The sequence below is a fragment of the Rhinopithecus roxellana genome, chromosome 15 (assembly GCF_007565055.1).
Source record: "Rhinopithecus roxellana isolate Shanxi Qingling chromosome 15, ASM756505v1, whole genome shotgun sequence".
NCBI classification, from domain to species: Eukaryota; Metazoa; Chordata; class Mammalia; order Primates; family Cercopithecidae; genus Rhinopithecus; species Rhinopithecus roxellana.
The window spans coordinates 63,389,661-63,461,749 of record NC_044563.1 but is presented as its reverse complement, the minus strand read 5'-3'; the positions used below and the strand labels follow the sequence as shown (position 1 = coordinate 63,461,749).

The 72,089-nt window shown below is 42.4% G+C and overlaps 1 long non-coding RNA gene across 1 annotated transcript; it reads right to left on the bottom strand.

Moving 5' to 3' along the window:
- Positions 1–44,206: 44,206 nt before the first annotated feature.
- LOC104661416 lies at positions 44,207–70,515 on the bottom strand. Its single transcript, XR_747847.1, has 3 exons — positions 70,488–70,515; positions 70,216–70,308; positions 44,207–45,068 (listed from the first exon to the last, which is right to left on the bottom strand). It is a non-coding gene; the product is annotated as an uncharacterized LOC104661416 (long non-coding RNA).
- Positions 70,516–72,089: the final 1,574 nt, after the last annotated feature.

Here is a 72,089-nt window from a genome sequence, read left to right as displayed (position 1 = left end):
TGCTATAACAGAATACTATAGACTAGATAGTTTATAATAAACAGAACTTTATTTTGGCTTCTGGTTCTGCAAGCTAGGAAATGTGAGATTGTGGGGGTGGCATCTGGCAAGGGACTTCCTGCTGTATCATCCCATGACAAAAGGCAAAAAAGGAAGAGAGTGCATGAGAGAGACAAAAGAGAGTCAAACTCATCCTTTTATAAGGAACCCACTCCTGCAATAACACCCACTCCCATGATAATAGCACTAATACATTTATGAGAGCAGAGCTCTCATGACCTAATTACTCTCATTAGACCCTATCTCCCAACACTGTTGCATTGGGGATTTCCACACACATGCCTTTTGGTGGACATATTTGAACCATAGCACTGATGATGCTTGGATCTCCATTCACATTTAGGAGAAAGCCACTAAAAAGCTGATGAGAAGCTTTGTGTGCCTGAGCTAGATTGCACGGGGATCATCCGGGCTGTGCACACATATTTTGGTTCTCCTCCTTCCAGGCACATGATAGGATTAATGGCAACTGAAGTTAGTTGCAGCCATGTGACTCCTTCTGACCAGTGTCATGTGAGCAGAAGGGATGTAGATTCTCTATTACTCTGCAGTGGCAGCAGCAGACCTCCAGATTGGAACTACATCAGTTTTTGTCTTGATGCAAAGATGACTTAGAGAAGAAAGGGACAGTTGATATGAGTGAGAAATAAACCTGTTAGCATAAGCCACTGAGATTTTAGAATTGCTTGTCACTATAGCACAATGTATACTATACTGAATGATACAGAAACTAATACACAGAAGTGCCACATCAAACACCTGAAATAGATGGCACTGGCTCCATGGTTTGGCAGTGGACAACAAGAAGACCTACCAGGGGCTAGCACAATGGCTATTCATGTTAAGCAATGGGGAACATTTGGTTAAACTTTCACTGAAGACACCTTGTGTTTTGTATAGCTATAAATGAATAACTGAGGCTGGATAATTTATAAAGAAAAGAGGTTTATTTGGCTCACAGTTCTGCAGGCTGTACAGGAAGCAGAGTGAGGGAGAAGCAGAGTGAGAGAGGTGGGGTATTACACTCTTTTAAACAATGAGCTCTCACATAAGCAGATCAAGAACTCACTCATTACCACAGGGACAGCATGAAGCCATTCATGAGGGATCTGACCTCATGACCCAAACCCCTCCCACCAGGCTGCATCTCTAACTTTGGGAATCACATTTTAATATGAGATTAGGAGGGGACAAATATACAACCTCTTATCTTTGGAAACAAATATATGTTATGGTTAATATTATATGTCAACTTGACTAGGCCATGGGGCACCCAGATTTTTGGCTAAACGTTACTTTAGGTGTGTCTGGAAAGGTGTCTCTGGAGGAGACGAACATTTGAATCTCTAGACTGAGCAAAGCAGATGGCCCTCCCCACTATGGGTGGCTTCATCCAGTCTGAAATAGAATCATGTGCTGACCAAGAAAGAATTCTTTTTCTCTGCCTGGCTGGCTTTGACGTTAGTCTTCTCCTGCCTTCAGACTTAAACATGGACTGGAACTTACAGCTCTCCTGCTTCTCAGGCCTGAATTTGGGCTGGATCTATAACTTCAGCTCTCCAGTGTCTGGGCTTCTCAGCCTCCATAATTGTGTGAACCAACTCCTAAAAGTAAATAAATAAATTAAATAAATAAATAAAAATAAATCTATGGGTCCTGTTCCTCTGGAGAACCCTAACTCATGCAAAACCCAAATAAACTTGTAGGTCTAGAAAACCAGAGTATGAGAAGTGTGCTTTTGTTCATGATAGTTGCATCTGACAAAAAGCCAAAAGCAAAAGATGATGATGAGCTTAGAAAAGAATTTGCAGGCACCCAAGCAGGGATGTAAAGGAACGGAGATCAATAATTTGGTTATTTTCATGGTTGGAAAAAGCATCTGCCACTCAAAGCTACATAGTAATAGAAAAAACTGAGAAAGCCCTAAGAGAAAAAAATTACAGGATGATTATAAATTGATCTTTAACAATCACAAAAGCACAGCCATCACACCCAATACTAAAATTTCTAAATAGACTAAGATGTCCATCAAAAAAAAAAAACAGACATGTCATCCAGAAAATTCCTTCAAATGAGAAAGTGTTTCGGGGAAGAGGTAGAAGGGTGGCTGTCCCACCAAAGCCTGATCAGGTTTCTCCAAGGTCCCCGTAATTAAATTAAGAGGAGAAGAGGCTCAGAAGCAGAAAGTAAGTGTGTGTGTGTGAATGTATGTGTGTGTGTGTGTGTATACACACATATATATATCAAATTTAAGAAGTTTTTCTATGGAAGAACTGCATGTAGCTATTAACACATGGGACTGAGTATAATCAAATAGATAATAAGTTAATCACATTTTTGAGAGGTTCATGTTGAAAAAAACTATCCACCTGGGCTGTGATTCTTTAAAACTTAAAATGACCACTGAGCTCTCATTATCTATGGACAAGAGGTGGGCTGGACAGTGTGCTCAGTTCCAAAGGAAGGCGTGTTTCCCAGCGTCACCTCAGATGAGGAAAGGAGGATAATAGGAACAAGAGAACATTGAAAAAGGTAGATCAAGGGACCACAGAAAACAACAGACAAGAAAACATTCAGGAAAAGGTGTCAAGGTTCAGCTAAAGGACATTTTCCTCTCTGGGACCAGGGGGCCCTAAGTGTGGCTGCCCTGTGAAATCCACCACTCGCTGCTGCAGGACTCCCTTCCCGAGCCTTTCTGAACAAGAGGCTTTCCGAGTTGTTCTCTCCTTCTTCCATGATTATGTATTAGGAGTGTGGAAGGAGGAAAAAACTTGTTTATTTTGTTAGTTGACTTTTTGTTCCTCTGTGTGTGTGTGTGTGTGTGTATGTGGGGGTGTGTGTGTATGTGGGGGTGTGGGTGTGGGTGTGTGTGTGGGTGTGTGGGTGTGTGGGTGTGTATGTGGGGGTGTGTAGGTGTGGGTGTGGGGGTGTATGTGGGTGTGTGTGTGTATGTGGGGGTGTGTGTGTGGGTGTGTGTGTGGGTGTGTATGTGGGTGTGTGTAGGTGAGGGTGTGGGGGTGTGTGGGTGTGTGTGTGTGTAGTGGGGGTGTGTGTGGGGGTGTGTGTGGGTGTGTGTATGTGGGTGTGTGTAGGTGTGGGTGTGGGGGTGTATGTGGGTGTGTGTGTGTATGTGGGGGTGTGTGTGGGTGTGTGTGTGGGTGTGTATGTGGGTGTGTGTAGGTGAGGGTGTGGGGGTGTATGTGGGTGTGTGTGTGTATGTGGGGGTGTGTGTGTGGGTGTGTGTGTGGGTGTGTGTATGTGGGGGTGTGTAGGTGAGGGTGTGGGGGTGTATGTGGGTGTGTGTGTATGTGGGGGTGTGTGTGGGGTGTGTGTGTGGGTGTGTCTGTGGGTGTGTGTAGGTGGGGTGTGGGGTGTATGTGGGTGTGTGTGTATGTGGGGGTGTGTGTGGGTGTGTGTGTGGGTGTGTGTATGTGGGTGTGTGTAGGTGAGGGTGTGGGGGTGTATGTGGGTGTGTATGTGTATGTGGGGGTGTGGGTGTGGGTGTGTGTGTGGGTGTGTGTATGTGGGTGTGTGTGGGTGTGGGGGTGTGGTGTGTGTGTTCTTAGGTCACCAGAATGCTAGCAGCCACAGATAGGCCTAAAATTGGTATCATGTAACTCCAGAGGTTGAGTTTGATGCCAACTAGATGAGACAGTAGAGTAATCCACCTCAGGAAGAGATAACCATACTTTGCATGTGGAAAGGAGGGTAAACAGAATATTTGGTGACCAGATGGGAAGACGGTTGTCCAAGTTCACAAATATCTCAGTTTTTCTCCTTCCAGGCACATGGTGAATTTTCACTCCCTTACCACCTTTAAAGTGAGTCACGGCCATATGACTTGCTTTGGCCAATGAAAAGTGTGTGGGAATGATACGTGTCACTTCCATGGGGAACTGTAAGAATCAGTGCAAACACTGTTGGTGGGGATGTAAATTAGTACAGTCATTATGGAAAACAGGACGGAGGTTCCTCAGAAAATTGAAAATAGAACTACCATATGATCCAGCAATCCCACTTCTGGGTATATATCCAAAGGAAATGAAATCAATGTGTCAAAGAGATATCTGCCCTCCCATGTTCATTGCAGCAATGTTCACAATTGCCAAGACAATATGGGAACAACCTAAGTGTCCATTGCATATGAATGGATAAAGACATGTGGCATATAAACACAATGGAGTATTATTTAGCCTTAAAAAAGAGAGATCCTGTCATTTGTGACAACATGGATAAACTTGGAGGACATTACGTCAAGCAAAATAAGCCAGGCACAGAAAAACAAATACTGCACGATCTCACTCATATGTGGAATCTAAAAAAGTTGAACTCACAGCAGCAGAGAGTAGGATGGTGGTTCCCAGGGATGGGGGAGAGGGGGAAGTGGAGAGGTGTTGGTCAAAGGATACAAACTTTAGTTAGACAGGAGGAATAAATTCAAGAGGCCTACTGTACTGTTGGTAACTATGGATAATCACAACGTATTGTATACTTGAAAGCCACCAAGAGTAGATTTTGTGTTCTCACCACAAAGAAATAAGTTTATGAGGGAATGGACATATTAATTAGCTCCCTTCAGCCATTCCACAATGTGTACATATTTCAAAACATCATGTCAGACACCGTAAATAAACGCAATTTTTATTTGTCAATTTCAACAAAATTGATAAATAAGTAAATTCAAAAGTTGCTTAGGCAATTACTGTGCAATCCACCACACACTATTTCCTTCTGCCATGATGCTGGCCTATATGCCTAATGACTGCTCCATTCACTCAAGCCTCTGGATGAGGAGTACTTGGAGCAGAAGTCCGGCAAACCAATGATGGCACGTAGCTCAAATGAGAAATAAATGTTCTTTGGTGCAAGTCAGGACCACTAATGGCTTGTTTGTTATTGTAGCATAGCCTAGCCCATGCTGCCTGCTAAGCTTATCAATGGTGGGCTTCACCACAGATTGGAAAAACTGTGGACTTAATTTTGGTTGGGCTATGCTCAGTATCTAAAAATATTTTTTTTAATGTCAGTCTGTTTTTTCAAATAAGTGACCCAACCTCCGACATGGAAGGATTGCTTGCCAGGTTTAGAGAGCAGGATAGGAAAAGACGGTTGGAAGTGTCACTCTTTCATATACAAGCTTTCCCTTGGGCCTTCTCTATTTTCAGAACAATGTCTGTCCTCTCCTCCTCTGCGCAAATCTTCCAGTTTCTGCTTGGTAGGGGCAGAGCAGTCACACAGCTACACAGGCTTGGGGAAGCCATCTGGGGTCTAGTGCTTTCTAGCAATCAAGCCTTCTCTTTTCAGCCACAGGGGTACTTAGTACAGCCAAATGCAAGGCCAGGATGTTTCAGTTTGCTTTTTGCTTGCTTCATCACTCTCACACACACACACACGCACATTCACACATATGCACACACTCACACACATGCACAGACAGGCACACACATAAGCTTAGGTTTTAGCTTGCCTATTTTAATGCAGTTACTGTCTTTCATCTCTTTCCTATCTCCTAATATTTATGGTCATTTCTCAAATGCTCTTCCCTCTTTTCTTAATATTTTTGTGTATTTATTGATATTTCTTTCTATTTTATCCTTTACTGTCATTTCAGTGGGCCTTGGGGGAGGAGCCGAGATAAAACCATGTGTTCACACCACTGAGTTTAGCCAAAAATCCCCTACTTGTTACTAATTCCACTTAAAATTCATAACATTACTTGCTGCCATGAGGGAATTAGGCTTATTTATCAGTCAATTCATAAGTATTTACTGAGAAATTCACATACCATATGGAAGATACTGTCATAGGAACATGAAAAAATAGAAGCCAATTTTTTGTATTCAGTAGTCTCAGTCTCTCAGAGGCAGTCTCTTTCTCTCTCTCTCATCTCTGTCTCTCTCTCTGCCCCCCACCCAAGTTCCTAAAGTGTAGCAATAATGTATCATTCATTTTTGTAGCCACAAAACAAGCTCAATAATGATTATTTAACAATCAATAAATGTGGAATATCTATAACACAGTTTCAACCTTCAAAGAGCCTCAAGTTTATCTAAAGAATGGATATGTTGGTAGACACAAATGAATAACACAAGGTAGTAGATATTAAGGGAATAAATACTGATGACATCAGGCTGACTTTTTAAACAGCATAAGTTTTTTAATACAAAAATTCAAGCCAGACACGGTGGCTCACGTTTATAATCCTAACACTTTGGGAGGCAGAGACATGAGGATCACTTGAGCCCAGGAGTTCAAGACAAGCCTGGGCAAGATGGAAAGACCCCCATCTCTACCAAAAAAAAAATGTATTTCAATTAGCCGGCATGCACCTGTAGTCCCAGCTACTTGGAAGGCTGAGGTGGGAGGATCCCTTGAGCCTGGGAGGTCAAGACTGTAGTGAGCTACAGTCACACAACTGCACTCCAACCTGGACAACAGAGCGAAACCCTATCTCTAAAACCAAAGCAAAACAAATCAGAGGCTCAGAGAAATTAAGCAAATTGTTTAGCATCACAAGGTATTATAATTAGCATTTATTTATGTATTTATACACAAACTTGATCTTAAAAGGGTTTAATCAGCTAAAGGCAGTTAGCTAGCGGCATAAACAGGGCGCTTGGCACTCAGGTCATATCTTTACTCTTACACAGAATTTCACAGAACTCAAGATTGGCCTTGACTGAGGAGCTTTACAAAAGCTTTAGAGAGGAGGTGGGGTCTTAACAGGAGCCTGAGTGATCAAGAGGATGCATCACTACCCACAAAACAAGCTCTCAATACTAAGTAATTCCAAGAAAGAATGTGAGCACTCATAGGACTGAAGTCATTCTGCCCACCAACCCCCTTTTCTTAGTGCATTTTGTGCCACTATAACAGAATACTACAGACTGGGTCATTGATAAAAAGTAGTTTTGTAAAAAGCTGTTTCTAAAAAACAGTTCTGGAGGCTGGGAAGTCCAGGATCAAAGCACTGACATCTGTGAGGGCCTTCTTGCTGCATCGTAATATGGTGGAAGGCATCATGTGGGAGAGAGAGTGGGAGAGCGGGGTGGTGGGAGATGAACTCACATTTTTGTTATGAACCCACTCCAACCTAATCACCCTGAAAGTCTCCCAATAGTGTTTCACTGAGGATCAATTTTCCAACACATAAACTTTAGTGGACACATTCAAACCATAGCATTCTGCCTCTGGCCCTAAAAATGTATGTGTTAGAAACTTAATCCCCAATGCAACCACATTGAGAGGTGAAACTTTTAAGAGGTGATTACGTCATGAGGGCTCTCCCCTCATAAATAAATTAATGCTGTTATTGAAGGAGTAGATTCATTATAAAAGTATGAGTTCCATCCCCTTCTTTCTCTCTCTCACCTGTGTGATACCTTCTGCCACGTTATGACATAGCATAAAAAGTCCTTATCAGATACTGGCACCTATATCTTAAACTTCCCAGCCTCCAGAATGGTGAGAAAATAAATTACATCTTTTATAAATCACCCAGTCTTTGGTATTCTGTTATAGTAGCACAAAATGCATGACAACGGCAAATTGGTACTGGAAGTGGGGTGTTACAATAACAAATACCTGAAAATGTAGAAACAGCTTTGGAATTGCGTAATGAATAGAAGCTAGAAAAGTTTCAAAGTGAATGCCAGAAAAAGCATGTATTTTCATAAACAGAGCATTAAGGGTGATTCTGGTGATGGCTCAGGGGAATAGAAAAGCTGTAGGAAAAATCTAAATTTTCTTAAAGATTACTTATGTGGTTGTGATCAGAATGTTGGTAAAAATATAGACAGTAAAAGTCATTCTGATGAGGTTTCAGATGGAAATGAAAAACAAGGTATTGGAAACTGGAGGAAAGGTCATCATTGTCATAAATTAGCAAAGAACTTGGCTGAATTGTGTTCATGCCCCATAGTTTTATGGAAGGCAGATATTTTTCACTGTGTTGACCAGGCTGGAGTACAGTGGCACAATCACAGCTCACTGCAGCCTTGACCTCCTGGGCTTAGGTGATCCTCCCACCTCAGCCTCCCAGGTAGCTGGGACTACCAGTGCATGCCACCATGCCCAGCCAACTTTTTGTATTTTTCACAGAGATGGGGTTTTGCCATGTTGTTCAGGCTGGTCTTGAACTCCTGGGCTCAAGTGATCCTCCTATCTCGGCCTCCCAAAGTACTGGGATTACAGGCATGAGCACCCAGCCTGGGAGTAAGAATTTAACAGTAATGAACTAAGATATCTGGCAGAATAAATACCTAAGCAAAATATTGAAGGAGCTTTGTGGCTACTTTTAACTATATATAGTAATATTCAAGAGGAAACAAAGGATTCAAAGATAACATTTATAATTAAAAGAGAAGCAGAGAGGAAAGATTTGGAAAATTTACACCCTGGCATGTAAAGAGTGAACGGCATCTTTAGGAGCGCAAACCAAGGGTATGGCCAAGTGACCGTTTGCAAAAAGAGATTACTACAGACAGAAAGAAGCAAAAGTTATTATCAAGAAACACCTCAAAGGCATTTCAGAGGTCTCTGGGGCTTCCCTTCCCATCTAGGACCTTAAAGGCAAAGTCTCCAGAGAGACATCTGCAAGACATCAGCATTTGCAGCCTGGGGTTTCCTCAAGTGTCTGCACCCACTTTCTGGCACAGTGCTCTTGGGGCTCCCCAGCCATAGCTTGAGTGGGCCCAGCCACGGCTCTGGCCACTACTCTGGATGGTACAGACTACGGACTTCGGCAGTGTCCACTCGGGGCTAATTCTGCAGACCAAGTATAGCCGAGATAACTCCTTAGAGCCCATCAGAGAAAAGATTTGCACAGAGGCTAGCTCCTTCTAAATGCCTATCTGCAAACTTCTCTGGTGTTAAAATCTGGTCTGTGAACTCCCACCCAGACGGCTCCAGCCCCACAAGGACAGGAGGCGCCTTTCAAACCCGCCTGAACTCCCAGATGGGAGTGGGAAGCTTGAGTCAGAAGCTGGTGAGAGGCTGAAGTGCCCTGAAATAACAGTCTTCGAATGGGTTGAAAATCCTCACTCCAATGGTCTGATTACCAAGACTTCAATGGCTCATCTACTAGCTGTTAAGGTCCCAAGAGTTTCAGGCTTCCACTCCTAATCTGGGTTGAAATTAGCCATCAAGAGCAGACGTGTGAATCAGGCAGGAAAATCACAGTCAACCTGCACAAAATGAGGAGTCCAGAATACAATTGCCCTAGCCTCTCCATTTTGGTTCATAATTTTTGCACTTTAATTTTCAAAGTCTCTAACAAAATGAATAGCCAGGATTTTTTGAGTCTTGAATACCCCGGTTCTTCTAAATCAATGGGTGAGATTGGATAGGTTCAGCCAGTGCAAGAAGTAAAGTATGGAAGATGTGAGATAAAGCCAGTGGGAAAGGGGTAGAGGACCCTTCAGAGACAGGAGGAGACTCCGTGGCTGGAGACCCACACTGGCGTTCTCTATTCCAGACAGCAGTGTAAGATGCTTTACAGACGTTATCCTAGTTATTCCCCACGAGAACACCTGAAGGTGGGATTCACAGGTGAGAAAATGGAGGTTCAGAGTAGCTAATTGACCAAATAAGATAACAACTGTAGCAAAACTAACATTTAGCTCCAGGTGTCTCTGATTCAAAAACTTATATTATTTCCCGCACATCACACAAGAAGAAAAGCACCAAGTGCCATAACTTCAAACCATATCCATGACAAGCCACTTCATCTCACTGTCTCCCATGATAAGGGTTCAAACTGGAGAAAGCCTTAAAATACGGTACTCCTGGGATGCTACTCCGGGTCAATTCTTTTTGCTATTTTAGAGTTTAAAATTTGAACGGGTGAAGAGTTGGGGGAGATCTCTCCTTCTCTCCCTCTCCCTGTCCCTTCCCCGTCCTTTTCTCTCCTCCCCATGGTGGTGAAGTCACTCCGTTTTTGCCAACTCATTTCCCCCACCCCCACCCCAGCTCTGACAGTCTTTCTTGCCTTCTGATCTTCAGCAATGTATTCATGTATTCATTTAAAAGTTCTGTCTGTGCTGAAGCCGGTGCTGCTTGTAATTGCTGGCGGCCAAAAGCTGTTCTGTTTTTTCTGGCTGAGTGTACCAGGCAATCATCATCTGTAATTATTTCGAGTCTTGTTACAGATGGAACTTCGAGGTTTTCAGTCTTAAACAGAATTCATTATTCAAATGTCTCTAGCACTGACAGTAAGGGGTATGGGGCAAAAAACTACAGAAGGTTCAGAAGAAGAGGACTGGCCAGGCCATTGAACACCCCAGTGGCTAAATGTAGCTTTTAGTCCCAGATCTGGAAGCCTGGTCCTCAGTGCTCATGCCACCCTCTCACACTTGGGACTAGTTCCTTCCTGTTAGTCTTCAGTTTCTTCGCCTCAGCATTTACCAGAGACACAAACGTGACCTCACACGTCTCCCTTCTCCACAGAAGACCACACCAGGTGCATCCTTAGCTCATCGATGTATTGGTTTGGGGCCAAAGTAATTGCAGGTTTTGCCATTGAAAGTAACGGCAATTACTTTTGCACCAACCTAATAGAAGCACAGAGTCTTTCTCAGTCAGAACCCACCTCAGGTTAACAGTGAGTTTCCTGGAAACAGAACTCTGTTGAGAGACGGTAACCTCAAAGCTCTGAGGAAGATAAGCAGTTCTCAGTGACATCAGCTCCCCTGATCCCAGCCTCAGTCCAGCTTTAGAAATCTGCAGTAGCAGGCACCTGCCTCCCAAGGAGCCTCATGAGGAGGCGAGAGAAGTGCCACCCAACCATCCAATGGGTTCCTCCGTCTTAGAGGGACAGAGCCTTCAGAAGGGGGGAGCGGCAGGCAGAAAACCTCCGACCAAGGTTCCACCTCTTAGGGCCACCCCCCCACACCCCGCGCTGGCCAGAGTTACAGAGACAGCAGCTGTAGGAACAGGCTCTGCAGGAAAAGGTGGGGGCGGCAGTTCTTTAGAGACTGGGCCCTTTGTCCTAAAAGTAATACTGCTCCGAGGAGACTCCATCAGCACATCCCTCCACCCCCATTCCAAGATGGCAGGAGCAGCATGCAAATGGCATCTGTCCATCTCCTGTTCCAGAAGAAAGAACAAAGTGCTCAGTGCGGACCCAGAGAGTTACCCAGAGAGTAAGACGCCCTGTGCACTCAGAGAAATGCCTTCTGCTTCTAGAGATAACTGCATCCCAGACGCTACCGCTTCCTCTGCTGCTCTGGGAATTTCTGACTCATCTTCAGTGCAGCTCCTGCCACACCCCAGGTTCAGTCTCAGCCTTGGCCCTGTAATTCCAAGTGCTGGATGCAATTCTGGCTTGTATAGTCAAAGTTCTCCCTGTCTCCCCGCTCCTCCTCCCTTTTCCCTTTCTCTCCCTCTCTCACTCTCCCACTCTCTCTCCCTCTCTCTTTTCTCTCTCCTTTTCTCTCTCACATACACAGACTTTCTCCACCCCCATCCTTCTCACCCAGCCCCCCTTACTCCATCTCTGTCTCCCTCTTTCCCCTCCTGCCTTTCTCACCCTTTCTGCCTCGCTTCCTTTCTCCCTCCCATTTCTCACTTACTCTCCCTGCTCCACACACTCCTTACCCTCCTTCCACACACACGTGTCCACACTCTCTCATCGGCCCCTTCCCTCCCTATCCACATCATGCAGGGACCTGGGAATGGGCCCTGGGCTGAAGGAGGCCTCGGGGATGGAGCTAGAGCAGCGAGGCAGGCAGAATGGGGTGAAGGCAGGAGGAAGCAGCAGCAGGGAGAGGCAAAAACAGATGGCGCAGCAGCTCTGGCTGTACAGGCACGGGCAGCCCCCAGGCCTCTCCCGCTGGGCGACGTCTGCACCAGCCCATCACACACAGCTCCCTGGATGGCTTCAATCCACCACAGTGGCAAGCCTCCAATCAACCTGAAGGTGTCAATGATGGCCCTACTGTGTGTACAGCACTCGCTATGTGAGCAAGCAGACAAGAAAGTAATTGAGGAGGCCAGACACTCTTCCAAGTGACCGCACTGCAACCTGAATGGGGCCTCTACGATGCCACAAATGGCTGATGGGCAGATCTCACGCTCCGTGTGGACCAACTCTGGAGGACTGTGCTCCCTGTTCTAAGTTGAAGTGAAAGATGGGAACCCATGATTTTCTGTGTTCCTCTCTTTATCAGATGATAAATAAAGAGACGGTAACTAGGTAATATTTGATAGTAGAAGCCACCTATGAAAAGAGTTGTTGTTGTCATCAGAAGGGAAATGAACAAATGGTTTATCAGAAGGCAAATGATTTATTAACCGTCTGTGTGTCAAGCACCATGCTCAGAACGTAATACATATGATCTATTTAATCTTTGTAAGAATCATGTTATGTAAATATCTCCATTTTACTGCTGAAGAAACTGAGTCTGAAAGGTACATAACTTGCTGCTAAGTAGCAGAGGAGAGCTTGACTTTAGGTCTTGCTGAGGTCAAAATCTAGACACTAGATGAGCTGTGTCTCAAGCTGTGTGCTCACGCGCCCCTGCGCCCAGCACCTCACATATCTCCCAGCAAAGGTGCTGGACAGTGCAGCTAGATCCCTGCTCACAAAAGCTGTAGCATTACATTGGGATGATAAGAATATACCTGAAACAATCAAACACCTATATGTGAAAATATATGATCAAATCCCAATGTGAACAATATATATCCCAGAGATCAGAGGGTTCTGTGGCCTGGAATGACTGACTAGGTATCCTTCGTTCATGTGAGCTGCTCTAACAAAATATGATAAACTGGGTAGTTCACAAACCACAGACATTTATATCACAGTTCTGGAGGTGGGAAGTTCAAACTCAAGTTGCCAGCATATTTAGCGCCTGATGAGGGCTAGATTCCTGGTTCACAGACAGTGCCTTTTTGACACATCCTCGCATGGTAGAGGGGGCTATGCAGCTCTCTGGGATTCCTTTAGTTAGGGTACTAAATCCATTCATGAGGGCTCTGCCCCCCAGGACCTCATCACCTCCCAGTGGCCCCACCTCCTAACACTGGTGATTAGATTTCAACATAGGAATTTTAGGAGGACACACACGCAGACCACAGCACTAGGCTTCTTGATGAGAGGACATTCGCTGAGCCCTGAGTGTGGAGAGGTGGAATCCACAGCAACAAAGGCCAGGGAAGGGAAGGCAGCAGCACAAGCCCAGGCTGGCTGGGAACAGCACTGTGTGGTCTGGGGAGAGGGAGCCCCACATAGCTAGAGAAGACGGGGAACATACCCAGCAAGTGGGAGATGCCATGCCGCAGACATCAGGGAAGACCCTCCTGCAAAGCCACCCCAGGGACAGACTGAACTCACCTGGTAAGCAACAAGGGACCACTTTTAGGTAGAGGAGCCCATAAGGCAGTAAACTTACCTTCAAGAAGACTAAACAGGCAGTGGTAGGAAAGTAGCAGAATAGAGAACAGCAAGGAGACCATTGCAATAATCCAGGTATGAAGTGAAAGCTGGAGCTAAGGTGGCAGAGGCAGAAGCAATAAGAATGTAACAGATATGAAACATGTTAAAAAACAATAGGAGTTGAGGACTTCAGGGGATGACGGAGCAAGAGAAGAAGGTTGGGGAAACAGGACTTGGGCAGTAGGATGAACACAGGGAGTCGCTGAGGGTCAGAGAGGATAAAGGTGGTAAGCGGGAGGCGAGTTGTGAACCCAGACACTGAATTGCCAAGCGTTTGTTGAACACTTCATTTGACACAAAGGACGGTACTCGGCATCTAGTTGGGAAGATAAAATATATACATATGAAAACAACCGGAACACAAACTACATATGGAACAGATGAACAAACGGAAAATGCTGTGGTGTCAACGCTGTATATAAATACCAGAATTGCATTTGTAAAGGGAGGAAGGTAAGGTTCAGCAACTTTTCCTGCATTTAAGAATAAAAGAATAAATTGGAAAAAAACTGAACACTGTTCTTTTCTTCTCTCATTCTTTCTCTTAATCCCTACCTCTTCTCCCTCTCCTCCCTGCTGCCTCTGCCTCATGAATTTTCATGCTCACACTACCAGGAAATCAGACAGCAGGCTTCAGTGACCTTTGGTGGACTCCACATCTTTCTTTTCTTACCACACCCAATTTTCACAGAATTTGTTTTTGTTTAGTGGGTGGCAGTTCTGAGTTGGGGTCTGCAAACAGATGTTTCTCCCTTCTGACGCCTGAGAGGTTTCAGGCGTGCAGGCCGGACAGGGAATAGGGCAGACATGGATAATAGTGAATAGCACTAAAGCAGTTTGGGTCTGTGAGCTTTTCCTTTATCTTTCCTTGAGAATCTTGAGAAGTCAAAGCAGCACATTCCTAGCTGGGCAGTGGGAGGCCCTCACGCCTGCCTTCGGGGAGGGAGCTGGCCCCAGAGAGGTGTCCAGGGAAAGGTCAAGATCAGTCCAAATTCAGTCACAGGGAAGAATTCAAGACCAGAGGCAGGGAGGCTTTTTTGTTTTCTTTTATTTTTTCCTTTTTTTTTCTTCACCATTAATTAGAAGTTCTTTTTTTTTTCCTACTTTTCACTTTATTCATTTTCTACTTTTTTTTTTTTTTTGTAGAGTTTTTTGGTGGTTTTGTCGTTGCTGGTGGTGGTGGTGGGCTTTTTTGTTTGTTATTTGTTCGTTTTTGGTATGTTGCCCTAGCCTCAAACTTCTGGGCTCAAGAAATCCTCCCGCCTCGGCCTCCTAAAGTGCGGGGATTACAGGCATGAGCCACTGCCTTCAGCCTAAGGGAGGCCTGAAAGCTGAATGACACAATGATCAGGAAATCAGAGCTGGCAATACTGGAGAGCCCAGAGAGGCAATATCACAGGCATCAAGGAGCTTTATCCAGTAAGATCGAGGCCCTACACCCAGACTGGAAACCGGAAGAGAGTTCCAGCTCAGCTCCAGGGAGGAGAGTGGCAGGAAGGTGTAGAGCCACACTCCTAAGAAGGGCCAAGGGAATGATAACAGTCATTTCCACAGTTGCATTCAGCACTGCCCTCTGGACAATGCCAGGCTCTTTACTGTGGCAACTAACTTTAAATGACAGCAGTCACAATAGCGCAATGAAGTAGCAGCAATAGCCTCACATTGCAAAGGAGGAAACAGACTCATAGCGATTGATATCTTGCCTAGGTGCAAAGTTGAGACACCCATCTGGGAAAGAGAGAAAGGCCAGAGAGAAACTACAAGAGCTAGAAAAAGACCTTGCTCCTAGAAGTGGAGGTAACACACAAAGTCCAGACAAACAGCCAGATGGCTCCATGTCAAGCCACAACCACCCTTTCAGAAGGCCTGAGCGTCTCTTCAGCCTAGATCAGGATTAGGTTTGGCTCTTGGAGTTAGCTGGGCCTGCACATGGGGACCAAACTCACCTCGCTGAGAATGAAACACACAAAGTAAAACAACTTTTGAAAGTCCCTTCCAGAAATATGGCCTTAGAATCCAAGGGTCCATAGTGTGACCTAGAATACAAGAGAAGATCCCTCTGAATCTAGGGGTGGCTCTAGTTAGCTCTAGAGGAGTAAAAAGAGGAGGAATTTCTTTATTCAGCGTGACTTCTGGAGAAAAACTCAATGGCCAGCCACAGCTGAAGGATCCTGAAGGCAACTGTACAACTGTGGTAACTCCAAGCCAGTTTGTAGTACAAGAGGTAGGCAGGATCTCCCAGGGAGAATATAGATATTTTATAGCCTTATTGCTGTGCATCTGTAGGTATCACCGAATTCTCTGGGCCCCTTCCATCTCTGGTATTTTTTGAGCCATGACATGTGTAAGATGATTCTGCCAACATATTAGCAAGTGATTCCCATTAAAGAATATCTATTAAACTCGCTACTAAGTGGCCTGCGCTATGCTAGTGAGTGAGCAACTAGACAAGTGAGTTAGTGACAAAATGCTCCAGAACCAAAGAGGAACTGTGACTTTCTCTGTACACAGGACTCTGACGCCAGACCCATATTCTTAGCATTTCTGCAATTCAGAGGTAAGTAAACCACACCTTCTTTTCTCATGTAGTTCAAGAAAACCAATTGGTTCTACCAGAATCTTTGCCACTTAGTAACACTGACTTTCTCTTATATGTTTATTTTTTAAAAACTGTGAGAGCCCTGAAGAAACGCAATGAAAATGTTATAATTATTTCTGTTGACTTGTTTCCCTCACCCTCTATTAAAAATCTATCTATGCAAATTTGAAGAAGTCTCAGCATTCTCATGAGCCTGCTGCCTCCAACGAGGTCCAACATATTTGCTTTATGGAAATGTGTCGGTTGGCTTCCTTTAAAAATTATTGTTATTTGATTTTAAAGGATTTTTTTCCCCACTTCTCTCTCAAATTGGCAAAATAATTAATTAGTTGCAAAGCGTTTTGGTCTTTGTGTGTTTCCCTTCCTTTCTGGACCAGATTGGGAAATCAATATGGAAGAGTGTGACAGAATCAGAAATGCAAAGAAGTGCCATTCTCCTATGAGTCACTATCAGATATGATGAGATCCCCAGGGCTGGCTAAAGGGGCTAGGCCCAGATTTTCATACTATCTTGAATTAATTTTCAGTAATTCTTCCAAAATCATCAAAGCACTTCTTTGCTCTAGAAATATCCCTGGAAGACAGACGGAGAGTCTGTCCTGCAAACAAGAAAGTAGGGGTCAGAGGGCACAGCCTGCACTCGGGTCTTGCCGGGGCCACATTCCTCAACAGGGGCTTGGAGAACTGGTGTGCACCCCGCTCACTGGCAGCAAGTGCTGACCCTGCTCAGCACTACACAACAGAGTGGTTCTGTGTTTCCGCCTGAAGCTTCTCTCTACCTCACTGGGATGTCCTCTCCCCTGATATTGGATACACTTCTTTAGTTAAAAACAACCAACCAGGCCGGGCACGGTGACTCACGCCTGTAATCCCAGCACTTTGGGAGGCCGAGACGGGCGGATCAGGAGGTCAGGAGATCGAGACCATCCTGGCTAACACGGTGAAACCCCGTCTCTACTAAAAAAGACAAACAAACTAGCCGGGCGAGGTGGCGGCGCCTGTAGTCCCAGCTACTCGGGAGGCTGAGGCAGGAGAATGACATGAACCCGGGAGGCGGAGCTTGCAGTGAGCCGAGATCGAGCCGCCGCACTCCAGCCTGGGCGACAGAGCGAGATTCCATCTCGAAAAAAAAAAAAAAAAAAAACAAACAACGAAACAAACTTAAGAGGAAGAAATGTATTTATAGAACGAACACTGGCAAGCCTTACTGAAAGCCATCGACATGTAAGCCTCAGAAAGGCCAGGATGAATCATGGCATTTCTTGGATGTGGCCCTGGGCAGCTCAACTCTGACCCTTCTTTGTTGCCTCATCTTCCCTGTAGTCTAAGACAGACTGTCTTAGGCTGGCCTGGCTTGGGTTACATACAGCTTTACCCCTATACTCAGCAAGACAGCGTTCTCCAATGGGCAGCCCCACTAGAAGCCCAAGGCATGGGGAAGGGTCAGCTCTCAAAGGAGGCGTCGGTACATGCTGTTACCACAGGTAAGAGGAACAGGAAATGGGTCAGGTATCCAGTGTGCCTGTGTTCCAGCAGACGCGGATGCCCAAGCGTCTTGCCTGAAGATCACAGCATGAGGGAGAAGCCTGGGTTCCCGCCTGTCCCCTGAGACCTTCCTCATCAGGTGCCTTCCTCCACACCTGCTAGTGAGCCCTGAGAGTTGGATTCAACAAGCCTCCCTCCCAAGGAGAAATAATGTCCCAGAATCCCTCATCACTGAATGGCCTATCGGACAGAGAGGGGAATGAAGCAGAGAGAAAGGTAACAAGCCAGCTCTCCATCCATTCAGATTCTCCATGTCTCACTTTCCCAAACACCACCTCATTTTTGCTCCTTTTTGTCGGCTGCTAGTCCCGCCAGGTCTTCAGTATTTCCTGATTGTCCACATAGCTTTGTTTTCTTGCTGGGAACTGATTTGCCAAGTGTGCTGGGAGTCCCAGGCAGTGGAGAGTCAGCATTAATTCATCCTCTCATTTATTAGTGGTTCAATTTTTCTCCCTCGAATCTCTTTTTTCCTTAATATAATTTCAACTGCAAAAAGACTGCCTGAGCCTCCACAGGCAGCTTTTCTGGCACTGTGGAGTGAAGCCTTTCTTCTATTGTGATCTTGATCTTCCCCTCCCGGCTTTCACGGAGGAAGTACATTCTGTGACTCGGCTGTCCTGCATGTTTCCAAAAAGACGTGTTCTTTTGCCTGGAGATCTTGCCGTAAGTCATCTTTTGTGAGGCGAAGCTGAAGGGATCTTATCCCTGCATTCTTTCTTCTTCAAAAGGAATAGTAATCTTATGCACTTGCAAAGACAAAAAAAAGTCCCTCAGAAGACCTCAGCTTTGCCTTCACTCTTCTTGAAGTTTCTCAGTAGTTTTCCCCGATTTCCAAATCTTGTTTTAGAGAGGCTAGCCACAGAGTAGCACCTGGAGACAACTGGATTCTATGGTTCCCAGCAGGGTCCAGGGCTGTCTCCTGATCTGCCCAACAATTTTTATTCGGTTCTCGCATAAAGGTACACAAAAGTGTGGTTATTTACATTGTAAATGACCTACAGGTAAGAGGTGCAAGAGAAACATGGATATTAGCACTGGTGACTGACTAGCTAAAATTTCCAACAAAACCTAATCATATAAAATGTAATAGATTAAAAGGTGAAGTACTTCACATGAGTCCAAAAAAAAAAAAAAAGGGAAAAGAAAAACAGAAGCCTATTCTATGAGATAAGAGACGGGTGGCTTTGAAGCAACTCATGGGAGGAAGACTGAGACATTGGCACATGATAAAAAAAGGCTATGAGTAAACATGCTTGCTCAGTTATCCATTGCTGTGTAAGAAGCCCCCCTGATGCCAGCAGCATTTTTTTTTTTTTCAGAAATTAACAAGCAGATTGTAATTTTTTTTTTTTTATTATACTTTAAGTTCTAGGGTACATGTGCATAACGTGCAGGTTTGTTACATATGTATACTTGTGTCATGTTGGTGTGCTGCACCCATCAACTCGTCAGCACCCATCAATTCGTCATTTATATCAGGTATAACTCCCAATGCAATCCCTCCCCCATCCCCCCTCCCCATGATAGGCCCCGATGTGTGATGTTCCCCTTCCCGAGTCCAAGTGATCTCATTGTTCAGTTCCCATTTATGAGTGAGAACATGCGGTGTTTGGTTTTCGGTTCTTGTGATAGTTTGCTAAGAATGATGGTTTCCATCTGCATCTATGTCCCTACAAAGGATGCAAACTCATCCTTTTTTATGGCTGCATAATATTCCATGGTGTATATGTGCCACATTTTCTTAATCCAGTCTGTCACAGATGGACATTTAGGTTGATTCCAAGTATTTGCTATTGTGAATAGTGCCGCAATAAACATACATGTGCATTTGTCTTTATAGCAGCATGATTTATAATCCTTTGGGTATATACCCAGTAGTGGGATGGCTGGGTCATATGGTACATCTAGTTCTAGATCCTTGAGGAATCGCCATACTGTTTTCCATAATGGTTGAACTAGTTTACAATCCCACCAACAGTGTAAAAGTGTTCCTATTTCTCCACATCCTCTCCATCACCTGTTGTTTCCTGACTTTTTAATGATTGCCATTCTAACTGGTGTGAGATGGTATCTCATTGTGGTTTTGATTTGCATTTCTCTGATGGCCAGTGATGATGAGCATTTTTTCATGTGTCTGTTGGCTGTATGAATGTCTTCTTTTGAGAAATGTCTGTTCATATCCTTTGCCCACTTTTTGATGGGGTTGTTTGTTTTTTCCTTGTAAATTTGTTTGAGTTCTTTGGAGATTCTGGATATTAGCCCTTTGTCAGATGAGTAGATTGCAAAAATTTTCTCCCATTCTGTAGGTTGCCTGTTCACTCTGATGGTAGTTTCTTTTGCTGTGCAGAAGCTCTTTAGTTTAATCATATCCCATTTGTCAATTTTGGCTTTTGCTGCCGTTGCTTTTGGTGTTTTAGACATGAAGTCCTTGCCCATGCCTATGTCCTGAATGGTACTACCTAGGTTTTCTTCTAGGGTTTTTATGGTATTAGGTCTAACATTTAAGTCTCTAATCCATCTTGAATTAATATTCGTATAAGGAGTAAGGAAAGGATCCAGTTTCAGCTTTCTACTTATGGCTAGCCAATTTTCCCAGCACCATTTATTAAATAGGGAGTCCTTTCCCCATTTCTTGTTTCTCTCAGGTTTATCAAAGATCAGATGGCTGTAGATGTGTGGTATTATTTCTGAGGACTCTGTTCTGTTCCATTGGTCTATATCTCTGTTTTGGTACCAGTACCATGCTGTTTTGGTTACTGTAGCCTTGTAGTATAGTTTGAAGTCAGGTAGCGTGATGCCTCCAGCTTTGTTCTTTTGACTTAGGATTGTCTTGGCAATGCGGGCTCTTTTTTGGTTCCATATGAACTTTAAAGCCGTTTTTTCCAGTTCTGTGAAGAAACTCATTGGTAGCTTGATGGGGATGGCATTGAATCTATAAATTACCTTGGGCAGTATGGCCATTTTCACGATATTGATTCTTCCTATCCATGAGCATGGTATGTTCTTCCATTTGTTATTGTCCTCTTTTATTTCACTGAGCAGTGGTTTGTAGTTCTCCTTGAAGAGGTCCTTTACATCCCTTGTAAGCTGGATTCCTAGGTATTTTATTCTCTTTGAAGCAATTGTGAATGGAAGTTCATTCCTGATTTGGCTCTCTGCTTGTCTGTTACTGGTGTATAAGAATGCTTGTGATTTTTGCACATTAATTTTGTATCCTGAGACTTTGCCGAAGTTGCTTATCAGCTTAAGGAGATTTTGGGCTGAGACAATGGGGTTTTCAAAATATACAATCATGTCATCTGCAAACAGGGACAATTTGACTTCTTCTTTTCCTAACTGGATACCCTTGATTTCTTTCTCTTGCCTGATTGCCCTAGCCAGAACTTCCAACACTATGTTGAATAGGAGTGGTGAGAGAGGGCATCCCTGTCTTGTGCCAGTTTTCAAAGGGAATTTTTCCAGTTTTTGCCCATTCAGTATGGTATTGGCTGTGGGTTTGTCATAAATAGCTCTTATTATTTTGAGGTACGTTCCATCAATACCGAATTTATTGAGCGTTTTTAGCATGAAGGGCTGTTGAATTTTGTCAAAAGCCTTTTCTGCATCTATTGAGATAATCATGTGGTTCTTGTCTTTGGTTCTGTTTATATGCTGGATTACGTTTATTGATTTGCGAATGTTGAACCAGCCTTGCATCCCAGGGATGAAGCCCACTTGATCATGGTGGATAAGCTTTTTTTTTTTTTTTTTTTTGAGACGGAGTCTCGCTCTGTCGCCTGGGCTGGAGTGCAGTGGCCGGATATCAGCTCACTGCAAGCTCCGCCTCCCGGGTTTACGCCATTCTCCTGCCTCAGCCTCCCAAGTAGCTGGGACTACAGGCACCAGCCACCTCGCCCGGCTAGCTTTTTTTGTATTTTTTAGTAGAGACAGGGTTTCACCGTGTTAGCCAGGATGGTCTTGAACTCCTGACCTCGTGATCCGCCCGTCTCGGCCTCCCAAAGTGCTGGGATTACAGGCTTGAGCCACCGCGCCCAGCCGGATAAGCTTTTTGATGTGCTGCTGAATCCGGTTTGCCAGTATTTTATTGAGGATTTTTGCATCGATGTTTATCAGGGATATTGGTCTAAAATTCTCTTTTTTTGTTGTGTCTCTGCCAGGCTTTGGTATCAGGATGATGTTGGCCTCATAAAATGAGTTAGGGAGGATTCCCTCTTTTTCTATTGATTGGAATAGTTTCAGAAGGAATGGTACCAGCTCCTCTTTGTACCTCTGGTAGAATTCAGCTGTGAATCCATCTGGTCCTGGACTTTTTTTGGTTGGTAGGCTATTAATTATGCCTCAATTTCAGAGCCTGCTATTGGTCTATTCAGGGATTCAACTTCTTCCTGGTTTAGTCTTGGGAGAGTGTAAGTGTCCAGGAAATTATCCATTTCTTCTAGATTTTCTAGTTTATTTGCGTAGAGGTGTTTATAGTATTCTCTGATGGTAGTTTGTATTTCTGTGGGGTCTGTGGTGATATCCCATTTATCATTTTTTATTGCGTCTATTTGATTCCTCTCTCTTTTCTTCTTTATTAGTCTTGCTAGTGGTCTGTCAATTTTGTTGATCTTTTCAAAAAACCAGCTCCTGGATTCATTGATTTTTTGGAGGGTTTTTTGTGTCTCAATCTCCTTCAGTTCTGCTCTGATCTTAGTTATTTCTTGCCTTCTGCTAGCTTTTGAATGTGTTTGCTCTTGCTTCTCTAGTTCTTTTAATTGTGATGTTAGAATGTCAATTTTAGATCTTTCCTGCTTTCTCTTGTGGGCATTTAGTGCTATAAATTTCCCTCTACACACTGCTTTAAATGTGTCCCAGAGATTCTGGTATGTTGTATCGTTGTTCTCATTGGTTTCAAAGAACATCTTTATTTCTGCCTTCATTTCATTATGTACCCAGTAGTCATTCAGGAGCAGGTTGTTCAGTTTCCATGTAGTTGAGCGGTTTTGATTGAGTTTCTTAGTCCTGAGTTCTAGTTTGATTGCACTGTGGTCTGAGAGACAGTTTGTTATAATTTCTGTTCTTTTACATTTGCTAAGGAGTGCTTTACTTCCAATTATGTGGTCAATTTTGGAATAAGTGCGATGTGGTGCTGAGAAGAATGTATATTCTGTTGATTTGGGGTCGAGAGTTCTATAGATGTCTATTAGGTCCGCTTGGTGCAGAGATGAGTTCAATTCCTGGATATCCTTGTTAAGTTTCTGTCTCGTTGATCTGTCTAATGTTGACAGTGGAGTGTTGAAGTCTCCCATTATTATTGTATGGGAGTCTAAGTCTCTTTGTAAATCTCTAAGGACTTGCTTTATGAATTTGGGTGCTCCTGTATTGGGTGCATGTATATTTAGGATAATTAGCTCTTCCTGTTGAATTGATCCCTTTACCATTATGTAATGGCCTTCTTTGTCTCTTTTGATCTTTGATGGTTTAAAGTCTGTTTTATCAGAGACTAGGATTGCAACCCCTGCTTTTTTTTGTTCTCCATTTGCTTGGTAGCTCTTCCTCCATCCCTTTATTTTGAGCCTATGTATATCTTTGCATGTGAGATGGGTCTCCTGAATACAGCAGACTGATGGGTCTTGACTCTTTATCCAGTTTGCCAGTCTGTGTCTTTTAATTGGAGCATTTAGTCCATTAACATTTAAGGTTAATATTGTTATGTGTGAACTTGATCCTTCCATTATGATATTAACTGGTTATTTTGCTCGTTAGTTGGTGCAGTTTCTTCCTAGCCTCGATGGTCTTTACATTTTGGCATGTTTTTGCAATGGCTGGTACCGGTTGTTCCTTTCCATGTTTAGGGCTTCCTTCAGGGTCTCTTGTAAGGCAGGCCTGGTGGTGACAAAATCTCTAAGCATTTGCTTATCTGTAAAGGATTTTATTTCTCCTTCACTTATGAAACTTAGTTTGGCTGGATATGAAATTCTGGGTTGAAAATTCTTTTCTTTAAGAACGTTGAATATTGGCCCCCACTCTCTTCTGGCTTGTAGAGTTTCTGCCGAGAGATCTGCTGTTAGTCTGATGGGCTTCCCTTTGTGGGTAACCCGACCTTTCTCTCTGGCTGCCCTTAAGATTTTTTCCTTCATTTCAACTTTGGTGAATCTGGCAATTATGTGTCTTGGAGTTGCTCTTCTCGAGGAGTATCTTTGTGGTGTTCTCTGTATTTCCTGAATTTGAATGTTGGCCTGCCCTACTAGGTTGGGGAAGTTCTCCTGGATGATATCCTGAAGAGTGTTTTCCAACTTGGTTCCATTTTCCCCCTCACTTTCAGGCACCCCAATCAGACGTAGATTTGGTCTTTTTACATAATCCCATACTTCTTGCAGGCTTTGTTCATTTCTTTTTCTTCTTTTTTCTTTTGGTTTCTCTTCTCGCTTCATTTCATTCATTTGATCCTCAATCGCTGATACTCTTTCTTCCAGTTGATCGAGTCGGTTACTGAAGCTTGTGCATTTGTCACGTATTTCTCGTGTCATGGTTTTCATCTCTGTCATTTCATTTATGACCTTCTCTGCATTAATTATTCTAGCTATCAATTCTTCCACTCTTTTTTCAAGATTTTTAGTTTCTTTGCGCTGGGTACGTAATTCCTCCTTTAGCTCTGAGAAGTTTGATGGACTGAAGCCTTCTTCTCTCATCTCGTCAAAGTCATTCTCTGACCAGCTTTGATCCATTGCTGGCGATGAGCTGCGCTCCTTTGCAGGGGGAGATGCGCTCTTATTTTTTGAATTTCCAGCTTTTCTGCCCTGCTTCTTCCCCATCTTTGTGGTTTTATCTGCCTCTGGTCTTTGATGATGGTGACGTACTGATGGGGTTTTGGTATAGGTGTTCTTCCTGTTTGATAGTTTTCCTTCTAATAGTCAGGACCCTCAGCTGTAGGTCTGTTGGAGATTGCTTGAGGTCCACTCCAGACCCTGTTTGCCTGGGTATCAGCAGCAGAGGTTGCAGAAGATAGAATATTGCTGAACAGCGAGTGCACCTGTCTGATTCTTCCTTTGGAAGCGTCCTCTCTGGGGTATACTCCACCATGTGAGGTGTGGGGTGTCAGACTGCCCCTAGTGGGGGATGTCTCCCAGTTAGGCTACTCAGGGGTCAGGGACCCACTTGAGCAGGCAGTCTGTCCGTTCTCAGGTCTAAACCTCCCTGCTGGGAGATCCACTGCTCTCTTCAAAGCTGTCAGACAGAGTCGTTCGCATCTGCACAGGCCTCTGCTGCTTCCCCTGTTGTTTTTTAGCTGTGCCCTGTCCCCAGAGGTGGAGTCTACAGAGACAGGCAGGTTTCCTTGAGCTGCTGTGAGCTCCACCCAGTTCGAGCTTCCCAGCAGCTTTGTTTACCTACTTAAGCCTCAGCAATGGGGGGTGTCCCTCCCCCAGCCTCGCTGCTGCCTTGCGGTTAGATCGCAGACTGCTGTGCTAGCAATGAGGGAGGCTCCGTGGCCGTGGGACCCTCCCGGCCAGGTGTGGGTATAATCTCCTGGTGTGCCCGTTTGCTTAAAGCGCGGTATTGGGGTGGGAATTACCCGATTTTCCAGGTGCTGTGTGTCTCAGTTCGCCTGGCTAGGAAAAGGGATTCCCTTCCCCCTTGCGCTTCCCAGGTGAGGCAATGCCTCGCCCTGCTTCAGCTCTCGCTGGTCAGGCTGCAGCAGCTGACCAGCACCGATTGTCTGGCACTCCCCAGGGAGATGACCCCAGTACCTCAGTTGAAAATGCAGAAATCACCGGTCTTCTGTGTCGCTCGCGCCGGGAGTTGGAGACTGGAGCTGTTCCTATTCGGCCATCTTGCTCCGCCTTTTTTTTTTTTTTTTTTTTTTTTTTTGAGACAGAGTCTCACTCTGTTGCCCAGGCTGGAGTGCAGTGGCACAATCTTGGCTCACTGCAACCTCCACCTCCTGGGTTTAAGTGATTCCCCTGCCTCAGCCTCAGTGAGTAGCTGGGACTACAGGCATGCACCACCACACTCAGCTAATTTTTTTTTTTTTTGTATTTTTAGCAGAGATGGGGTTTTGCCGTTTTTGGCCAGGCTGGTCTTAAACTCTTGACCTCAAGTGATCTGCCCGCCTCGGCTTCCCAAGTTTGCAGGCGTGAGCCACCACGCCTGGCCCAGATTGTAAAATTTATATTTATATGGAAATACAAAATCCAAAACAAGATGTCTCTTTAAATGACAAATTTGGAGTACTCATGCTTCTGGGTTTCAAAACTTATGGTAAAGCCACAATTATGAAGGCAGCATGGTACTGGCATGGGGAAAATAATATAGATCAGTGGGACAAAATTGAGAGTCCAAAAATAAATCCTTGTGCTTGCAGTCAACTGATTTTGACAAAGGTGCCAAGGGAATCCAGTAACGAAAGAATCGTCTATTTAATAAATGGTGCTGGCACAACTGGATATGCACAAAAATGAACTCACACCCTTGCCTCATACCATACGCAAAACATAACTCAACAGATTGCCCCAAGACACATGCATGGGAATGCCTTTTTCCATAGGCTCCAATGGAGTAGAATTAAAACCAACAGATGGAGGCCATGTGCGGTGGCTGACGCCTGTAATCCCAGCACTTTGGGAGGCTGAGACGGGCAGATCATGAGGTCAGGAGATCGAGACCATCCTGGCTAACACCGTGAAACCCCGTCTCTACTAAAAAATACAAAAAACTAGCCGGGCGAGGTGGCGGGCGCCTGTAGTCCCAGCTAGTCGGGAAGCTGAGGCAGGAGAATGGCGTGAACCCGGGAGGCGGAGCTTGCAGTGAGCTGAGATCCGGCCACTGCACTCCAGCCCGGGCGACAGAGCGAGACTCTGTCTCAGAAAAAAAAAAAACACACACACACACACACATGGAAACCACAGGAAAAAAAGATTAAGACACAAGGCAAGGAGGAGCTTCCTCATCAGATAAGGAGGTGTTAAAATCTTCATACATCAGAAAATTTTAGAATGCGAGGAATTACCCTTTGGCAGTGAGATAACCAAAAGTAACAAAGTGTCCCACTCAGAACTCATTAACTGCGTTGCTGAAATCTCCTATCTACTTGCTGCTTTTGACACATTTGACCTATCAATTGTGAACAATGGTATGTAGAAATCTCCCACTATGAAAGTGGATTTATCAATTTCTTGCTGTAACTCTATCAATTTTTATGTCATAGATTTTGAAGAACTTTTATTAAAGGTATACACATCCTTTTAATAAACTGAACATTTTTTTTAACCAGGTAATGATCCTCTTCATCCTTAGAAATGCCTTAAAGTCTTAAATCCTCTCGTTTTCAACCTTTGCATGTTACCTTACATATAGGCAACTTCTATTTAGGTTCAACAATTTGTTCCTGACTATCAGGCATCCTACACAAAAACAAGTATCAGAAGTGCAATCTGCATTATTTTGTTTTTACAATAATATACTACACATCAACCAAAAATAAATTACGTAGAGTAGTAAAATAGCTGATCTATTTCCTAAAATATAAATATACACAATAAAATGCCTATATGCCTATAACAAACTTGTTAGGTTAAAGACTATTTAAAACATCGCTTCTCAATGATCAAAACTCAACAGGGCTATTAACAAAACGTTTCCTCATTCACAGTAATATCCCCCTCCGTTTGATCATTTTTCTTCTTCATTTTGCTTCCTGTTCCACAATCTCCTTCAACATTTTCTCAACTTTCCTGGGGACTTATCTTGCGACACTAAGCTAAATATCAAAGACACTGGAGAGACATATCAGTTGAAGTGTACAATGGCAGAGAATGACTCAGCTAAGTCTAACTCTGAGATGCCTTTCAGCAACATCCAAAATGAATGTTCTTCTTGCTACCACTTGTCAAGATTTTCAAAATCCCTACACATGATTCCACCAATTGTATTAAGAAAATAACTTGTTATTTTTATTAAAATCATTTTACAAAGAAATGTTATACGAGGAGGTATGTATGTTCTATAAAGTTTGGTTAATAGGAGAACTTTCCACTAGAAATATTCGAATTGGTGAAAAAAATCTGCAACTACACCTGTATGTGGATGTTTCCTAGTCCAATCTATCAATATTTGTTTTATAAATGATGAGTTTAGTCTATTCATACTTATTGTTATATTTATATATTTGAACCTATTTCCACCACATAATTTACTTTTTTGGTTTATTCTACATTTTTCTGAATTTATCCATCTATTCTTACTTTTCTAAAAATATTATTTTCCTCTAACCAAATAGAACTTACATTCTTTGATATCCTCTCAACACCCATCATATTTCTATTACTCTACGTATTTAATTCTATATCACAACTGATGTCATTCTAAATATACATAGAAGAAATATTGAGACAACTGTACTATAAATGAGGAAGGAAGAGGGACATAAAAGGAGGTAAAGTTTCTATACTTAATTTGAATGATGAAATGGCAACGCTAGTAGATTGTGGTAAATTACATGTACAGAAAATGTGAATTTTTACTCTGAATTGATCATTCCATGCTGTATACAGGTATCAAAATATTATGTGTACCCTCAAAAATATGTACATCAATAATATACTAATAAGAAATACAAATAAATAATTTTTAAAAAATAAAATGTAAATCATAGAAAAACCGCTAAAAAGAATGTACATTGAAACACACTCAGAAACAGTACAGATAACTCAAAATAAAATTCCAAAAAATGCTTAAGTAACACAAAAAAAGCTGAGAAAAGAAAACAAATAAATGAAAAATGGGAAAACAAACAGAAAACAAAAAAATAAAATATTCTTAAGCCCTAACATGCCAATAATTGCATTAAATCTAAATGGTCTAAATACACCAATTGAAAAGAAATTGGCAGAGTGAATTTTTTTTAATGATCCAACTATTTGCAGTTTAAAGGAAACTCACTTAAATGGAGCAACATAGCAAGTTGAGAGAAAAAGGATGGAAAAAGTTTTATAGTAAAAATGTTAATCAAAAGATATCAGGAGAGCTAGATTAATATTTGATAGTGTAGACTTAAGTGAAGAAAATTACGAGAGACAGAAAGAGACATTATATATTGATATAAGAATGAATTTACTGGCTGGGCACAGTGACTCATGCCTGTAATCTCAGCACTTTGGGAGGCCAAGGCGGGCGGATCACGAGGTCAGGGGATCGAGACCGTCTTGGCTAACACGGTGAAACCCCATCTCTACTAAAAATAAAAAAAATTAGCCTGGCGAGGTGGTGGGCACCTGTAGTCCCAGCTACTTGGGAGGCTGAGGCAGGAGAATGGTGTGAACCCAGGAGGCGGAGCTTGCAGTGAGCCGAGATCACGCCACTGCACTCCAGCCTGGGCAACAGAGCAAGACTCCGTCTCAAAAAAAAAAAAAAGAATGAATTTACTAAAAAAAAACAAAAACAAAAAGGAATCTTAAATCTGTATGCACCAAACAACAGAGCTGCAAAATATGTAAAGGAAAACTGATAGAAGTAAAAAAATAAATAGACAAATTCACAATTATAGTTGGAGACTTCAACACTCCTTTCTCAACAACTGATAGAACAACTAGTGACAAGATAAGTAACAATATAGAAGAACTTGACAACACCAATAACCAACAGAACCTAATAGAACACTCCACACAACAGTAGAATATGTATTCTTTTCAAATATCATACAAATTGTGTTCTCCAGTTACAGTGAAATAAAACTAAAAATCAGTAATAGAAAGAGAACAAGAATATCTTCAGGCATTTGGAAACTAAAAAACACACTTACAAATAATCCATAGGCCAAAGATAATGTCTCAAGGGAAATTTAAAAAACACATTTAACCAAATGAAAATGAAAATACAACGTATCAAAAAATGTGGGGCATAGTTAAAGCAGAGTGAAGAGTGAAATTTATAGCACTAAATGCATTTGTCAGAGAAGAGGAAAAGTCTCAAATCAATAATCTAAATTACCATCTCACATGGAAAATGGCAAAAATACCCAAAGCAACTGGAAGAAAGAAAATAATAAATATAAGAGCAGGAACCAATGAAATTGAAAACAGAAAACCAATGAAGAAAATCGATGAAATGAAGAGCCGATTCTTTGAAAATCAATAAAATTGACAGAGAAGACACAAGTTACCATATTGGGAATGAAATAGGTTACATCAACGCTGGCCCTGCAGACATCAAAAAAATAATAAGAGAATATTATCAATAATGCTACATATATAAATTTCACAACTTAAATAAAATGGACCAATTCCTCCAAAAACACAAACCACCCCAATTCACCTAATATGACACAGATAATTTGAATATCCCCATAACTATTAGTGAAATTGAATTTATAATTTATAGGTTCCCGAAAAAGAAATCTCTAGGACCAGATGGTTTGGACGTTCTACCAAATGTTTAAACAAGAATTAACACCAATTCTACACTATCTCTTCCAGAAAATAGAAGATGAGAGAACACATCCCAATTCATTTTATGAAGCTAGTATTACTCTGATACCAAAATCTGGCAAAGATGGTACAAAAAAATAAAACTGCAGACTGATATTCCTCATGAATATGGATACAAAAATATTCTTAACAAAATATTAGCAAATAGGATTTAGCGCTATATAAAAAGAACTATATACCATGTCCAAGTGGGGTTTATTCCAGGGATTCAATATTCAAAATTTCAAAATCCATGTTTTGTTCAATATCTCAAAATCAATAAATGCAATCCACCATATTAACAGGCTAAAGAGGGAAAATTATACAATCATAGCAACTGATGCAGAAAAGTGTTTGTCAAAATTCAAAACTCTGAAGCAACCAAGATGTGAATAAATGTGAAGCAGTAAGTAAATGGATGAATAAACTGTGTTACATCCAGACAACAGAATATTATTTAGCACTAAAAAGAAATGAACTATCAAGCCATGAAAAGGCATGGAGAAAACTAGAATGCATATTAGAAACCAATCTAAAAAGGCTACATGTTGTGTGATTCTGACTATATGACATTCTAGAAAAGGCAAAACTATGGAGACAATAAAAAGATCAGAGGTTTCCAGGGTTTGATGCAGGAAAGAGAGTGAATGAGTGAAACCAAGATGACTTTTAGGGCAATGAAAACATTCTGTATGATTCTATAATGATGAATATATGTCATCATGCATTTGTCTAAACTCATAGAATTTACAACACGAAGAGCAAACCCTAATGTAAATCATGGACTTTGGTTCATAGTGATATGTCAATATAGGTGCATCATTTGTAACAATGTATCACTCTGATTGGGAATGTCGATAGTCGGGGAGGCTGTGCATATATGGGAGTAGAGGACATATGGGAAATATCAGTAACTTCCTCTCAATTTTGCCATAAAACTAAAACTGCTCAAAAAGAAAGTCTTCCAAAAAAGACGAATAAGATTTTCAAAATTCAACGACCATTGATAATAAAATTGCTCAGAAAAAAATAGAAAGAAAGGGACGTTCCCTCAACTCTTTGAAGAGTATCTACAAAATAGCTACAGATTGCATTGTATGTAATAGTGAAAGACTGAAGGTTTTTCCCCTCATATCAGAAACAAGGCAAGGATGCCTATTTTCCCCACTCTTATTTAAAAGTGTGCTGGAAGTTTTAGCTACTGCAGTAAGTCATGGAAAGGAAATAAAAGGCATAGAGATCATAAGAGAAAAAATATATTTTCCCTACTTGCAGATGATATGACTGTCTATGTAAGAAACCACAAAGAATCTAAAACAAAAGTTCCTGTAACTAACATTTGAGTTCATCAAGATCTTAGGATATAAGATAATATACAGAAATCACTGTAATTCTACACATTAACAATGAACAGAGACACAGAAGTTAAAAATGCATTATCATTACAATTACTTTTAAAAAGATAAAGACTTAGTTATAAATGCAACAAAATATATGCAAATTTGCACCCTGAAAACTATACAGTACCAATGAAAGATACCAAAGAAGATCTTTAAAAAATAGAGTTATACCATGTTCATTGATTTTAAGGCTCAGCATACTCAACTATGTCAATTCTTCCCAAAATGATACACAGATTTAACACAATACCTATCAAAATTTTATCAAGATGTTTTGTGATGTAAACAAGACTATCCTAAAATTTAAATTGAAAAGCAAAATAACGAGAATTGCTAAAACCATTTTTAAAAGACTAATAAAGTGGTCGTTCTAATTTATGACTTATTATATAGCCACAGTACTCCACTATGTGGTATTGGTGCTAATCACTTTGATGTGACACATAGATCAATGGAACAGATCAAGAAACTGTCCCACACAAATATGTTCAACTGCTTTTTGGCAAAAGCACAAAAGCAATTCAATGGCAGAAAGCCTTCTCAACAGCACCCACAGACAATAAAAAGATGAACCTCAACCAAAGACTCACAATTTTACAAAAATTAACTGAAATAATCATGGACTTAAATATAAAATGTACAACTATAAAATCTTAAGAAAGAAAGAAGAAAATTTTTGGAATCTAGAACTAGGCAAATTGTTCTCGAATTTAACACCAAAACCATTGTATATAAAAGGAAAAATTGCTAAGTTGGACTTACTCAAAATTAAAAATTTGCTTTCTAAAAGATCCTGTTAACTGGTTAAAAGACAAACTATAGACTGGGAGAAAATGTCTGCAAACCACATAGTTGACAGGAGACTAGTATCTAGAATATATTTTAAAAACTCTTAAAATTCAATGGTGAAGAAACAATAAAATTAGATCATGGACACAAAAAAAACGAAAAGCCATTTCATTCAGTAGACATGCTATATTCACTGAAGAGGATATAGCAAATAAGCACACAAAAGCTATTCAGCATTATTAACCATCCAGGAAATCCAAATTTAAACCATAATGATTTATTATCACACACCTATGAGAATGGCAAAAATAAAAAAACTGGGACAAAACCAAATGCTAGTGAGGAGTCAGAGAAACTAGAATATTCATATATTCATTGCTAGCGAGAATGTAAAATAGAACAGCCATTCTGGAAAAGTTTGGCAGTTCCTTGAAAAATAAGCATGCAACTATCATTTGAAACAGCATTTACTCTCCTGGGCATTTATCTCAGATAAATAAACTGCGTTCACAAAAAGACTTGCATATGAAATTTTTTTTGTAATAGTCCAAATCTGGAAACAGATGTCCTTCTGGGTGAACAGTTAAACAAACTGTGGTACAACCAATATGATGGAATACTACTCAGCAATACAAAAGAAAATGAAGAAAATGCTATCAATACACACAACAACTTGTATGGCTCTAAAGGGCACTATGCAGAGTGAAAAAACGTCAACCTCAAAACGTCAGATGCTGTATGGTTCCATTTCTACAACATTTTGAAATGATAAAAATTATAGAAATGGAAACAGTGAGTACAGGAGGAAAGTGGGTGTGGCTACAAAAGAGTAACATGAGGGATTGTTGTGGTGATAGAATTGTTCTGTGTCTTGGCTGTGTCAGCATCAGTATCCTGGATGTGATATTGTGCTATGGTTTGCAAAATGCCTGATAGGGTTTGGATCTGTATCCCTGCCCAAATCTCATGTCAAATTGCAATCCCCAATGTTGGAGGAGGGGTGTGGTGGGAGGTGATTGGATCATGGGGGCTGATTTCTCCCTTGCTGTTCTCACGACAGTAAGTGAGTGTTCTCACAAGATCTTGTTGTTTAAAAGTGTGTAGCACCTCCTGCTTCACTCTCTTCCTCCTACTCCAGCCACACAGGACGTCCCTGCTTCCCCTTCACCTTCGCCACGATTGTAAGTTTCCTGCGGCCTCCTCAGCTGCGCTTCCCGTACAGTCTGTAGAGCCATGACTCAACTAAATCTCTTTTCTTTATATATTAACCAGTCTCAAGTAGTTCTTTACAGCAATGTGAGAACAGACTAACACAATGTCACTATTAGGAGTAATGTGAAAGAGAGTACATGGGACCTCTCTGTATTATTTCTTACAACTGAATGTAAGTTATCTCAAAATAAAAAGTGTAATTAAAACAAAACAATGTTCAAGCGACAACAATAAAGGATGAAAATGATAAATGAAATATTTGGGGGTCCTCAGACCACCACTATGTCTTGAGATTTGCTAGATGGACTCACAGGACTCAGCATATAGTTGTACTCACAGCTAAAGTTCATTACAGTGGGTAGTAACGACACACAGCCATGTTACAAAGAAAAAGACAGAGGACGGTTGGGCACAGTGGCTCATGCCTATAATCCCAGCACTTTGGGAGGCTGAGGTGGGTGGATCATGAGGTCAGGAGTTCAAGACCAGCCTGGCCAAGATGGTGAAACCCTGTCTCTACTAAAAGAAACACAAAAATTAGCCAGGCATGGTGGCAGGCACCTGTAATCCCAGCTACTCAGGAGGCTGTGGCAGATAATTGCTTTAACCCAGCAGGCAGAGGCTGCAGTGAGCCAAGATCGCACCACTGCACTCCAGCCTGGGTAACAGAGCAAGACTTTCTCTCTCAAAAAAAAAAAAAAGACAGAAAACACGTCTAGAGGAATCCATATGCAGGCTTCCTTAGGCTTTGTCCCTCCCATAACAAAGAAAATGCAGCAATACGTGTGCAGTGTTTCTACCCAGGGAAGCCCAAGAGAGGCACAGCACTCAAAGCTTTTGCTGGGTGCGAGTCATGTTGGCACTCTCTGCCTAACACATAGCAAAATCCAGACTCGCAGAAGGAAATCAGATGTTCAGCACAAACCACATTGTTTGCACACTGAGCTACCCTTATCAGTGAGGGAATGGTGGGGATACACTGAAATCCAAATTCCCAGATCCCAGCCAAGAGTCAACCTTGCCATAGGCCTTTCTAAGAATGGCAACCTAGGTCTACTATGATAACTCTTCACTGCACACTATGCAGACACTAACCAAAAGAAAACTAGAGGGCTATTGTAATCAAACAAAGTAGATTTACAAATAAGGAATATTATCAGGGATAAATAGGGCATGACATAATGATGGAGGGTTTCATTCTCAAAAATAAGAATCTTACCTGTGTATGCAATAAGTAACAGAATTTCAAAATATATGAGTGAAAGCTTATATGACTGAAACAGAAATAACCAGCCTCACAATTATAGTTGAACTCCTCAACAGCCTTCTCCAAGTAATTAACAGAACAAGTAGACAGAAACCCACCAAGGATATAAAAGTCCTGAACAACACTCTAGGCCACATTTGACCTAATTGACACAGAATGCACATTCTTCTTAAATTTACATGGGACATTCACCAAAATTCACTACATTCTTGGACATAAAATAACTTTAACAGAATTAAAAGAATAGAAATTGTAGTAAGTATAGGCTCAACCTATAAAGGAATGAAACTAGAAATCAGTAACAGATATTTGGAAAATATCTAAATATACGGACATTAAGCAATACACTACTAAAAGAGAGAAAGTCTCGAGGAACATTTTAGAAATATTTTAAGCTGAATGAAAATTAAAGCACAGAATATCGTGTTTTGCAGAATGCAGCTAAGGCAGTGCTTAGATGGAAACACATAACATTAAATGCTTACATTGGAAAAGAATGAAGATCGCACATTAGCAATCTAAGGTTCCACCTGAAGAAGAGCAAATTAGACCCAAAGCAAAAAGAAAGAAGGAAATCGTACAGTTAAGAGCAGAAATCAATAAGGTGGAAAGTGGAAAAAAAATAGAGAAAAATCAATACAATTCCAAACCGGATTTGAGGGAAAAAGCAGTAAAAGTGATACACTTCTAGTCAGACTGCCCAATGAAGAAAAAGAGAAAAAGACAAAAGTCAGTGGTTTAGGGAAGTAAAAAGGAGATACCACGACTGCTGCTGTAGTTATTAAAATGGTAATGAAGAAATATTAGTAACAACTTCATGTTAATACATTTGAAATCTTGGATGAAATCAATCAATTCTTTGAAAGACACGGACCACCGAAACTCACTCAAGAAGATACAGCTACCCTGAATAGCCACACACCTATGAAGGAAACTAAAATTGTGGTTAAAATCCTCCAAAACAGAAAACTCCAGGCTGATATGGTTTACTGGCAAATTCTATGAAATATTTAAGGAGGAAATTATACAAATTTCTACACAACCTCTACCAGAAAACAGAAAAGGAAAACATTTTCAAACCTATTTGATGAAGCCAGCATTATCCTAATACGAAGACCAAGCAAAGATATTAGAAAAGTTTAATTTCAATGAAGTTCAACTTATTAATGTTTTATTTGATAGGTTGCGCTTTCAGTGTTGTTTCTGAAAATCTTTTGCCTCACCCAAGTTTACAAAGACCTTATCCTAGATTTCCTTTAGAAGTTTGGATGTTAACACAAAACGTGCAAAGTGATATTTGTAAAGCACATAACTGATTTGTTTCCAGAATATAGTAAATACTTTCAACACACAAGAAAAAAAACTTCAAATTTAAAAAACAGGCAAAAGGTCTGAACAGATACTTCATCAAGTCAATGACAAATAAGCATATGACAAGTGCCCAAAGTCACCAGTCATTAAGCAAGTGCTAATGAAGACCACAGTGATATACCACTGCACATATATTAGAATGTCCAAAATTATGAAGACGTCTATATCATGTGTTGGCAAGGATGTGGAGCTATTGGGACTCCCATACGATCATTAGTTTGGTACCAAATTTTTCAGCGCTAGAGATAATTGGTGTTTGCTTTTGTTTGTTTGTTTACTTTTTACTTTTTATTTTGAAAGAATCTTCGCAACAGAAGAGTTGAAAAGATAAAGTTTCCTGTTCCCTTCCCCCATTTTCCCTCGTGTTTGCACCTTACATAAATACAGTAAATTGACAAAACTAATAAATTAACAATGGTATGACATTGTTAACTAAATTATAAACATTATTCACATATCACTAATTTTCCCCTCATGTCTATTTTGTATTTTGGCTCCAACTCTAGGTCCCACGTTGTACCTAGATGTCTTGTCTTCATGAGCTCCTTGCGCCTGCCACAGTGCTTCAGTCTTCCATTGTCTTGCATGATCTTGACACTTTTGAAGAACACTAGTCAGGTGTTTCATAGAAAGTTTTCAACTTGGTTTTGTCTGATGATGTCTAATGTTTAGATTGAGAGGTGCTGCACCCTACTCAGTGCCTCCTATCAGGGATAATAGATGTTGATGTAACACTTAGGTAAGATGGCATCTTCCAGGTTCTTCACTATAAAATTTTTATTTCCTCTTTTGCAATTAATAAGGTTTGAGGTTTTCCCTCATCTCTCCACTTTGGCACTATATGTCCCCTTTGGATCTGAGGTCTTTGTTTCCTTCTTTTCATTCCAGAAAATATGTATGTATTATTTCTCTCAAGAGTTTCTGTTTTCTACTTTTATTTCTTATATCCTTTGATCTCCTCCACATTGCTGGTTTTTGTAGACTCCAACTGAAGGATTTTCACTCTTCTGCTTCTCTTTTCCATCTCTTTTAGCTTTTTGTTTGTTTTTTTTCTATCATGTTCCTCAGAAATGTCTAAAAGCTGGTGTTTCAGATTATGAATTAATTCCTCAGCTATATCCATTTTGTTAAATAACCCATCTTTATTCAACTATTATACATTTTACATACAAATGTTTACTTTTTTCATTTTATGTTTTCTTGTTCTTGTTTTATGGTTTCTTCTTTTTCTTTTTCATTTAGTGTGTTTATTGGGCTTGTTTTAAACTCTTGGTCTAGACATTCTAATATTTCTGCTTCTGATGGAATCTGTAATGCACTATCCCACTTTTCTTTTGAAATAGCTGTACCACTCAAATGTCTCATGACATTTGCTAGTGAACCCCTTTTCCCTAGTACTGTCAGCTACTCTGTCAGACAATGAAAGCCAGGACCTGAGTCAATATTAGCCTAATTCGCTCAGATGAACAGACCCTAGTTGGGAGAATTTCAGGTACCAGAGAATGGCAGCCAATCACCCTCTACTCCACAAAGCAACTACCTAGTTCAAGACTTTACTTTTCATCTATCCAGAAAGTGCAGTAAAACAAGACACTTAGATAATTCAGGTGGGGGTAGAGAAGTGGGGGTAGAAAGGGGGTTAGATGAGAAGAGGTATGTATGTGAGTTCCCACTTACTTTTGTCAGTTCCTAACCAGCACAGGACTTTTGTCCTGCAACAATTTTTCCCTGGGGAATACCTGAACCAGAACTTGAGTTGCCATAGGTATGAGGACAGGCTTTGCATTTCCTAAAGTAATGATGGAGGGAAAGCAAAACCAACCCCACAGGTTCTCAACTTCCATCACTGTGCCTGACTTGGTCTGCCCCAAGTCTACTTTCCCCACCCACGAGCTCAAAAATCCTCTATAACCCCAGGAATTTTCTCACAGCTTTCCATTTAAGTTTCTGTTTTTGCTCTAGAGCAAGTGCCTCAACCTCAGCACCATGGACATTTGGAGCCAGATAATTATCTGTTGTGTGGGGGCTGTGCTGTGCCTTGTAGGGTCCCTGCGGCAGCCCTGGCCTCTCCCCACTCGATGCAAGTAGCAGCACCACCAAAATGTCTCTATATATTGTCAGATGTCCCCTGGTGAGGGGTCATTTTTGGATGAGAACCACTGTGATCTTGGGGCCGTGGGCTTACACTCATGCTGGTAATGGCGTTTTGGTAGGAGTCATCAAAGAGCAGTCTCTCCTATATAACTGTACATGATAGGTGCTCGGTAAGTATTGCTTCTCTTCCTTCTCTGACCCTCCCTGACAAAGGAAAAAGGTAAAAACAAAAATTGGGCCTTAAACCAGACCTACAATGGTGCTGGAGACAACTGAGGAGAAACTACAGGGGAGGTTACTGGGCATGCCTTTGAGGACATGGGGCCCTCCACTGATGGCAGGGGACTTCTCTGCCTGCTGATGGCATAGAGTCCACTAGTCACTGCCAGGCAAACTTCCCTGCCTCCTAAGACCTGTGCAGTCACCAGAGCCAAGAAATCCCTGCTGGACAGCTTAAGGCATCAGCTGATGAGCTGCCTCATCTGGGCAATGCACGGGCTTTAGCTCCCCTGCATTTAATTGGTATTAAAGATTAAAAAGCAAATTACCAAAGCAATCACACCGAATCCACTTGTCTATATCTCGCTACGGCTCCCAAGCAGTTTGATATTTACTGTCAGCTGGCATTTAATTACTCAGCCAGATTTGGAGGCCATAATTGACAGAATGCTGAAAACTAATTCTTTAAAGGATGCTTTCCACATGCAAGAACACTTGGGCTCAGAGGTGACGCCGTCTCCCTGTTCCAAGGATCAGAGAGACAGACACCAGAACAGATTGGCTTCTTCTCCCTGCACTCCTCCCTACTGTTCTCTAGTGGATTTAGGTCCACGTGCCTGCTGGAGTCAGTGGGGAAAAGCAAATGAGACATTGAGACATGAAACATTTCCCCTTTCTAGCCACAAATCCACCCTAGTCCCAATTCTACAGAAAACTCCCATAGCCTAGAGAGGGTCCCGCCTCCAAGGCAGAACTATGAAGCCAACAGAGCCACCGTTGTGCCAAGTATGAAGGAAAAAACCCCAGTTAAAGGCACAGTGGGCGGAACATCCGGGCACCCCTGACTATGTAATCACATATTTCTGAAGCGTCACTGCACATTGTAAAAATCTCCACCTCACCCTTGCTGTCCATGTCTCTTGTCACTGAACGTTGTTCTGACTTCCTAATCCTGCGTCAATTATGTCATGCACTGTTGAATAATTTAGACACTAAAACTAGACTGGACTCAGTAGCATACATTACAGAAAAGGGGGCAATGCCGTTCCACAGAAATACGGAAAAGGTAGTAATCCATCAGTCATTTCTCACCCTAATCTGTCAATGTTGCCGTCCATAACAACTGGGCTCCATGCTACACTGAAAATACAGAGATCCTAATGCAAAGAGAGGAGCTGACAGCACCCTTGTCCTCAGCTGTTGTTTTTGGAGGTTTATTTTTAAATAAATAATTCCAAACTCTTACAAATGGCATGTTTTCAAAAAGGATTAAAAAATTTTTTCCCAATATTCCTGTATTTCAACTAGCAAATCATCAAGATCAAGTATCCATACGAGGAAAAACGCCTTTGTTTTCTGCTTTCTTTTCTCAAGCATTTAGGCTTAAGGGAAAGGGGGCATTTTTAAAGAGGGGTAGAGGGAAAAGAGCTGGAGGAAAGCCTAACTTTGATGGAATGACTGTTGGAAACCTGGGCTCCCCAGCATGGGTTTGTGCTGGGCTCAGCCAGCCGTTTGCTGCATGTCTGGTCTCCTCCTCCTCCTCAGGAGGAAATGGAAGTTCTATTTGAATCTGTGCAAGGCCCAGACTCTCCAAGCCTTGACGAAATCACAGTCAGGAATGTTACAAAGTAGACTTCCATAGGAATGCACCGGGCTTTCCGTGGAGAGATCGACAGACGGGGGCTATTTTGGACGCCCCACTTAAAGCCGCGGGGGTGCCCTGCGCAGAGAGCGGGCGCGGCTGGGCTCAGGGCTGGGCGCAGCTGGGCGCGCCTGGGCAGGACCGCGGAGAGCAGATGCACGCGCTGCAGCGCAAGCTGGGGAGTATTAGGTGCCTGGATTTATTCCAGCAGCGCTGTGACTGCACAAAGCCAAGGTGTTGCCTGGCTCTGGCCTCCCGCATACACCTCTCCCCAGAGCGCTGTCGCCCCGGAAACTTCATGGACCACGGCCTCGCTGCCGTCAGTCCTGGGAGGATTCAGGGAGCGTATATCTAGCCGGCTGACTGCCTATTTGAAGAAATTAATAAAAGAGCAAGTACCAACTATTCCTTCAAAATCTCTGTCACCACACTTCTGCTCATAGGAGGTGATGGCATGAACCCCACTCCACTCCCAGCAGCCTGTGGTCTTCACCCTTAGATGTTTCCGCTTGGGGTAGGGAAGCTCTGCCTCGCCCCCTTCCTTGTTTCCAGGTCATCTTCATTCTCTTTTCCTTCTACCAAACTGGCAGGCTCAATGCTCAAGCCCCCAGGAATTTCAGATCTCAACAGAGAATATCCACTTTAAAAGAAATTACGTCTGTCTAAAAATAATGTAGAAACCAGAAATTTTATTTTTCAAAAATTAAGCAAAAATACCTACCATCTTCATCAGTACTTACATTTTGATGCATTTCCTTCCAACATTTTCTAAAATAAAATTTATTTTTTTGCACGACTAGGATTATATAATATATTTATTTTTATACCCTGCACTTTTTAAATTTTTGCAAACATTTTCCCATTGAAAAGTGTTCAAAAGCTCCATTTAAAATGGAAACCTAACACTCCTGTAGCAGGGAGGCACCCTCACTTACTTAACAGTCCTTGAATTGTTGGGTATTTAAGTGTTTCCATTTTTTCACGATGAATAACTTGGAATGAACATCTTCGGATGTACGTCTCTGACCCTACCATTGATTACATTCTCAGGTTTCTAAAAGTGGAATTATTGAGTCAAAAGATAGGAACATGTTAAAGCTCTTAAAATAAATTGCAAAATTTAATCCAGAGAGGTTGCTTCAATTTGTACTCCCACCAACCTGTATTAACTTCATTTTTTAAAATCTTTAATAATCTCATAGCCCCAAAATTGTATGTAGTCAAAGTTATTGATCCAGTCCTCTGTGATTCTTTTTAACATTCCAATGCTAAGAATAACCAGCCTCATTCGGAAGGCAGAAAAACAGCCATCTAAATATCTTCTAGTTTTTTACAAGATTTATTCTCTTACATTTAACTCAGTAATCTATGTGAAATTAGTGCATGTATAAAGAGAGGATCTCTCTGGGGGCACAAGCCCCCTCTCCCCATTCCTCCAAGCTTCCATGTAGAGGGCTGTCTTCCTTGTTTGTTTTTTACACGAGACAAGCAACTTACCTGATTGTGCATGAGAGAGAATGCTAGGCTCTTCCTCTTTCCTCTTTGTCTCTGCACTTCCACCAGGAGTCCCATCTCATCTGCCCCCTGCCCTTAGCTTTGAGAGGTGGCCCCACGGGAAGACCTGAAGTGTTTAGTGCTGCCAGGGACTCCATCTGGGCAAGTCTCTCTAGCCCAGGTGCAAAGCGTTAGCGAGTTGGTTTTCTAACACATCTAGACCCACATTCTCTACCCAGTCTCTGCAAGTAATCAGTGTAATATATTGACCTCTGTATTTCTGACTTAATCTCTCAACTCATTTTAAACATGGGCAGTGTAGAGGAGGTTATTTATCAAATCCCCTAACATCTAAACAATTTACAATGATTATTTTAAAGTAACTAGGCAATATTTCTAACTAAATAATAGATCCCTTCCTCACCAATCCGTGAGTCTTCCTTTACTGCATATCATTGAATATGTATATACTTAAGTCTAGGCTATTCAGTCTTTTCTATATTCTATTGATAATACCAATTTATTCTGTTCCATACAGTACTTTACAGTGTCATACAGTATCTATAGTACTGTCATACAGTATCTGTAGTTTGTATAGAACACAGTAAATCACTTATGACACTGATTCATCAGCCAGTATCATAGAGATTTATACTGTGTTCTATTATTCGTGTTTTAACAGATGCAATGATGATATTATTCATTTGAATTGTCTGAGAGTAGCCCTGATGACAGTGATTTCCAAACTTTGGTGCACATCAGAATCATCTGGGAAGCTTGTAAAAACTAGGATGCTTAGGTTGCCCACTATACCACCAATGAAATTAGAATGTCTGGAGATTTTTTTAATGTCTAGATGATTCCAATGTGCAGCAAAATTTAGGAGTGACTGCCTTAAAAGAAGACATGTGTGTGCAGCCAGGAGACCAGGAACCAAGGGTTTTCTGCCAACTTCTCAACTGCCCTCACTTGCAGTCTTCACTTGCAGAAGATGAATACGTTAGTACCTGGTCATGGCCTCGCATACTGGAAAGAGTTTCCATTAACGAAAGAATGTCTTTTCAATAGTTTGTACTCCCCAAAAGAAACATGCAGAATTATCTTTAGTCATGAACTTTACTAGCAATAAAAAGTATACTCACATAGACCCAATCCCTGTTTTTCCTGGGGATTATATGGTAGAGCAGACAATGGATGTGTCAACCAACCATAAACACAGACTGCATCACAAAAGCATGATGCTTAGACCCACAAATTAAGAAGAAACCACTAAATAATTAGAGTATGCATTCATTTTATCCATTCAAAGTATTTTGACAAGATTGGAAAAAAATTCTTTTTGGTTTATAACATTTGCAGAGCCTTGAACTTGGGCCAGACTACAGAAAAAATGCCTAGAATTTATATAGCATATTTCTCCTAAGGAGTCATCATTTCCACCCCCAGCCCCAAATGTGCATCTACAGTTTTAGCTTTCTGTGCCTATTAGTGCATCCATGTGGGCCAGAATCACCACAGCTTCCTCAGCCCCCAAAGCCTGGGTTACCTTCTAGCTGAATGGTGCCTGCTGGGGCAGAACTTTGACACGATACCCTAACCCCTGCTGAAGGCTGCAGGAGCTCCCTCTACTCTCCAGGACTTTGATATCCAATAAAGGGTTCCTGACCTGGCATTCTTTTCTGAATCCTGCCCTGACTGAACTCCACGCTGGGCTCCAGCTTGCAATCACCCACTGTAGTCCAGAAGATGGCCTTGCTCCACGCTGGGCTCCAGCTTGCAGTCACCTACTGTAGTCCAGAAGATGGCCTTACTCCACGCTGGGCTCCAGCTTGCAGTCACCCACTGTAGTGCAGAAGATGGCCTTACTCCACGCTGGGCTCCAGCTTGCAATCACCCACTGTAGTGCAGAAGATGGCCTTACTCCACGCTGGGCTCCAGCTTGCAATCACCCACTGTAGTGCAGAAGATAACCTTCGCACTTCCACCTCTGCCCTTTTCATTTCCCAGAACACCAGGCTCCTACCCAATGCTCAACTCTCAACTTGAGCCTTGCTTCCCACAACGCTGCCACCTGGCTCCCTTTCTCCAGAGTCAGTCTTCTCTCTGTTCCCCAAAAGCCATTAAGCCATGGCAGAGGACATGTAAACTAGACCTGGGACTTTGCTCAGTGACCCTGTCCTCCTCTGGAGCTCATGCCATTCAATTGTAGCATTTCCTTTCACATCTTGTGTCCTCAAATAAGACATTGCTGTCGGGGGTTCTGGATCCCCATAGAGTTCCTTTCCAGCCACCCCCTGCCTAAGTGCAGGTGCACTCCAGAGTGTGGTCCACATCCTCCTTCTCACCTTATTCTCAGTCTGTCCCAAGTCAGCTGGTTTACACGCATAGTTCTGCAATCGCCTTGTGACAAAGCCATCGGTCCCCAGTGTTCTCCAGAGCTTCAGGCCTGTATCTTCGCTGACTACCAGAAATCTTCCCCTGAACATTCTAACAGCCTCAGTTTCAAAGTCTCCAAAGCCAAGGGCTCTCACATCTCCAGGTCTTCTGGTGGCACCCTTGTCTCTTCTAATGACTCTACTTAGATCCTTCAACCATGGTCAGAGCAAGGTATTATAGTAGTAATCATAACAGCAGCAACCAGTGACAATCACATTTATTGAGCACTTACTCCAGGTGTGACGTCCTGCTGAGTTGGTACAGCCATCCTTCCAGGCATGTAGCGTCATCTCCATTTTGCAGCTGAAGTTTAGGGAGGATAAGTACATTCCTCCAAGTTACATGGCTAATATGTAGACTCTAGTCCAGACTCCAAGAGCCCTCTCTCTGCCAGGTGCTGGGCTCCTGTTACTCTCCCATTACCTGTGAGGAGAGTGTGGGCCCTGCGAACCACTCCCCGACATGCATCCCCCTCAGATGACCTAAGCCAACCAACCAGGTTTCTCCATCCGCAGCGTTGAGTTCAGGGATGGACTGTGGCTATGGGTTGAATTGTGTCTTCCTCCAAAAAGACATGTTGAAGCCCTAACACCCAATACCACGGAATGTGACCTTCATTGGAGACAGGGTCTTTGCAGAGGTTAATCAAGTTAAAATGAGGTAATTAGGATATGCCGTAATCCCATATAACTGGTTGCCAAATAAAAAGGGGAAATTTGGACACAGAGCTTCACAGGGAGAGGGTCTTGTGAAGACGGGGATCGGAGTGTGGGGCGAGGGCAAGGGGCAGGTAAGCCACACACCCCAAGGAACCACCGGCAGCCAGGAGAGATCCTTCCCTAGCGTTGCCTGAGGGAAGGGGGCCCAGCCAGCACCTTGATCCCACACTTCCAGTCTCTGGAGCTGTGGGGCAATGGAAGTCTCTGGTTCTGAGTTGCAGAGTCTACGCGCTTTGTTAGAGCAGCAATGGGAAACCGACACAGCCATCTCCTCCAGTCCGGGGGTGACACTCCAGAGGAGCACAGCTCAGGGATTCTGAGAACAGAGGCTGCTCCCCTTGTCCTGTTGGTCGTAAAAAAGAAAAAAAGAAAAGGAGCACATTGCCACCAGCTGATGCTGCTGACCTCCTTGCAAACGTGAGGGGAGGCCACACATGGAGGGGGAAGGTCCAAGAGGTGGCCAGGCAGCGGACAAGGTCTCCTGACCATCTGCCAAAGAGCCTGCCCTAGCTCAAAGCTTCTGCCTCCTCTGACTTCAGGGATCCTTGCTGCTCAGTTTTAGCTGTGCTTGCAGCAAGCATCACACCCCCATTTTTCAGAGGCTTAGAGAGGCAAAGTGTCTCACCCAAGAACCCACAATTCATAGGTGGCAGAGGTGGGACTGAACGAAGTCCACCCAGCCTTGAATGCTGTGCTCCCACCCACTAAGGATGTCACGACAGCGACACCCAGTGTCCCAGGCTGCTTCTGGCAGGAGCGGATCTTGTTTGTGTCTGCCTCTTTACCGTACCTTTCCTATTTTAGTCCACTCCTAGCTCCTTCCAATAACCTTGATTTAATGTAAATACATAGTTCTCCTTTTTAATCCTTGGCACTTTCCTTCAAACATAGACCACTGGCCTTCTGGGTCTACTCACCTCTGGCCACTCGGGGCCCCTAGGCAAGCCCTGACCCATTCCCCACCCACAGGGTCTCACAGTGGGCTGTGCCGCTCCGTCCACCTCGGCCAGGCTGGCTCCCTACCACATGTACCCCTGGAAAGGAAAGAGAAACTTCCTCTGCACCCGTGCTGCCCTGGGCTCTATGCATCATTACTCTTGCGTTTGTTCCCACAGCAGACTGTCACCGCCTGGAACATAAGCACTTTGTGGGCTTCCAATCTTCTCATTCTGACTCGGATGGCAGACCACTGGGAAATTAAGGCAATAGCTCATGGCTTTGCCATATTACACTTTTCCCACTCATTCAACAAATATTTGAACACCTGCTACTGTGAGTAATGCACTGCATTACTGAGAGCTATGAGATTAATTAGTTAATGAGAGTCCCTGTCCACACTGAGCTGACTGCACAGAGAATAGAGACCAAAAAATATAATAATAATAATAATAATAATAATAATAGAGAGAGAGAGAGAGAGAGCAGTGAACACAGGCTTATTTAAGGGAAGAGAAACGGTTCCATGTGTTTGGTGTATGGAGCTGTAAAAGATAAAACTGGAGACATGAGTAAAATTAGGCCCTGGGTGCCTTATAAGTATGTTACCTGCTGAAGACTGATTACCTAGTATGTAATAAGTATTAAACCCCTTCACGTTTTAAGGGTTACTCATTCACACTAACATACCCATATATAGAGTTTTGTTTCACCATCAGAAGGGGAATTAGTGAAACCAGGTAACGAGCAGGTGCTGGCTAGGAAGTTGGGGTTCTGCCTCCTTCCCCACCCTAGTCCTTTTTCTGAGAGTCTGCCTGCAGTGCTGTTCCAGGGGGAAAGATAAAAATCTTACTCTGCAAAAGCTGTTTCCTATCAGTTTTGCTGGGCTCAGCCCTAGCCCTGCTGAGCTGAGGGGCACTGGGCTATAAGAGCTGCGCTGGAAGTGAAGTCTTTGATGTTTTCAAAGGTCAGAGCACATCTCTCCCCTTTTGGAGTGTCACTCGGCTCTAGGCAGATGATGTTTCAGCGGTGGGGAGAGCCAATTAGAGCCCATTATAACCTAACTAACCTCCCATGACACCAAAACTCCTTGTAGAATTTGCCAGCTTCTTGCAAAAGTAATGTACATCTAGGCCTAACTCCCGTGTGGAATGTGCCCCAACTCCAGTCACCACTGAAGGTTCAGTCGTTTTCCACTGTGACTGCATCTTACAATCACCCGGGCAGAGTATTCATAGCCAACGCTGAGATTCCATGCCCCGCTGGTCCAGTGTAGGGACTGAGATGTGGGTCCCAGCATCCGTTAAAGAACATCCCCAGGTTCAAAAAATAGTGATGTATCTGAATTCTCCCAAAAACACAGCTGGGCTTCTCTGAAACCCAACTGCTTTCTCTCCTTTCCCATTATACACACGTTTGTCTGGATTAGTTGGCATCTGCATTTATTAACATTGGGTCTTTATTTCATATTTTGTGATTGTTCATTCTAATTACATTAACTATTTCAGGTATGTCCCTCATATATCTGTACTTGCATCTGATTTTATTTTTTTTCTAACCGAATATATTTCAGGTATCTTGAACTACACAAGTGAAGGAGTAAAATTCATTGTAAACTTTTTTCCAAAATAGTTGTGAAAACTATTTTTATTCAGTGAACAGGAAACCGAAATCCATAGCATCTAGAAATAAATGGGCATCTTTGATAACTATAGCCATATGCTTGATACAAGTGTGTATATTTTCCTGTATTTATAAGCATATATCCAAATTTATCACACACACACACACACACACACACACCCCTCCCATAGCATAAAGTCTTGTAGCCAACCTCCAATAGGGAGTAATTCTTGAAGCAAAAAAGTGAATGAATATACACATGAATAGATGCACAGATGCTGAAAGTACAAGATAAGTAACTTATATTCACTTAAATATGGATAGATAGCTTATATGTAAATACAACCTTATTTCCAGTTGGCATCTGAAAATAACAGGACATCTGTCATAAATTCCAAATTTTTATTCAGTCTATGTAAATTACTGACATATTCATAGAGCAGGATATGACTTTTTATTTTTAAATGTTAATATATTATATTGATGCTTTTAATAACGATTAAAACAAAACTTCATTACATTGTTACTATTATGGGGGTATGTTCAAGATAACCCTTAAAATATAAGGGGATTTATTAGACTCCATGATGAGAAATGAAAAGAAATAGTAATTTCCAGAATAAATCAGGTTTCAGATCATGAGACTAATGCCAAATAGCAGCGGACACAATTGAGTCCAACAATTTTCAAAGCTTTCGATTTGTTTTGTAGCAGCAGAACTCTTTCTTGTCATAAAATCTTGAGCAGAAAATCAGTATCCTCTTCAGAGCAGCAGCCCTGTTTAAAGTGAGGCCTCAGAGCCCTCCGCATCAGCTGTCCCGGCTGCGGACAAGGGCAGCTGGGGAACCACTGAGCTACTCTGGAGACTCTCGGTTCTAGCTGCACATTGAAAACAATTACCTGGGAGGCTTTTGAGAAGCCCCAGACCCCACCCTAGAGATTCCGACTGAGTTGGGCTGAGGTGGAGACTGTAACGCACAGCCAGAGTTGAGAGCCACTGGCCCGGCACAGCTCCTGCAACCCAGGAGCAAAGCTGAAGCCCAGGGAGGCAGGAAGGTGGCAAAAGCACCATGCAGGGCGGGCTGGGGCCTGCCAGGGCCAGAGTTCGTGCTCCTGAATTATTCCAGTCCAGCGATGACGCTGTGCGCTGCAGCCCTTGGCAAATGCTCTCTCTGAGGGACTGACTGATGGAGGACCCCCTAAGGAGTCTGTTATCACCACAGCAGGGGCAGAGAGGAGCTTCCCATGCTCTCCCAGACGTAGCCGTCCACCTTCTCCCACGAAACACACAGTCATGATTGCAGCAAGCTATCACACAACGTTCTGAGCAGGAAGGAGGGCTACAGGAAGAACGGCCAGCAAGCCTGGCTTCCACTAAGTTGTCTCTCAGAAGAAAATAAACTCGTGACTGGTTCGGCCAGTAATTTTCATAATAATGACAGGTAAGATTGATCGTTTCATTAAGTGTTTTATACATATCATCTCATTTAGTCCTTATAACACACCAACGAGAACGGTAGCCCTTTGGACCGGGAAACTTCAAGTCTCAGTTCTTAAAGAAGGTTCGTGATTTGCCCAAGGTCATAGAGCTTTAATTGGCTGAGTTGAGAGTTCAACATGGGCCTGTCTTATTTGAGAGCCTGTGCTTTTAACCTCCAGAGTATAAAATATAAAATGTAAAACTACTCCATTGCCTTGATTTTAGGGGCACTCAACTTGAACTCGAGGTCCTGGGAGCCCATCCTCATCTTCCCTTCGTAAAACCTGGAGTCTCTTTCACGTCCAGGAAGCCCATCCTCCAGCTAGAAATCCCTTCAAGCCTCCTTGAGGAAAGTATTGCTATAAATGAGGCACATTAGCTCTTTTTGTGTTGTGTATTTATTTCTTTATTATTTGCTCTTGTTATCTGGAAATCTATATTTTAACCCTAATTGTCTCCCTGCGGTAATGATTAAGGCATGACTCTGAGATTTGCATTGCAAACACCACGAGGCCTTCAACAGGAGCAGATGAATTCTGAACTTGGCATCTAACAGCATCTATTGCTTCATTTTCATATCTTCCCAGCTTCAGTTTGGGCCAAAGTTGTTCATATTTTTTTCAGATTCAGAAAGGATGGGAGGAGGTGGACTTCAGGTTCATGATATCAGCCTGCATTGACTCTACCCAGTAAATCAAAACTGAACTTTTACCAGTGAAACGTATCTTTGAATAAAGAAGACCTATGGATCAGTGCCTTACATACATTTTACTAGTGAATATTTATAGGACCACCCACAGGGTGTACAATCTCACACAAGCCACTCTATTTAGACAATGGTTATTTGGGAAAAACGAAAGGGGCCCTAGAAAAAGCTATGCGGTGAGTGGGATGCATTTTTATTCCTCCCAATGGGAGGTGAGAAGCCTTCAATGGGTAGCTGCACTTTTTCAGTTCTATTGTCTTAAAAGTTTTATTTATTTTAGAAATAGTTACAACCTAGCCAGGTAAATATATTGCGATAAATTCCATTTAACTTTTTCCCTCACTGGAATAGCCTCATAAAAGACAACAAAAATCTGCAGAAAATTCAATGAGGGAATAAGATTGTCAATACAGTGTGTGTGTATTTGAAAATAAAATGGCACAATCAGGTATAAAGAAGAGTCTTCATTCAAGTTAATAAAACTCAATCTAGAAGAAAGAAAACTGCATTTTGGTGTCTAAGTAATCTTATCTTTTAATAACAATAAAACTTTCCACTTTATAGGGCTTTTTCTTTGGAGTCTCTAAGAGTTTGTCAAGCAAGTGCTGGACTGGGGTTGATGGTGCACCCAGCAGGTAAGAGTCTGTCCCTGACCTCCACCAGTAATGATGGCGAGATCGTATCCCTGAGGCACCTCTGCTACACATACAGTTCCCCATCATCGCCATCCCTTAACAGTCCCTTACAATCAGTAATGTTGACAAACCAGTGTTGTTCCAACTACAAAACCAAATATAATTAAGAGGAAATGGGAATTCTGTAAAAAACCATGTGCATTAGGTACTATTTTGTTGCAAACAGTGAAATGCACTTAATAAATGGGAGCTATGCCACATGAATAGATGACTCTAAACACCCAAATGAAAAATAATAAATCTGACCTCCAGAGCCAGATAAAACTATTTTCATTTTATTGAGCTACCATATTTTTATGTCTCTAAGAAGCCATTGATTACAAGACATGCCATCAATTTAATAACTTTCCAGGGGGAAAGGAAAGAACAACCACATTGAATATACATATCAATTATAAGAAACATATTGATTTTAGAAATGTTAAAACATGGGGGGGAATATGTCTTACAAGTGAGGAAATACAGCAAATATAAATGTATACTAAGTTTAAAGAGTACTTTTATATTTATTATCTGATTTTTACCACAATTTCATAAGGCTGCTATGATTATTCCATTTTACAGATGAAAAAAAAATCAGCCTCTGAGATGCTGATTAACTTGCTCAGGATCACACAGCTAATAAACCAATACCCTTAACTCTTTGCATCTGAATTCCGTGTTCTTCTCACTACTCCACACTACCTTTCTGTCTTAAAGTAATAGAACCTTTTTATCTAAAATGTTTTTCTGATCACTAATAAAGAAGGATACATTTTTACAAGACTGCTCCAATAAATTCTTCACAACTGCTCTTGAAATTCCTTCAGCTAAGATGGTCTTCACACCACCTATAAATCAAGTTCTCTACTCATTGTTGGTAGTCGGGTTAATAGAGATGCAGCCGTCCCAAAGGATGCACCCTCCAAGAAAAGATACGGGTCACTGGCTGAAAGCTCAGGTGGCCCCTGCAGCAGCTAGCTCACTGCTGTTCGCTTCCTCACTTATTCTGGACAGAGCACACCTGCTTTTGCAGATTAAAATTTTGAATCGGCTGCGTTAACTACCCTTGGTGTGTTGTGAATCTTCTTTCTGAAGATTCGCTAATGAATGTGCAGTGCCCACAAAGCTTTCATTGACTGGCTACACAATCAGCTGTCCCCACAGCGTCTTAGTGAGGAGAGTGGGAACCTGCAAGTGGCTTTCTCCATTACCTAGATTGCTAGAAATTGATTCAGTGGTGGGAGTCTGGTTATACCTAGTTATGACCTGGAAGCCTCCTGGGAGGTCAGCAGATATAGAGTCAGAGGAGCATTTGCCTGATACAGACATGCCTCATGGTGCACCATCCAGGGCCTGGGTATGGGATGGCACTGGGGGACATCTGACATCCTCCATGGTGCATGTGGCCAGCATGGTGGCAGCAGAATGTGTAAACAGAGGAACCAGAGCATATCCTCATCAACGCAATCGGTGCCACAACCAGACAGGGAACAGACAAGCCTCAGGAGGGGAAAGGAGACTTGCTCTCCCCTCTGGCCTACCACTAAGAGCCCTCCAGGCCACTTCACCAACCACAAGTCCCACCTTAGACAAAGCCAGGTGCACTCTGCGATCCCTCCCCGGTCTCGCCTGCAGAGGCACTGTGCTGGAGGCTATGGAAGTACCAGGGGAGTTTCTGTTTTTGTCCCAGTAAACATCAACAAGTAAGCAGAACTATTTGTTGTGGTTTTTAGTGAAAGACTCCACTGAACTACAAGTTTAGTGGTAATTATTTCAGAGTTTGAATTTTCCATTAGTATTCAGGGGCTGGCTTTGTGCTTCAAGCCTAATGCTCTTACTAAGTCACTTCTTACCATTTAAAGAGGGGGAAGCTATAACTGAGCTTGTGGTATAGGAAAGGCAAAAAAAATGAGGACAAAGAGAAGAGCCCATGATCCATTTGGAATGCAGTGGGGGTTCCAACAGCAATGCCAAAGCGACTTTCTACGTAATCATCAGATCCTCTGAGACCAGCAGTCCCTTTGCACAGCCCCAAGAGAAACACACGGAAAACAGAGAGATTTTTAAATGCAAGAGCCAACTTGTTGAACTTCCTCTTTTAACATAATTTGGGGAAAAAATACGAAACAAATTTTAAAAAATGAGTTTGGTCATTAAAAAGCCATCATGGGGTTGGGTGTGGTGGTTCGTGCTCGTAATCCCAACACAAGGCAGATGGAGGCCAGGAGATAGACACGAGCCTGGCCAAAGATGATGAGAGATGGTGAAAACTCTTCATCTCTACTAAAAATATAAAAATTAGCTGGGTGTGGTGGTGTGTGCCTGTAATCCCAGCTACCCATGAGGCTGAGGCATGAAAACTGCTGAAACTGGGGAGGTGAGGTTGCAGTGAGCTGAGACCACACCACTGTACTCTAGCCTGGGGGACAAAGTGAGATGCTGTCCAAAAAAAAAATAAAAACCCACAATGAAATATCACCTCATACCTGTGAGAACAGCTCTTATCAAAAAGAAGAAAGATCAGCAGTGGCAAGTAGGTCAAGAAAAGAAAGCCATGGCACACTGTTGGTGGGTATAGCCATTATGGAGCACTGCACGGAGGGTCCTCAAAAAGTTAAAAGTAGAACTACCATGCGATCCAGCAATACCATCGCTGGGTCTATATCCAAAGGAAATGAAATCAGTGCGTTGAAGAGATACCTGCCCTCCCATGTTCATTCCAGCACCATTCACAACAACCAAGATAATATGGGAACAACCTAAGTGTCCATCGCCATATGGATGGATAAAGCAAATGTGGTATCTACGCACAATTGAACACCATTTGGTCATAAAAAGAAGGAAATCCTGTCATTTTCAATAATGGGGTTGAATCTAGATGACATCATGCTAAGTGAAATAAACCAGAGAAAGAAAGCGCATATTATCTCATTTACACGTAGAATCTTGTGTTTTTTTCTTTTGCTTTGTTTTGTTTTTTGAGACAGAGTCTCACTCTGTCACCAAGGCTGGAGTGCAGTGGCACAATCTCCACTCACTGCAACCTCTGCCTCCCGAGTTTAAGCGATTCTCCTGCCTCAGCCTCCTGAGTAGCTGGGATTACAGGCGCCTACCATCACGCCCTGCTAATTTTTTTGTATTTTTAGTAGAGACGGAGTTTCACCATGTTGGCCAGGCTGGTTTTGAACTCCTGACGTCAGGTGATCCACCCGCCTCGGCTTCCCAAAGTGCTAGGATTGCAGGCATGAGCCACCACGCCCAGCCACACATAGAATCTTAAAAAGTCAAACTCATAGAAACAGAGAGTAGAACGGTGGCTATCAGTGGCTGTGGGCGTAGGGGAAATGGGAAGATTTTGGTCAAAGGGTACAAACCTTCAGTCACGAGATAAACAGCTGCTGGAAATCAGCAAGGGTGGTGATGGATATGTTAATTAACTTGGTTATGGTAATCAGGACACCATGTATTCATATATCAAATCATTATGTTGTACATATATATAATCTTTATTTGTCAATTAAACATATTTTAAATTAATTAATTGTTTTAAATGCCCTAACTATAAAGAAAATTCAAAGCAGTTACTTTAAGAGAAACCCCCTTTCAAAAAAACCATGTAAAATGGGGCAGGTTGTTCCTCCGTGGTGTGACCCTATGCCCCATCCAGAGGCCAAGGACAGCACAGGAGGTTACCTTAGCAGCCCCCGCTCCTGAGGAGATGAATTTTACTTTTTTCTCTATTGTAAAAAGGGAACAAGTATCCCCTAGGCAATTTTACTGCAAAGGACCTCAGCAAGTGGCAGCTGCTTCAGGCTTCAGCCATCCCTTCCAGGCCCTTCTGAAGCTAAGGGAATTTCCTTCCTTGCTTGGCCACCCCTCCTGGAGTCTCCACCCACAGAGCTGAGTCCGCCTGGTCCGCTCCATCACAGAGCGTGAGGACAGATCTGATATACATAAATCAACATATTACTCATTTTCTAGCACTGCCTTTGACAGCTGTTACATGAGCACATTGTTAGAAACTGTCAAGCAATGATACACAGTGCCTTTTACAACATATGTTGACTTTTATCTAATGTAGCTCCATAATTAGCCCCAGGGAAAATGAATCCAGGCATCCACCTGGTTGTGTGATCTCAGTTAACCTTTGCTTTCTTCTAAGGGAAGTTAGCAGGGTCTGGGGTGGAGATCCAGGCAATGAGGCCCCCAGGACTCAGAGAAAGGCAGTAAGTGTGCAAGCTGTGCAGGGTATGGGAGACAAACTGCTTACACCGCTCTACCCTCAGCCTATGGTCAGAGACTGGGGTTCCAGGGGTTCTGGTCAGGGTTTTCAAGTCCCTCAGGCCTGGAAGAGCTCTGGGATCATTATTGGAAAAATAAAATAAATCTCCCTGGAACCTGGGCCATTCAACGTGAAAGAACCTGAGAGAAGAAGCTAAGTGTTGCTTCAAACATTATTCTTGTTTCTCCTCTGTTTCTCTTTCAGGAAATGACAAAACTTGCAAACCACTCATCGCAAGAAAAACCCATTTCCACCGACCTTCAGGGTTTGGCAGGTCTTTTAGCCATGAAAATTGATACAACATAATATGGACTTGGGGTAAGAAGGTCTGGATTCAAGTTCCTGATCCTTCACTTACCAACAGAGGAACCATGGGAAACTTATAATTTGTCAGGGCCTTCCTGTCCTCAGCTTCAAGTGGGAATAAAGGGCAGCAGGTGCATTGCCAAAACCATTAAAGTCAGGGATGTGGTAGTGGTTCTTCATGGCTCCTGCAGCACCCTGGACAGTGCCTAGATCAAGAAACCTTTTTTGACAAATGAATTCATACATTCAGTATTCTAATGAAGACCAAATGAGGAGATGTAGAAACATTTTGAGAGCAGAAACTCAGTGTCCAAATATCAGTTATTTGATTTACGCTTCCACATCTGGTTTTGGGAGCTAGGTCAGAGACAGAGCACTAGCTATCTTGCAAGCAATAAACCAGAATAAATCTGAGGGAATTCAAAAGGTATGAACTGAACTAAAGGCAAAAGAGTTGTCTAAAAGTTTAAGTATTTGAAGACAACTAGCATTCCCCATACAGACACATCCCAAGTCAAAAAATGGAAAAAGGAGGAATTCCCAAGGGGATGTCCACGTGAAGGAATTGTACCTCTGTCTGCATCCGTTCACCATGAGTCCCACCTCAGCCGTCCATGAGCACCACCTGCCACATGCACTGCAGTGTCAGAGAGACTGTGGGAACTCATGAACTGCATAAAGCAAGGTACCTGCTCTGCAGGTGTCTGGGTTGGGCCCCGGGGATGCAATAAAGACCGACACTGTGCTTGACCTCAGGGTGTCCAGTGGGAGATGGAGTCCAATGGGATGGCAGTGCAGCAGGGCTATGATACAGAGAAGTAGCCAGGAAAATGGCCACAGACAGAATCCCAAAGAACAGCCATTTAGGACACGGACAAAGAGGGCTGTCCAAAGTAGGAAGAAAATGAAGAGAAAAAGATGTCCTAGAAACCAATAGAGAAGTAAATTTCCAGAATGAGTCCTCATTTCCCAGGATAAGATGCTATGGAAAGTTCAAGTAAAATAAGGACTGAAAACCATTCAGGAGATAACTAATCAGCAATGAACACGTGATTTTATTGAGACACATAAAAAATTAAATAGTATTATCAAGACAGATCTGACCAGGTGTCAAAGGGTAAAAATTATAAAAGCTATGAGAACTCATAAGATGGAGGGAAAGATCTCTGTAGGAGGGAGAGGTTAAGAGGTGACTGATTCACAAGATATAAATTGAAGTGGGCCTTGAGAGATGAGTAGAATGGCAGGGGATGGGGAGGACAGCAGGCGCCTAGAGCTCCCAATTAGGGGCAAAGCTTGAGTACAGCACAGGGCTGTGTATACTCTGGTGATTTCCAAGGGCCAGGGAAGAGGGTTTGGGGAAATGAGGCTGGGGAAGGAATTTGAGGACAGACTTATTAGACGCCAGAGTACCAGTTTGCCCCATAGGATTTGGGTAGGGTCAGACATGTGCACTTGAAGCCTGGAGAAGATCCATGTAACAGCAGTATAGAAAACATAAAGGATCAGTCTTTCACTCATATGAGCAATATTTGTGTCATAAAAGAAATAAGAGACCATTTGCCTGACGATCATGGCAGGGAGCAAATCCCCTTATCCCTTGAATCAGCATGCTAGGTTCCTTTAGAGTTTAAGAGGATGGGCTCTGAAGTCAGACTGAGCTGGTTCAAAGATCAAACCGGTGACATCCCTACCACACACCCTTGTTAGGTTGCCTAACTCCTTGGAACTTCAATTTCCTCATCTATGAAATGGAGAAATCAATAGAACCTACTCAGAGCGTTTTAAGTGTATTAAACGAGGTAATGCATGTAAATGGCTGACAAAGGATAAGCACCCAATAAGTGCTATCTATGATACCATTTTATTACTGAAGAATATTGCTCAATCAGGTTAGAGAAATATCTGCAAAGCATATGAAATAAACACCTCGAGAAATGCAAGTCATCAATAAACGTGAAAAATTGCTTACATTCAAATATTCAAAAATTTACATGATCCAGTAGCTGACAGTTAAACAATCTGAGAATACCAAGTGTGGCTGGCAAAATTCTAAGGTGTCCAGGATTCCCACCCTGTGATGTACAGGTCCTGTGTAGTCCCCTCCCCTTGACCATGGGCAGAACCTGTGAACAGGATAGCAGTCCTGTGATTAGATTAACAATCCATCAACTTTTAATCAAAAAAGAGTTTATGCCGAGTAGGCCTGACCTAATCAAAGGGGCTTTTAGAAGGTGGCAAAACGTCAGAGAGGCATGCTCCTCTTGGCCTTGCTGATGCAGTGTCCATGCGTCTTACAGCTGCAAGGAATTGAATTCTGCCAACAGCCAGGGGAAACAGAATCCTGAGACTCAGATGAGACCCCAGCTCAGGCTGATACCTTGAGTGCAGCCTGGGGAGACCCTGAAGAAAGGACCCCATTAAATTGTGCCCAGACTGTGGCCCAGGCAAACAGTAAGGTGATACATCTAAGTTGTTTAAAGCCATAAAGCTTGTAGCAATTTGCTATACAGCAATAGAAAACTAATATACCTGTGGCTGGCAAAAAGGTAGAGAATCAGAAAATTAAATCTGCTGTTTGGGGGGATGCATCTGAATTCAATTTGGAAAGCAGGGTGACATACTCCATAAGGCTGGAGATACATACACACCACACCCACCCACCGCCATGCTCTTGCACGTGGCCTGGATAAACCACTGCCTGTGTAAATAGGTGCACGTGTACCAGAATGTACATGGCAGTGCAGCTTAAATAGTCAAATGCTAAAAACAACCTAAATTAAATGACTATCATGATAAGAATAAATAAATTGTGGTATCTTCAGAAAATGGAATATTAGCAATGAAAATGAGCAAACTATAGCTAAAATATAACACGATAGATCTCAAAAATATAATGTTGACAAGCAAGATACAAAAGAGGGCACACATTCCATTTCCATAAAGTTTGTAAACAGGCAAAGTAAGACTATCCCCACTTACAGATGCATACACAGGTATGAAAACGAGGTTTTTTTTAGAGGCAAGGAAGTCATTTTCATGAACTTCAGCATAGTGATTTTCTCTCTCTGTGAGGAGGAAGAGATTGTGTTTGGAAAGGGAAAAATGAGAGACCTTCTGAGGTGCTAACAATGCTTGTTTCATGATTATGTTTACACATGTGTTCACTTCACAATTTAAAAAAATAAACGCATCACTCTATGCATGCCTCTGTGTGGAGGACAGATCTCAGGACTAAAAGGTGGGGTGCTGAAGACCTCTGAGTGACCTATCTTATACTCTACCAGGGAAATCTGCCTGAGAAAGTCTAGGGGATACAGATCTGGGGGCTCCTCTGACATGTGGAAGCCCCCAGTGGGAGTCAAGCTTCCTAGGAGACTGCACTGGGCTTGGAGCTGATGGCTCAATGCACCTTCCCCCGCCCCCTCCCACGCCAGAAGAGCCATCAGCTTCATGACACCTGTGTGGGCTCGGCAGCTGCAGGAAGGAGGAGGGAGCTGTCAGGAGCAGTCACTGGCATCAGACTAATAATAAGATTCATTTCTCCGAGACTCCCAGGACACAACCCAGGGAGACTGAAGAATGCTAATGCTGCCTGCAAGGGCTCTGGGGGCTGGTTACTTATTTTTATTTTTTAAGGTCAATTGTTTCAGGTCGGTACGCTTATTAGAGGGGGGATCAGTGGAAAAAGAGCATGTGCCTCTATTCTAAGCCTAAAAGGAAAAGCCAGACAAAAAGAAGACGTTCATTCATTAATCATGTCCCAATCCTCTTTCTTAGAGGGTGCCTAAGTGACCAGGGACAGAATCAAGACCTGTAGTTGTTAGATGTTGTGGAGCTCGGAGCTGAAGAATCAGAGTCATAAGACAGAGATGCAAAACTTGGGGACAGCTGTTGCCCTTTCTTTGCTCCGGTCCTTCTTGAAGGTTGTTTCTCTATGCCTTTGTCCTCATCACTGTATCAATTTCCTATGGTTGTGTCATAAAAATTGCCACACTTAGCAACTTAAAGCAACACAGATTTATTATCACAAAGTTTTAGTAGGTCAGAAGTCTGGGCATGGCATGGCTGGGTTCTCCACTCAGGGTCTGACCAGACTGAAATTCAGGCGTTGCCTCAGGTATGGTTCCCATCTGTGGCAGAATTGAGTTTTCTGCAGTTGTATGACTGTGGTCCTCATTTCCTTGCTAGCTGTCATGTGGGGGTCACCCTCAGGACCTACAGGCCACCCACATCCCTTATCACATGGTCCCCTGCATCTTCAGAGTTAGCAACAGAGAAATACTTGTGCATCCAATTCCTTAATGCTTCAAGTCTCTGACTTCTTTTTTTTTTGTGAGCAAAGAAAATTCTCTCCTTTTATAGGGCTCAAGTGGTTAGGTCCAGCCCACTGGAATAATCTTCCTATCTTAAAGTTAATTAATTCAATACCTTAAACATATCTGCAAATCCCTTGCACAGAAATACCTAGATTAATTTTCAAATAATGGTGAAAACATGGTTATGCCAACGGCTGGGAATCTTGGCAGATGATCTTAGAATTCCGCATACCACAATCATCAGTTGTTAGTATGGCTATTCTGAACACAGCAATCATAGGGATGTAAACAAAACAATGTGCCCAAAGGGAGGAGGAATGTCAAAAGATGGCCCAGACAATTGGGATATTTATTCATTATCTGAGTTGAACTACACCTGGAGTTGGGAATAATAGCTTTCATTCATTCACTCATTCAACAAGCATGCTAGATGCTGTGGGAGGTTACACAGATAAGTAAAATAGACCCTTCCACGACATTTACAGGGTAAAAAGATAACAAAACTATAATATTCATCCATTTAACAAATACGTATTGTGTGCCTACAATGAGGCAGGTGCTAGATACTGAGGATACAGTGAATGACTCTACCATTACTAGGTACAATGCTGCAAGTTACAGCCTAAAAGAGTGTAAGTCTTGTGGAAATTCAGAGTAAAAAAAGGGCTTCTCCAGGCAAGGGAATGTGCAAAGGCGGCCCCCTTACAGAAGAGGAGATGATGGGCTATGCATTATTTTAAGAGGAACTGAGGATCTGAGGGGAATGGCTTGCTGGTTAGAGAAACTGATGTGAACAGAATCCCAAGGTGAGAAAGAGCAGCGAGAAAGTGGAAAACAAAATAAAGTCCACTTTAGATAGATTACAAGTGATAGGAAGGAGTGTAAGCAAGATAAGAATATAAAGAAAGTTTGGGCCAGATTTTGAAGGATCTTGAAGGACAATGAAAAGCCTTTTTTTGGATCAGACGCTCTCAAATCTTCACTCTCGGGAGGTCAGTTCGGCAACACTATCCATTTACTCCTTCCTTATCCACTAAAAGCCCAGTATGTAACCCAAGCACAGTTCAAGCTGCTGGGGATACAGGCTGAAATCTCTGACCTCACGATATTTTTACTCTAAGGGAAGAGAAAACAATAAACAAAAAAATTAATAAACAAGATAATTTCAGAGAGTGATGTGTCGTAAAGGAAAATCTATCAAGCAAGATAGAGTGATAGAAATTAGGGGAGAACGGTTTTAAGTTGAAGGTCAGAGAAGGCTTCTCTGAGCAAGACATATTAGAGTGAAGACCTGTACTCTAGGAGGAGGCAAGCCATGCAGAGACCCGGGGGAGCCTTCCAGGCAAGGGCATAGGAAGGGATCCAGACATGGAGTGACAGGTGAGCAAAGGCAAGGCTTCAGTGCGATAGAATGGTGTGAGAGAGAGGACCAGAGAGAGAGTGATGTCAGAGAAGTTGGCAGGGCCAGATCTCTTAGGAATTCGAGGGCTAGGGAAAATAGTTTGGATTTCATTGTAAATGCACGAAGAGGTTCCTGGAGATTTCCAAGTAAGGCACAGTGCTGAAATGACTGATCAGTCAGGCTAAGATGAAGAATCCTAGGGGAGCACGAGCAGGCCCACTGCTGCTGTCCAGCCTCTGAGAGGCAAAGTCCCCAGAGGCCAGGGGTGCTGGCCAGTTTGGGGATATCTTGAAAGGGAGCCGAAAGGTTTTGCTGATAGATTGAAAGAGGGGTGAGAGAAGGGGAAAACTGAAAAGAGGAGAAGTGAGCAGGGGGACCTGCTAGGACTATTGCCAACAGGATGGGAGAGCAGAAACAAGAGGCTAGGCCATGTCTGGCAGCAAGGAGAAGGGGTGACAGGTGAGGAGGTTTGCACACAGTGGACTAGATCAGGCAGAGGAGGTCGGAGAAGGAAGCTAAGGTGACTCTGATTCTTCCAGCCTGGACCACTGGGGGAAGAGTGGTGCCCACTAACAGAAACAGGGAATTCAAGAAGAGCAGCACAGAAGGAGGGCAATGAAATAGTTGTGGACTTGAGGCCTTGCAGGGGACAGGCTCCCTGCACATAGAAAGGAGGAGCTACTGATGGGACTTAATGAGCTCCATGAACTTACTAAGCCAGAACTGGCTGCCTGCAAGGTGGACTCCAAGGTCTAGTGCCATTCATTCACCAGCAAGGCTGCCAGCCGGTGCTGACCATAACCCGCCTCACTGGAAAGACAAGGGGCCATGTTACCTCACAGTCTGTCACCCCATCCCCTACTGCCCCACACAATGACTAAACGATACAAGAGTGGAAAAGCTTGACTCTGTTGCCTGAAGGTGGGTCAAAGCTGGCTGTGCTCAGAGACCTCCACTGGGTCATGCCAAGGCTGGACCCCAGCTTTGGCCTCACAGCTAAGCGCCAGGCTCTCCCCTTGCCCTATCTTGTGATGACGATCATAATCCCAAAAGACACAATCCAAAATGCCATAGTCTCAAATGTTGAAATCCTGAAGGAGCAACATCCCCAAATCTAAAATCCCGAAAACCACGATCCCAAAAGATTAAAATCCCAAATGTTGAAATCCTGAAAGTTGAATTCTAGGGAAAAGAGTGGTGCATTTTCAGTTGTATGAAGAACAGTTTCACCATGTTAGGTGGCACTATTGCCTTGCTATCGTCTTACTCGGGAATTAAGAAAGGTTTGAGGAGGTGTGTATGGGTGCCAGGTTGTCAAGGGGTGGACATGTGGGCTGGATGTTAGATGTCACTTGGACCTGATGAAGGAATCCCCAGAGATCTGACAAAGCCCTCCCTTGGGTGCATCTTGAGGTGTTTCCAGAGGAGACTGGAGTGTGAGTCTAGGTGGACTGGGGGGATCCTCTGCCCTCAATGCTGGCAGGTACTATCCAGTCAGCTGGGGGCCCAGAGAGAACAACCACAGAAGGTGAACTGCTCTCTCACTCTCTGAGAGCTGGAGCAGACTTTTCTTCTGCTGCCTTGGACATCAGAACTCCAGTGCACTGGGTTCTGGACTCCAGAACTCATGGCACCAGTGGCCCCCAGGGTCCTAGTGCATTTCGGCCTCGAACTGAGTTGTGCCATCAGCTGCCCTGGCTCTGAGGCCTTCAGACTTGGACTGAGCCAACCTAGAGTCTCCAGCCTGCAGATGATGACCTGTCATGGAACTCCTCAGCCACCATAATCATGTGAGCCAATTCCCCGAATAAATCCACTTTCCTTTCTCTCTCTCTCAATTTCTCTCTCTCTTTCTCTCTCTCAATTTCTCTTTCTACCTCTCTCTCTCTCTGTCTTTTTCTGTCTCTCATCTATCTATCTGCCCACACATACACACATATCCTATTGGATCTGTCTCTGGAGAACCCTGGCTAACACAGATTTGGTCCTGGGGAAGCCAAATATCATTCCTTCCTACTATATTCCCTATCTTGCTTCCTTCATTCTCTTACAGGTTTTACCTCCTCGATAAATACCTTGCATAAAAATCTCCGTCTCAGGCTCTTCTACAGAACTGGACCTAAAACCTATTTTTACTCATAATGGTAAATGGAATAACAGCTAATAACTATAATAATAATAATAAAAAGAATAATAGCTAACAGAAAATAATAAATAGAATAACAGCTAACAACTACTGAGCACTTAATGGAGGCCAGGCCCTGATAACCCCTTTCTTGCATTATCTCATTTAATCCTCACGATAACCCTGTGGGATAAGAACACTATTATTGCTAGTTGTGTTCGTTTCCTGGGGCTGCTCTGACAAATAACCACAAACTGTGTAGCTTAAAACAACAGAAGCCAATTCTCTCACATCTCTGGAGGCCAGAAGCTCGACATCAAGGTATTGGCAGGGTTACACTTTCTCTGGAGGCTTGAAGGGAGAACCTGTTCTTCGTCTCTCGCGGCTTCGGTGGCTGTCAGCATTCTTTGAGTTGAGTCTACCTCCTTCCAGTCTCTGCTCCACAGTCACAGAGCCACCCCCTCTTGTGTGTGCCCCTCTTATAAGGATACGCGTCATTGCACATGAGGTCCACCTGGATCATACACAGCAAGCTTCTCCTCTCAAGATCCTCACTCACGTTCTTTTGCTAAATAAAGCAAGGTTCACAGATTCAGAAGATTAGGAAGACGACATATCTTTTTGAAGGCTATTTGTCCCACTACACCCATTTGTAGATGATGGGAGGAAAAAGGCAAAAGTAAAAGAATAATAAACAGAAATCACAAAATAAGACAGATGAAATACATTGGTAAAAACAATAAATTTAAATGGAAAGGGCATCCGAGAATGGAATAAAAAACACTAACAAAATATAGCTAAATGTGGTTTATGGGAGACACAGAAATTGAAGAGAAACTGAAAGGAACAAGATTGAAAAGGATATACCAGGCAAATACTACTTCAAAGAAAATTGGAGCTGCTATAATACTGATAAACAAAACTGACCTTAAGGCAAAGGCATTAGTAGGAATGAATTGGAAGTATTAGTCATGATCGGTTAGGTTAGGCTGCAATAACAAACAATCCAGAGGATCTCAGTGACTTGCTTCTTACTCATGCAACACACCTGTCTCAGAGTGGGGAAGCTCTGCTTTACCGTACGTTGACCCTTGGACCCGAGCTGATGGATTCGTCTCTATGTAAAACAAAAACTGTCTCATGGAAGAAGAAAGAAAAAGATATTATGAAGCAACTTCTGGTTCTTAAGTCTTCTGTTTGAAAGTGATGCTTCTCACTTCTACTCAGATGTCACTCCCCAAACCAAGTCACACAACTAACACTTATGTCAAGGAGAAGGGAAATACGACCTTCCCTTAGCACAGGGAATAAATATTTTAGCAATGATGCAGTCTACCACAATGGGCCACAGAATAGTGATCAGCAAAACAATTCACCAAGACATTGTAACAATTCTGCTGTTTTATGCAGATAATAATTTAGCCTCAAAATATTTTTAAACCAACAAATTTGCACATAGGAAATGACAACTTTACAATTATACTTGGAGATTTTAGGATGTTTGTTTCCCAAATGAGTAAATAAAGTAAATTAAATTTATAAAGATATTAAGTATAAACATACAAAGGAGTATTATTCAGTCTTAAAAAAGAAGGAAATCCTACAATTTGTGACAACATGGATGAACCTAGAGAAAATTATGCTACATAAACTAAGCCAGTCATAGAAGGACAAAACTGCACGATTTTATTTATATGAGATATCTAAAATAGTCAAACATAGAAGCAGAGAACAGAATGGTGTCGCCAGGGACTGGAGGGAGGTGGAAATGAAAAGGTGTCACTCAATAGTTATAAAGTTTTGGTTATGCAAAAGGAATACTAAATATGCAAAGTAAGTTCTAGAAATCTTCTGTACAGCATAGCACTTATAATTAACAATACAGTATTGAGCACTTAAAAATTTGTTTAGAAAGTAGATCTGTTTTTAGCTTTTTAGCTTTTTTATTTAGCTGGTTTTTACACTGTTTTTAGCTTTTAAAACAAGACGCACCCAAAGGAGGGCTTTAACAGGTCTCTAGGGATCTCTTCATCTGGTGAAACTGACACCTAACACCCAGTCCACAATGTTAACTGCTCTTGACTCCTTCAACCCCCACACACGCACCCAAAGGAACACAAGGAAACTGGGGGAAGTAATTGATATATTACAACCTTGATTCAGTGATGCTATCTTGCATGTATGCATAATAAGTTCAAAGTCATCAAATTGTGTAGATTAAACATGTGCAGGAGGTTTTTGCATATCAACTATGCCTAAATAAGACTGTTTTATGAAAAGACATTACAGAAGATTCAAACAACAAAGTAAGCAAGTTTGAGCAAATAGACACAAATATAGAGTGCTGTGCCAACAAAGAGCTTACAGGAAACTTTCATAAAAATAGAACTTGAACTAGCACAGAGAACATTTCTGAAAATTTTAAAGTATAAATATCTTATAAAACAGATTTTTAACAAATTGTAATTAAATGAAAACTAGCAATAAAGAGATAAACCAAGACAGTCAAAACATACATATGTTAGAAGTTTCAGTGCATTCTTTAATAATCTTTTGAATGTAGTAAGTCACTGCTAATAAAATATTTAGAATTGAACAACAAAAACATAATGTATTAAATCTTATAAGACAAAGCTAAAGTTGTATTCAGAGGTAAATGTATAGCTTTAAAATGCATTCACCAGAAAATGAAGATTGAAAAAATACCTAAGTATCAAGAAGATTAAAAAGAAGGTAACACCCAAAGAAAACTTCTAAAAAGAATAAAACCTGAGAAAAAATTAATGAATAGAAAAGAATCAGAACCAATAAGAAAGTCCAACAGGTTTGTCATAGATATAATGAATTTATAAAAATCAATTGTGTTTGTATATACCAGCAAGGATATTTTTAAAATATTTAATAATTCTTAAAGATAATGAAAGAGTACAAAAATGTTAATGGTGTAGAGGAATAATAATAACAAAAGATACATATTACATTTCTGCTTAAAATAATAAAATTTTATTGAAATATATTAAAGAAAACACAGATGAAAGAGGCATGTCATTTTCACAGGTGGGAAGATAATATTATGAAACTCAATTCTCAATTTAATCTATTAAGTTTTTGTAAATTGATTCATCTATAAATATAATGTATAATACAATCAAAAGCAAGCATGGATCTTCAAGAATTATGAGTTAATTCTACAATAGAGAGAGAAAATCAAAAATTGACTAAAACTTTTGAAGAAGTACAAAGTGAAAGTAATTATTAAATCAAATATTAAGATATCATGAAGCAATAGTTAAGACAGTGTGGTGTTGCTGCAGAAACAGGTAAAACAAAACGGAGCACTGACAGAACCTAAAATATAATGAAAATTGGTATATGACAGAGTGATTATAAAAGGCACTCAGTAAAGTATGGGATAAAAACAAATTATACTCCTCACCCCATATTCCATATGGATTTTAAAACTAAATACAAAAGCAAATCTTTAAAAACCTTCAGAGAAAAATTCAAGACACTAGATGACCTCAGGGTAAGGAAGGAAGGACTGCATCAGACACAAAAAACACAAGCCATAAAGAAGTCTTCACATTACAATGGAAATCCTATGAACATCAAAAGTTGTCGCACACAAATTGAGAAGAACCACATACGAGAAAAAGGCATATGCAAGACATACAATTAACAAAGTATTTATATCCGGAATATATTAAAATCCCAACTCAAGAAGCAAAAGGAAAAAAAGAACCCCATGGAAAAATTGGCAACTGGAATCAAGAGGCAATTCATAAGAAAAAAAGCAAAAATGGGAAATGTCTGAGAACATGGCCAACTCCACTATTAATCATAGAAATGCAATGTGCAACAGTGATCCACTATTTCACATCCATCTTTGGCAAAGATTAAAAAGCCGGGTGATACCAAATGTTGGTGAGAATATGGAGCAAATGGAATGTGCAGCTAGGCAAAATTAGAACAACCACTTTGGAAAGGAATTTGGCCAAATCTAGCTGTGTTGAAGATGTGCACAGCCTTAAGATCTAGCACCTGCAGTTGTAAGTGCATTCCCTAGGGAAGCCCCATGTGTGTCTTGGGAGGCATGCATGAGAAGATTTACTGCAACACTTTCTGTAATTGAAAAAATCAGAAAACAATCCAAAAGACCATCCACAGAAGAATGGATAAATTGTGACATATTCATGAAACAGAATAAGCCACAGCAGTGAAAATGAAAATGTTAAACTGGCCGGGCATGGTGGCTCATGTCTGTAATCCCAACACTTTGGGAGGCCGAGGTGGGAGGATCACATGAGGTCAGGAGTTCAAGACCAGCCTGGCCAACATGGTAAAACCCCATCTCTAATAAAAGTACAAAAAAATTAGCTGGGCGTGGTGGTATGTGCCTATAATCCCAGCCACTCGGGAGGCTGAGGCAGGAAAATCGCTTGAACCCGGGAGATGGAGGTTGCAGTGAGCCAAGATTGCACCACTGCGTTCCAGCCTGAGCAACAGAGCGAGACTCCACCTCAAAAGAAAGAAAAGAAAGGAAGGAAGGAAGGAAGGAAGGAAGGAAGGAAGGAAGGAAGGAAGGAAGGAAGGAAGGAAGGAAGGAAGGAAGGAAGGAAGGAAGGAAGGAAGGAAGGAAGGAAGGAAGAAAGAAAGAAAGAAAGAAAAGAAAGAAAGAGAGAGAGAGAGAGAAAAGGTTAAACCACAGTCAATAACATGGATAAATCTAAAATATATAATGTTGAGTGAAAACAAAGGTTGTGGCATTTTTACAGAATAAAACCAATTATATAAAGTTGAATGACAAGAAAAATAATACTTTATAACATCAATGGGCATGTTAAACACGGAAAATTATATTTAATAAGAAACAGATTTGAGCAGTGGTACCCCTAAGAAAGAGAAAGAAAATAATGTGATTGAGGAGAAGTATATGGAACTTCAGTGAAATATAGGCAAAGGGAAAATGTTAAGATTTGGTAAATCTAGTTGATGAGAATACAGACATTCGCTCTATTATTCTCTTTATTTGTCTGTACATCTGCAACATTCCATAATTCTTTTAAAATTAAAAAAATATAAATAAGTAAAGACAAAAAGTAGAAGCTTTGTCCTGAGCTTGCTGCTACAGGGAGCAGTGGCAAAATTCTCATTCTCTAAAGGTCGCAGTTGACACGTGAGGAGAAAAAGAATAAGGTCCTTCCACTCCCAGGAAAGGGAGTATAGCTGGACCCCATAAGAACTGGAAAGTGGTCTCCTCTCTCCCTTCCTCCAGTTGGTCTCAAATGTCTACTTTCTATAAATTGATTACCTTATTTCATCTCTCCACCATGGGTCTTATATTTTCATGGGCCCTCAAAGCACCCTAGCCCCTGGTCTATTTGGCTTTTCAACTCAAGAACTTATACTGACCACATCTCCGTGTCTCCACTCAAATTTCTGAGAGTATCTGATTATACCCTGCTAAGTCCGTGGGGTTTGTTGGCCTTGGGTCAGATGCCTACTTCTAATTCAATTCGCTTTGACTGAGAGGAAATATAATAAAAAAGGAGCCCTTTTAGGGGTTTGTGGGCAGGACAGGATTTCAAGAAAGGTTTAGATAAAACACATACCTCCCCACCCCGTCCATCAACCTAATTTAAGTGGTCAGGAATTAGAACAGGAGCCTGCACGGAAATAAGGAATGTACGTGAGGCTGAATCAGTCTCCTGTGGTCTTTCCCACACTACTTCTTGAGTGACCATCTGAAGAGTTGAAAAAAAGATAATTGCTCACATCGGATTCTTGTCATGGACAACAAACTCAACGAACATATGAAAGCCAGATGGAAAAGTAGCCTCGTACAGAGGATGGGGGCGGGGAGGACAGCTATAGAGCTTGTGAGGACACTGCTGGCGTGCAAGATGAAAGAAGCCAAATGTGACCCTGAGGCTGGCCATGGGGGCAGCTGGCCCCGATCAGAACTCACCTTCTCCACCCCCCAATCACTTAGAGGCTCCTCTTCCAGAGCTCTTCTCTCAATAAATGGCAGCATTATTCATCCACTAGCCAGATCCCTGGGCATCATCCCCCTCCCTTTCCTCTCGTCCACCCTACAGCAACATCCTGTGGCTTCTACCCGCTATGGGCTTCTCCATTTTTGCCGCATGTTTCCATTTGTCACTGCTGCCTCCCACCTGTTTCAACCTGCGTTTCCCTCTCACCTAGTCTTCTGAAAGAGCTATTCCCAACTCAGGTAGAGGAATCCTTCAACACCACCAACCCAATTCATGTTCAGCCATCATCACTGCATCTCCACAAGGGGTCAGCCGGTGGGAGGAGCACAGGCCAGAGATCGGCCAGGAAAGCCACAGAGATCCTTGCATTAGCGTTGGGGAGAGATGGCCATTAAAAAAAAAAGCATGAAAAAGATTTTTATTGTAAGTCGGATAAAGTGTTCTGAAGGAAAAGCTCCATGTACTTCGAGATTGCTTAATCAGGGAAACACAATTTCAATGGAAGCAGTCAGAAAAGACCTCTGTGAAGAGTGACTTTTGACCTGATGGAGTCATGGTTTCCTCCTCAAAGCTTTCATCACTTCCCCTTTCTGACGATACAGATAATCCAGGGCAAAGCCAGATGTAATCGGCTTCTGTTTCCCTTCCTGTCTAAATCTGTCTTCACTTTCTCCCCAGCTTTTCCCTCTCCGGCCACCCTGCTCTCTGCTCCTTGAAGATGTCACTGAGGAAAGACCTTCTTGTCCCATTTCCCCCAGCCAGTCGTCATCAGGTACGAATTAAACGTCACTTGCTCTAAGAAACCGTCCCGGAGCAGCCCCGAGGAGGCTCCGTCTGAGTGTGGTGTCATGTATATTGATCCTTCCTTATACCAAATGCTCTTGTAACCACCTCCTCAAAACCTGTTAAAATTCTCAGTTCCATATCTGTAGAGGAATGTCAGTCTTTTTTCTCAGTATAGCCCCAGGGCCTGGCTTATTAAAGATACTTAACATGTAACTTCTACATCATCAAAGAAATAAATGAATGACTTCACTGACGTGGCTTTGTGAAGACCCAGAACCTCAGAATTAGAAAGGACCTCAGAAGTCATGTGTTCTTCCTCCCACCAAGTCAGACATGGCAGATATCACAGTTTCCCCAAGCCTTGCACCTGTCTCCCTCACTCAGCCGCAAGCTCTTCACAGGCAGGGACAGCAGCGTATTCATCTTGGTATCTTCCTCCTCCACAGAATTACGAACCAGAGAGCTCCAAAAGGATCATGATCTCCACCCACAGCCTAGAAACTGTGTGGGACGAAGCCAGCAAGTGACTTCCTAAAGGGATTTCAGCAGAGCCAACTGTAAATAGACCCATCCAGCCTCCTCCTGCTGAATTTCCTCAACTGCTTCGTTTCATGGACAGTCACTCCAAACTCGTGGCCACCCCACCCCACCTGTCATCCCATAGTACCCAAGATTCCCACTTTACAGCATTCCATTTTCTTCCAAGAATTCCCTTCCAGGCATCACACTGTGCCCCTGCTGCTGGTCGAGTGCCTAGAGATGCCCTGGCTCCTCCTCGGCACTGTGATCTGTTATAGGGAATTAACAAGGAGCCAAAGACCAGCACACGTGCACTCGCGCGCACACACACACGTCAGGGAGCTCCAGAGACGGCGTTTTCTTCATTTCCCCGTCTTTGGGGTGGCCTCCAGCTTTAAGTCCTCCACTTTTGGCAGCAGCCTTTCCCTTTGGGAGAAAGACAAGCAACTTTAGAGTGATATGGAAATCACCCCCTAAACATTTGCAAGCCTTGCAGGACTTGGAGCCGGTCCCAAAGCAAATTCAATCAGCCCTTTCTTCCCCCTACACTTGCTGCCTCCAGCTGAGCCCCATCTCATACAGTGAAGCCCAGTGAATGGGTGCACCTGATAAGTCCCGAGAGACCCCAGCCCCATACCAAGAAAAAGAGCGAGAAAGCCACCACGAGAAAGGAGGAGTTGGGGGGGAAGGAAATGGGGCCAGGCCTGGGACAGCTGCCATACTGAGCCTGCTTTTGACAAAGGCCTCTTCCTGCACTGAGAGGGACCTTCAGCTAAAACATGAATTTACACGGCAAGGAAGTGATCCTGCTGGCCTGTGGGCCCAGTTCCTGAGCTTTTAAAGACTGAAAATGTTCAGCTTTTCAGTGTTTGACTCAGAAAGCCCTAAATCCCTCTGCCTTCTCAGATTAATAAATGATATTTGCAACTGGATACGGAGATACTGGTACTTCTCCCATCTCTTATCCATAAAAACCTAATTGTAAAGCATTCACTGAATTCGATCCTCTGATGAGACATGAAATTTCAAAGGATCCATAAAGAGAGGCAGAAGAAAGCCTTCAGTACACAGTCCTATGTGCTCTGAAAATATAACGGTATATGTGTAATTGTGTCTTCCCCAGCAGTAGCAGAATGGGCGGGGCACTGGCAGTAGGAGAGTCAGAAGGACAGGAGACTGACCTAATGAATGTAAGGGCGAACATTGAACCCTAATTCCACAGGGCAGCCACTCACGACAAAATCCAAGGTGTTGTCCTAATCCTTCTTGATACTGATGGTTAAGCAATATCTTTTCCAGCTGTCACATAAACTCCCTGACTGCCGTCAGTACACGCTAACCCAGGATTTCCCTAGCAAAGCTCCCACCAAATCCCATTACATCAAAATAAGTATCAACATATTCGGAGGATTTGTACACCCTTAAGTGAGGTCTCTCACCTCACATTGTCACAGTCTGGGCATCTAAAAAGAGTGAATCCAAGGCGAATTGAAAAACTGGATGATGAAACGCCTCCCACAGTGCAGGGTTAGAAAGCTATCTGTAGCCTTCAAGCAGCAACCAAGTGTTTTGTTGTGTTGAGTTCTGTTGTGCTTTTTGGTTGACTCAGGCCTGTGTGAGAGAAATGGAACATGAGCCTTGAAGCCAGTCCTGAGTTTTACTCCAGACTCTCCTATTTTGTGACGTTAAACCTAACACTTAACTTCTTAGCGCCTTGGTTCTCTGGGGTGGGAATAGGGGTAGGAGTGGGAACCAAAAGAACTTCTTTTGGTTTATAGGTTTTTAGGCTCATAATTGCTATTATCAATGACATTTGTGTTTTGGGAGAGCTGCTGTGTTCTCCACAAAGTCCCTGTGATAGGCAGAAGATCTGAAAAGACTGCCCTGCGCGGGTGAGGCAGTGCGTCACTAGGACCTACACAGCTACAAGAACCGGAAAGCCATGTTTGCTTATCCTGACTGGCAAGTGATGCAACATCCTCATGAATAATTCACGATGCCTCAGGTGTAAACACAGATATCATTTAAAGCAACCGAGTCATTTCCGAAGTGTGCTTCGGTGACTATCAGCTATGGATTCCTTCTTAGCAGCAACTTCTGATTTCCTAAATAAATCTTCCGTCTCCCAAAAAGAAGACTGAAAGCACATCTCTACTTCCCCATCAAGGACAGTCATCTCTGAGAATGGACAGGGAGGCCCCAAGAGT